At 30.5% G+C, this 72089-nt stretch overlaps 4 protein-coding genes across 9 annotated transcripts in view; 2 read left to right on the top strand and 2 right to left on the bottom strand.

The window, feature by feature from the left end:
* Positions 1 to 27075: 27075 nt before the first annotated feature.
* Positions 27076 to 33293, top strand: LOC148310973 (ADP-ribosylation factor-like protein 6-interacting protein 4). Of its 4 annotated transcripts, none has more exons than XM_088257473.1 (5): positions 27087 to 27217; positions 27360 to 27589; positions 29352 to 29457; positions 30671 to 30820; positions 31642 to 33293. In XM_088257473.1, exons 2-4 carry the CDS (start codon positions 27397 to 27399, stop codon positions 30810 to 30812), a joined length of 441 nt encoding a protein of 146 aa, XP_088113599.1. In that variant the 5' UTR covers positions 27087 to 27217; positions 27360 to 27396; the 3' UTR covers positions 30813 to 30820; positions 31642 to 33293. The 4 variants fall into 4 exon arrangements, with proteins under 4 accessions (XP_088113596.1, XP_088113597.1, XP_088113599.1 ...); XM_088257474.1 differs by having other exon boundaries at positions 31021 to 33291; XM_088257470.1 differs by having other exon boundaries at positions 27076 to 27589; positions 31642 to 33160.
* A 1288-nt stretch (positions 33294 to 34581) lies between these two features.
* LOC148310972 (RING finger and transmembrane domain-containing protein 2-like) lies at positions 34582 to 44485 on the bottom strand. The gene is made up of 6 exons (XM_088257469.1): positions 44411 to 44485; positions 44112 to 44243; positions 39345 to 39644; positions 36677 to 37099; positions 35792 to 36007; positions 34582 to 35289 (listed from the first exon to the last, which is right to left on the bottom strand). The coding sequence occupies exons 3-6, from the start codon at positions 39642 to 39644 to the stop codon at positions 35056 to 35058; spliced, it is 1173 nt and encodes a 390-aa protein (XP_088113595.1). The 5' UTR covers positions 44112 to 44243; positions 44411 to 44485; the 3' UTR covers positions 34582 to 35055.
* Positions 44486 to 45895: 1410 nt separating this feature from the next.
* On the top strand, positions 45896 to 61762 carry LOC148310971 (WD repeat-containing protein 44-like). 3 transcript variants are annotated; one of them, XM_088257466.1, is made up of 17 exons: positions 45896 to 46096; positions 46168 to 46324; positions 47864 to 48018; positions 48335 to 48423; positions 49375 to 49500; positions 50379 to 50665; positions 51239 to 51368; positions 52925 to 53134; positions 54078 to 54258; positions 54843 to 55009; positions 55172 to 55295; positions 56710 to 56853; positions 57629 to 57830; positions 57915 to 58046; positions 58473 to 58871; positions 59027 to 59617; positions 59751 to 61762. In XM_088257466.1, the coding sequence occupies exons 1-17, from the start codon at positions 46029 to 46031 to the stop codon at positions 59892 to 59894; spliced, it is 3306 nt and encodes a 1101-aa protein (XP_088113592.1). In that variant the 5' UTR covers positions 45896 to 46028; the 3' UTR covers positions 59895 to 61762. The 3 variants fall into 3 exon arrangements, with proteins under 3 accessions (XP_088113592.1, XP_088113594.1, XP_088113593.1); XM_088257467.1 differs by having other exon boundaries at positions 45943 to 46096; positions 49375 to 49488; XM_088257468.1 differs by lacking the exon at positions 52925 to 53134.
* A 7351-nt stretch (positions 61763 to 69113) lies between these two features.
* Positions 69114 to 72089, bottom strand: part of LOC148310970 (uncharacterized) — a 7571-nt gene continuing 4595 nt past the window's right edge. Inside the window, exons 4-9 of the mRNA XM_088257381.1 lie at positions 72070 to 72089; positions 71765 to 71991; positions 71236 to 71338; positions 70998 to 71142; positions 69924 to 70174; positions 69114 to 69838 (exon numbers count right to left, since the gene is read on the bottom strand). The exon at positions 72070 to 72089 is cut by the window's right edge and continues 184 nt beyond it. Coding sequence (XP_088113507.1) covers positions 69644 to 69838; positions 69924 to 70174; positions 70998 to 71142; positions 71236 to 71338; positions 71765 to 71991; positions 72070 to 72089 — 941 coding nt within the window. The 3' untranslated portion in view covers positions 69114 to 69643. The remainder of the gene's footprint in view (positions 69839 to 69923; positions 70175 to 70997; positions 71143 to 71235; positions 71339 to 71764; positions 71992 to 72069) is intronic.

The following is a 72089-nucleotide window of genomic DNA, read 5'->3' as shown; positions in this document are numbered from 1 at the left end:
AGCAAACTAAGAAAAAAAAGAAAAATCAAATCGAGAGACTGAGAACGCCAGTGAGAAAACGGTGGTGATTCCGGGAACTTTTTGATCAAGGTAGTAGGTATCAAATTGTAGTAGAGTGGGTTCGAACCGAGAAACTCTGACTTCGCGTCCGCGACACTAACCACGGGACCACAACCCGACAAAAATCACTATTAATATTTTATTTAACTTAATTATAATGTCTCAGTCTTGATAAAGAAGCGGTTAGCTTCGAAACCGGTAGACATTATAATTAAGTTATTATAAAATATTTTTAGTGATTTTAAAACAGAGATACATTTTAATTATAAAAATAACTATTTTATTATGTCAGTTACTTCTTTTGCGCTTAGTATCAGTTATGATCTTATCATTTGAACTTAACTGAATCGTATATCAAAAAATTACCTAACATTTTCGTAGGTTATATCTGTTAAATTTGATTTAATCGGGAGCACATTGCGAAAATCACTATGCTCAGTACATAAAAAATGTATGATTTATTGCTAGGGAAAAGTATGATTTTGATTTATAACCCTGCCAAATACGGAATTGCTTTCAGTTTATTATTACTAATGCAATCTTTGTTTAATCCATATTATTATGTATATGTAGAATCGATCTTATTCTAGGATGTAGAAGCTACGGTTTTTTTGTTTTAATTTACACCTTAATTTTTTATTGAATATAATCGTTTGTACCCATAAATAGCTTTGGCTTTTACTTTTTATGTATGTAAAACCAACTAACTAACTAACCATCACACCGTTTTCTCATACGGATAGGCAGGAGAATAGAACGCTACACCAATTTGTCTTTGCAAACAATCTTTGCCTCTTCCACATGTATGCATATCCTCATTCATAGCCGCCGATTATTCCGACTCCTGACCTGACTATGCCCTAGTATTTTAAATACTTCATCATGTCAAGTTTTCCTCAGTTTTTCTCTGCTTTCATTTCCAACAACATTCACCTCATATTTTTTTTACTGTTCTTTCTTCACTCCTTCGATTCACATGCACAAACCATCTCAACACATCTTTCTTAATTTTATCAATAATGCTCGTCTCAGCCGTGCATTCTTTCCTCATATCACTTTTTGAATATCTATCATACATTGTTTTGGCCCACATTCGTCTAAGAGATCGAATTTCGACTGCATTCATGTCTACTTTCATCATTCTTTCCCCAAACTCCATACTTCACTTTTAATTTTTATTTAAGTTTTGAATATGTTTATTTTGTGTGAGTTTTATTTTAAATAAAAATGTTGTTACCTATGCATATTCCTTTAGAAATTAAAAATTATAAAAGATACACACACTTAAAAAGAAACATAACGAACACTACATATGTTCCCCTGTAATATATATGTATATATATATATATATATATATATATATATATATATATATATATATATATATATATATATATATATATATATATATATATATATATATATATATGTATATAAATAAATAAATATATATATATATATATATATATATATATATATATATATATATATATATATATATATATATATATATATATATATATATATATATATATATATATAATATATATATACATATATATAAATATTATATATAAAGTAAATGAAACATGATACTATGAACAAACAAAAAAGAACGAAAAAATAAGAAAAAGTCCCTCCCCAAGGACAAGAGCTCAGTCTCTTTTTGGAGGGTCTCAGCACAACTAAAATAATAAGATTTCGTTAAATATAAATTAATAGAAATTGTTTTGAACTGCATAAAAATGTTATTTTGTGAAATAAATATTTAAAAAATTAAAATATGGATATTAAGTACGTAAAGATTCGTTTTTCTGTTATCTGCTAGTTATAGTAATTTAAGTATAGCAGTTATTGCATTTATTGTTTCTATTGTAATTTTTTTTTTGATATGTCCTGTAGTAATAATATTTAGTAATATTTAGTCCGGTAATAATAATTCTAGGGGCATAAGCCTTAAGCATATATGTTATATTAAAAATATCCTTGAGATGTGATATAATAATTAAATCTAAAATTACACTATTGATTGGTTGGTTAACCCATTCCCTTCCGAAACCTTCAATCGAAATGTTTTTTTTTTAAAGAAATCACTTTCACCTTTTTGGTCATACTTACATTTAATACCGTTTCACCCTATCCTACAAAGTACAATTTATTTCAATAAAATATTTTTTGTTCAAATAACTTGTTATTTGTTACTAGCTTTGCCCGGTCACTGTGGCTCAGTCTGGTTCAATGGAAAGAAAAGAACAGACCGATTCCCCTAAAGCCCTTTTGTAAATAATAATATAAACTCGAAAATTTAAGTTTTAAGATAATCGATTATTAAATATCCGTTCAAATTTTGAATAATGTTTTTATATTTAACAATTAAAAAAAAAAGATATATTGAAATTTTGCCGTATTTGTAATTAACTAGCTAAACCCGGCGACGCGTTGCTGTGGCTCAGTCTAATGAAATGGAAAAGAAATCAAACAGAAAGAACACGTTTCCAGTTTTTTTTTATTTCAATATACTTCTATGAAACGAAAATGCAATAAAAAAACATTAAACATGCTAAGTAATAGTAAATGTGAAAAAGCACGCTATCCGCCATTACCTATGTTTAGTTTTGTTTGTTGCTGTTATATTTGACAGATGACTATGCCATCGCGGTACAAAAACTGTTTTTACAAACTACAAAAAAGTTTTTACTTGTCAAAAGTAAAAACGGAAAAACGGAAAAAGGAATGAAAAAGAACGCTTTTATTCGAATGCAACGTTGTGTCAAATTTCAAAGCACTCCGTTAATTACTTTAGAAGATTTAATATTTTTAGTATTAAATCTCCTACATTTTGTGTATTTTATTTTTGTAGATTGTCTATTAAATAAATTGATGATAACGTCATCAACCAACAACTCTTTAAAAAAATGAAATTAACGAATCTTAAAATATCATTAATTTACACCTTTAATGAAATATGTACTCGTATACTTACAAGGTTCGAGATTTTAACCCTTAAATGGTTACATTAATTTTCATTAATATTTGCCTTTAAGGTGGTCAATAAATTAATTGATTGGTTATGACTCCCAGTAAAATTATCACGGCTAATAAAATGGCCACAGACCGCTGAGTCATACGTTTCAATATTTGACATTCGTCATATCGATGACACGCCTATTGCTTCGAAATTCAAACCTTTTAATGCAACCGTTGCGCAAAGCGTTCGCGGTCAAAACGCAGCTTTGTCTATGGCTAATTGCTCATATACGTATGTACTTTTCACTGGCGGGAATTTCGTGCCTCGGTAGGTACCCCGTTCTGAAAAGTAAAGTTGACTCGTGCCGCCGGAGACCTTTCCTATTATTATTCTAAAGGCCACATCGTATCATGTGATACAGCGTCAACATCGTGTAGTACCTACCGCAAATTCTTCAATCCTCACACCGTGGATAAAACAAATCGAAATTAGAGCGCTGATGGCCTCTTACCTCGTTCAATTTCCCGCTCTATTTCTAAGAATATTTCATCTGAAAAAAATGTGTTGTGCAATATGATAAGTGTTCGTTAAACTTAATCATTCCAAATATCCGCGTATTAGATGTACGTTAAAAAAAAAACAAATCCAATATAGTAGGGGGATTTGGGAATAATTCTGCAATAAATTTATATTTTTTATCATAAAGAAAGTAAAAATATTTTTATTAGCTATTTACATTTTTTTATAGCTCATTTTTTGTATTATTATCTTCTTTTTAGATTTTTTTGGGATTTACCGTATTATTGCCTTTCATAATAGCAATGATTAATTACATTAAAATTTAATCGAAGAAACACATTATAATAAATATTAAATCATTATATTTATTATAATGTGTTTCTTCGATTAAAGTATTATCACATTTTTGTCTCAGTCGATGGATATGGGAAGGCTTAAGTTCGAATGAAACACAAAAAGTTAAGAAAAGGTTTTATTGGGTTCGGTAAATGGAAACCCTAAAAACAATACAGATTATGACAAATTTAATATCAATGATCATTTTGATTTGTGCAAAATTAAAGTCAATGATATGGATATAAGTTGTCTATTTTATTTAAATAAATCGAATTGAAAGCCAGGGTCAATTATGAAGATTTACATTTATCAAAATACTTAAAGTGGTGATCTAATAAAGGAAGAAGGAAGAAATATATATCGTTAAAAATAATGTCATTGATATTATCTTATTTGAAGGCAAACGTGATTTGGATATTGTTATTGTTTTAAAATATAGTAACAGGATGTTTGAATATCACAATTCTAGATTATTGAAAAAGGATTAAAAAATCTCGAAGCATTTAATTGTTTTTCAAATTCGCTTTAGTTTACACCATTATTATACTAATCCATAAAGTTAGTGCATGTCATTCTTTCGTTTCCAGTTCCGTTTCCAATTCCAGATAGGAATTGATCTAAATCGTATGTGGGCTAATCCACATTACATATACAGTTGGCACAAAATTAATTACCCTATCGGAAGATATTATTTTTGCAAATACCGTCGTACGTCGATATATTTGACAGTTGTGAACTTAGACAGCAGCAGTATACAAACAGATTTACGATGGTATAAAATTCATCATCCAATTTCGTTTTTGATAAATTTTTACTAAATAAAAAAAAATTAGTGACGGAAATCTTTATTTGCACTTTTCCAATTTTTTGGACAAGTGGAAAATATAATATCCGTCAAGTGGCTGCCGCCAGTGTTGATACACATTTGTGCCCTTTGATTAATCTGTTTGTATACTGCAGCTATCTTGTTAACAAATATCAAATATGATTGACGTACAACGTCATTTGCAGAAATTATAATATTTTCCGATAGGGTGATTTTTATTTGTAATTTTCGCCACCCTGTAGTATAAGTATATAATAATTTATTCCATGTCTATTACAGACATAAAATCTGCTTTAAAAATGAAAATTTGGTGTGTTTACTGTAGAATTCCTTATTTTTGTGCGAATAAAAAAGTAGTCAAATATAAGATAATTTCAAAAAATGTTATTTTTTAGAATAAAACCTGAAATGCCAAAAATAATATTTTTGTCCATTATTTTACAATTTATTACAAGTTTTTTTTTTTAAACTAACTAGTTCCGCCGTTCCATTTACCAAAGTAATATTTATAAAAATGGCACTAAGTTCAGAATGTTACTTTTGCCATGTCCTGAGCATAACAGGTCACTTCGCTCACTCCTTTCAAGAACGTCATAAATAAAAAAACTTGATTTTTCAGGAGAACGTTTTTAAAGTTCAAAAATTTAATATAATATATTAAAAATAAATATTAAGCCACTTTATCAACTTTTTACTTTGCAACAGATCTTTTTTAGTAAAACCTGAAGGTTTTCTCTCCATTTGAAAAATATTTACTTTATTTAAAAAAATAATTACACAATACATTTTCTTAAAAATGCAAAAACAACACTTTCTGCTCTGTAACGGGTAAATATTAAGTTAAAAATATGCTGCTTTTGCTGGGATATAGTACATTTTCTGGGCATTCCGGAAACATGCACAACTGAAAATTGACGATTTTTGATTTATGACGTTCTTGAGAGGAGTGAGCGATTTGGCTTCCGTGTAGCAAGGTTACACATTCATGTAACTAAGTGACAAGTTTATAGTTCTATTAAATAAGCGAAAGGCCACGGTTTCAACATCTACTAACGGAACACGAGAGATAAAAAATCGATTAGACAGATTTACAATTCGCGAAAATCCTAACATACACATATGGGCCTATTCTACAAAAGTTGAGCATTCATTTTTGAAATAACGAAAAACAGCCAAGAAACGCTGTTATGTGTCTGGCCATTTATCTGTCATAGATTTACATTTTTCATTATTTTTGTAGAGATATCGTGTATTTGACATTTTCATTGCATTCGAATACGCGCGTGTAGGTAATAGGTAAATACATATGTCTTTTTTTACCCCAATGGCTGCGCCATCTGTTGAATGAAACAGCAATATAGTTAAACTTAACATAGGTCACAGTGGACAACGAGCTTATGGACGGCTGTTGTCACTTAGCATTTTGAAAGTTATTTATATTTCCTTTTTTTATATTTTTACCGCTTCCCAAGTATTTTGAAATTAAACGTATTAGAAATGTGTGCTTTCTGTTTTCTCTTTTTCATTTGACCAGGCTAAGCCACAACACTGCGTGGCTGGGTAAAGCTGGTATGAAGTATAATAATATTAATCAATTGGTAGTACTAATGGTAGTATTACCGTTAGTATTGGTATGGACCAATAATCGCGGAGGGTATAGAGAATGGCCTATTCAATTCTTGCAATTTCATGGGATGACCCAATACATCGTAAATAATTAAAGGTTGCACAAATAAAATTAGATTATAGGATAAGGAATGCAAATTCAAGCTAACGCACTTATAAGTATGTTGTATAAAAAACATAATTTAAAAAAAATCTACAGCTGGAAAAAAATTAGAGCTGGAAAAAAAAAGTTTTGCTCAAAGCCACTTACATACCATAAAATCCAAATCAATACACGAATTTATTTATTTTAGTTAACAAACCAAGTTAACATTTTTAAATATCTTATATAATTTTATACATCATATTCACTCCCCTACATGCAAGGTGTTTAACATCACCGCTGAAAAAAATACAATGGAAATTAATTTATATTTATTTACTGATTCAGCGTAATGCAACCACAAAGTGGAATTTAATCAGAGCAAAAATCCGTTTAAGTAATTGTTAATAACAGAATTTCTATGTTTGTTGTAATCAATAATTTTATCCATCGTTTATTAGGATTGTGTAAATATATATGTTTTATATTGTGTTACTATTTTTTTTTTCGTGATTCACACATTGAATTATCAGATAAATATGTTTTAGTAAAACTGGGAAAATCAAGCGAAACATCAAAAATAATTTATTTCCATAGCAAAAATTTTTATGCCTAGCAACATAACATTAAGTAATTTATTAGTTTCGTAATTTTTGATGTGTCTTTGAATGTAATAATTATTTCAACAAAGGTTATTTGTAGTTTTTTAATAAAAAATGTTAAGAGATTATTTTTTTCAAATATCTTATTCAATTAAATACATCATTTTCACTCCCCTACATGCATCGTGTTAAACATCACATCTGAAAAAAATATGTATACAAATTATTTCAAATTATCATTTAAATAGTTATAACGCAGTTATTCATAAAGTAATTTATTACATGAAAAAAATTGTTTATTACTTTAGACCAATATTGAAGTTACCAACAAGGTTGAATTTAATTAGGGCAAAAATTCGTAACTAGGATCAAACGGTTCACGGTCTCGTGAAAATTGTTTTTGTTTTGGGTTCACAATACTAGTATAGTATTACCCAATTGTTTCAATTAAAACAAAATGACTGAATGATTAGGGAAAGTAAAACTCATTTAAATTTACCATGTACTGCATTTTCATTCGCTTCCTCAGTTTGAAGCAAAATAATTCCGTACGCAATAAGTGCTCCTAGCATAGAAACAAGCATCGAAAGGTCCAAATCGTAAAAGTTAGCAGCTGTAATATTTAGTTTACGGTAATCGACCAAAATCGAAAATTTGATCAATGTCTTCTTAATTAGGTAATCTGTAAAAAAAATAGTTCAAATGGAATAATCGGCTGGCATATATGAGGAGATACGTGAATGCGGAAGAGGCAAATATTGTGTGCAAAGACAGATTGGTAAGGCGTTCTATTATCTCTGCCTACCCCTGTATTATAAAGGGATTAACCACGGGAACACAATCCGACTTGGTCGTGTACCTCTACATTAAGTATATATTACAATTGAGTAGTCCACTTGCAAATTGAGTAGTCCAAGTTATTTAAAAAAAAAATTCTAATGGCCCAATCAGTAGAAGATTAAAAATATTAATGTCTACGTTCAACATAATCTGACGAAATTCATTATTTGGTTGGTTGAAAGATATTGTTTTTTAGCAATAAGCCCGCCAATGTGCTAATTTATTTTCTGTTTAAAGAAAAAGTTTAAATAAATAAATTAATTGGGAATAGAAATGGAAAAGAAAAATCAATACTGTTGCAAAACTTGCTATGCCGATCGAGAGTTCACTTTCAAAAATATCTAAAGTTATAAATAATAGTTCTAAAGATTTTTTTAAGCAGAACAAAATGAAAATGCTGGAGAGAAAACTGATAGTAAAGTGACTTTAATACATGAATAAATGGACATAAGAGTGTAATAATAGATTATTATTGTAATTTTTTAAGAGTAAATAGAATAGATGTTTTAATATGAAAATGTTTCAAAACTGCCTATGTTGATTAAAAATACAGTTGTATTGTATTGCTTTTCTTGAATGTTTTTCGCAGATACTTTGTGGCACATTTTATAAACCGTATAAAATTGAACATATTTGTTTTAACCACTTTTTTTATTATTATGCGGCTTCAAACTATTTTTGGGTGATTCCATTCGTAGTTATTTGGAGTTGACAAGCAATGCACAATAAAAATAACATTTAGGATTTTTTACGGAGTGTGTGGAAGTTTTTGGTAAGGGAATGTAATTAATTATGAGTATTTTGATGTTTTAAAATTTAATAAACCCTGATGATGACAAGGTTCTTGTCGAAACCGGTAGGTTTAAATATACTTATAATTTAAAAAAGTGGTTAAAACAATGTTGTTCATTTTTATAAAGTATTGTATTGCAGTTGCAAAACTATCATTGTTTAAAGTGCTTCTGCAAAACTGTCTATGTGTAATTTAAAAATGAAAATTAAATGATTATTGATTAACAGTGATTTCATTACATAAATTAATTTTATTTGATTCTAGACTTATGTAATACGCAAATGAATGCGCCTTTATACCTTACCTATAAGAATAAACATTTTGATAAGTTTTCTCAACTAAGTGCTTTTATAATATAAAGTCATTATTTAATATGTTCACTTACGTAAGTTTCTTTTCGACTTCAGCTCCGCCAAAATATTTGACGTCCTGCAGAATTCAGTTTTCAGAAGGTCGCAGAATGTGGAGTACACCAAGGTTGGTACAGTAATCAGAATACACCAAAATATAATATCGAGTACATGTAAAGTTTTTCCCTGAAATTTTAAATTATTACAATTTCCCAAATTATTAATAAGAACATATTTAATCTTCTCGTAACTATGATAAGAGAAGTTCGAAATACTTTTAAATTATTCTTTTATATAGTAAAAATGGGAGCTTACTATGATTTGTAAGAGAATTGTACCAAATATAATGGCATTGTTGACGGCAGATATCATGTTCAGAAATACCGTCAACATTTGTATTAAAATCTGCAATATCAAAATATATAATAAGACATAATCGCATTTTAAAAAAGGTCGAATTTTTCCTCAAAATGATTCATTATCGTTGGCCGTTCTCAAAAAAGAACCTCAAAAACAACTCAACCAAATTATTAGACATTTTCTATAAAGGAACATTGCACTTTTTTTTCAATTGAATAGATTGCTATTTATTTAATAACAACAAAACTTAATTTGTTATTTACTATTTACGTATTTCATATATAAACAAGGAAGTCTTTTTTTACATCAATTGATTTTTAAAGAAATTACAAATTTCAACTTCCCTTCGCATTTTGGTAAAGGTGTTTTATAGAATAGCTTGTATCGTCGCCATTTTTAAAACATGCATTAAAAATTTATTAGTCGAAATACTTATAAATATATATTTATTGTATTCCCTAAAAGTAATTTTTAAAAATTGTAATAGAAAGTTGTGTTTTCATTCCATTTGTATTTTTTCTATCAAGGTTTACACATACCCCTAATTAAAAAATACCTTAATGAATAACTTTCACTCAAGAAATGTGAATAATATAAACATGAAAATTTATGTGTTAATTAGCGATTGATTGTTGCGATAGAGTTGTAAAATTATTTTACCGATGTTATGTAAAAGCAAATAATATGTATGTTATTGAAATATTTAAATATGTACCAATGATTATTTAAAAAAATGTTGTAGGACCCATTTTTGTTTTCATATTATCCAACTACCCACGCGATACTTAAACTAAAATATGTGTAGTAAATATTTTATATAAAATTAACCCCATTAAAAAATATTTACTATGGGTAGTATTTATTTTCTATGGGGATTATGTTAAGTTGTTTACTAATTTTCTCAATTTAAAAACAAAATCTGTCTTAACAATGTTTTTTTTTTTTGTATAAATTACATTTATCGCCAAAAACGATTGATAGAGCACTCGAACTTACGCATAATCCAAAGCAGTCATTTAAAATATTTACGCTGTCAGCAATGACATCATACGCCTTCATTAGACGTAAGAAAATCAAATAATTGGCCTTTAATTTTGATGGATCCCAGTCAATTGTTTTGCATTCCATTTCTTCCGGCAACGTGTTTTCTGAATCCGTTTTCTTTTCAGGCATAAAAGTTGAGGTAAAAACATCTTCAGGAAATATTTCAACTCGATATTTCTCGGTGACTATTTTATTACACTTGCTCAAGTGATTTTTCCATAATTCTAATACATCATTAATCCTTATCAAACGATACCAAAAAATAACTACAAATATCGAAAATTGACCCACAAATAAATCGGTTGTAATTTTAAATGAATACCAAAGAAGCGTGTTATAATGTATTCCGAAACATATCTGATCGAACAAAAAAATGATAATTACAAATGAAAAATAAATACTATGTGCAATTATAACGTTTTTCTTAAATGATTTGTAAAAACGATATTTGTCAATTCCAAGTAACGCATCAATTTTATTGATATTTTCATATAAATACACGAATCCTAAGTCGCATACGTAAACTGAAGTAAGTATGATAGTTAAACCTGCCAATATCACAGGAACATTCATCATCAGATCTAAAAGTGCCCTTGCTATTCCAAGTTGTGGAAGATATGATATAAACCGTTTTATGATATCTATAATTTGAAAAGTTGAAATTATAAGACAAAAAGCTAACGAATAACACTTGTTAATAATTGTTGCGGGAAGTACGACATTATCAACAAAAGTTAAATTCTTCAAACCAAAAATGAAATAAAGCAATGAGATATGTTTGGTAGCGTATATTAAATTATACATGACTCTTTTGGTGTAACCCTTCAGCGAAAGTAATCCTTCTTTGTATATTTGAAATATTTATACAAACTGTGGATCCTTATATCATTACCAAAAACATTCAATCACATTAAATATTAACCTAAAATAATCAATTAGCGCGATGAAATACATTTTTTCTTAATATTGACTTTTAATATTGAAAATGGTTGTGTATTATGGTGAACATGCTGTATTATGCTGAATATTTAGAGCACTAATAAATTTAATTCGATCTTACCACACTACACCAAAACACTAAAACGATCGATTTGGTACCTAATATCCACATAATTTGTCTGACCACTACACGAATTCACAAAACCTGTTAAAAGATACAAAAAATTGACCCTCATCCTGAGAAAACAATCGTGTTGTTTGTTTTTTTTATGACGAAATAATTCAAAGTATTTAACTAAATTAATGCAACATTCGCAATGAATTTACAAACTACAGTAAACGCCCCTATAAGGTTTTCAAGCTACATACAAGGTTTTCACTCAAACAAGGTTTTCCCCTATAACGTTTACGGCAGTCTCTCCTGTAACGCTGGTCCACCGTTGTAGAAAAAAACTGCCATCGGTATGTGAAATATGTCTCTTCGTAAATAAAAAATAAATAGTAATTTATATATTTATGAGTGCAAAATTTTACCATATTTCTAGAATGCAGAGACTAATGAACTCTTCGCAGCAGTTGAAATTACTGTCTTTCGCAGAGTAATATCTCTACGGACATGATAATAACTCGACGCTAAACACAATTCTACATCTCAATTTTTGTTTCAAAATGTTCACTACTTCGACATGCTCACAAAATAAATATTTTGCTTACTTTGATCAACTATATTTTATTTATTGTTTCGGCATTAACTTTGTGGTAAAACATGTTACAATGATTAAAGAAAACACTTCGTTTTTTACCACTTGAGTTTTATTATAGACTACATGTTTCAGAAGTTAAAATTACATCATTCAGGTCTGTATAATAACTAAAATATAAAATTGTTCTATAAATAAGGAGAGGGAAATTAAAATCAATAAATTAAAATTATTACACCTTGTTCCATATAAAGGCCAAATTATGAATTATCTTGAAAATTTAGAAATCCAAAAAAACCTGAATTCTAATAATAATTTATTAAATAATATATTGTTTCAAAATTCTTCACCATTGCTTTCCATTTTTTTCATCCTTTGTTTTCAAACTATGTTCCTTGACTAACCCCTTCCCCTTACTTTCCCCTCTCCTTATTTATAGAACAATTTTATATTTTAGTTATTATACAGACCTGAATGATGGAAGTTTAACTTCTGAAACATGTAGTCTATAATAAAACTCATGTGGTAAAAAACAAAGTGTTTTCTTTAATCATTGTAACTATATTTTATATGCAAACTACTAACTTCGTTTTCCAGTGTTTATTGTAACAACAAAAAACTTTCTTTGGTAGTAAATAAATGAAAACATTAATGAATAGTATGTCTGAAGTATTTTTATTTGTATAATTATCAATTCGTGACGAATCTATCGAAAAGCAAAGATTTGACTTTTGCTAGTCTCTGCATAGTTTTACGTTACGTTAAGACCCAATATACGATAAATCGTAGCTTAATTATTTTAAACTGAGTTAAAAATGTCGTAATTAAACTTTTTACTTAAAACACCGTTTTCGTATTAAAAAATATTTTTTATACTAAATAAATATATGGTTTTGAAAAGAAAAGAGTTATTGAAAGGTAAGGGGTAAAAAAATATAAAAGTATTTTTGTTATATATGTATATTCTAAAAAAAAGTCAAATTCCAACAAAAATTTATTTTTTTTAAATCGTGATCGCTTCTCTCGTAGCCAAACACACACTGAATCATCCAAATTGCGAGTTACCCCTGAAAATTAAACATTAATAAAATTCCACTAATATTCTTTATTTTAGCTTTCATACTTTTTCAGTGATAACTTTCAAATACTGTCACAAACCATGCAAAAAAATGACACTATAAAAACTGTTTTTTTTTATCTGTTGAAGTAAATGTTGAATACCAGCAGAACCTTACTAACACAAATGCAAAATAATGTCATTTCTTCTTATTTGGTCAATAACTCCTGATTGTATTTACGTAAGTAAATATAAGTAAACAAATCGTTTTATAACTCAAGTGAGATACGAAATAACATCTGAAACAAAACACAGAAAAAAGTCAAAAATATTGACAGAGCGTTTTGTATTTTAAAATATATGTAGACATTCACAATCTTGTTGAATTCAAAACTAAATAAGTTTTTTTTATCTCTTACATGCCTCAATAATTCAAAATATTTAAAAAAAAGTAGAAAAAAGGTACAAATCATAGTTTTATGTAGAGACATATTTTATAGGCAAAATTATAACTCAGAAAACCCTTTTAACCCTGTAGGAAAATGTAACACCAAACATTTATTAAAATATACTTTAAGGGAAATTCATACGACTAGAACTCACCATTAGTTACTGCTACGTCAGAAACTGTATTACTCTGTATAATAATTCCATAAGCACAAACGGCTCCAACCATTGAAGCCAACAGTGACATGTCGTAAGGAAAAAAGCCTGAAGCCGTGATTTTCAATTTACAGCAGTCAACCAACAAAGAAAACCTGTCTAAAATTACCTTCGTGCTACGATCTGTAAATTAAAAGATTTTTTCATATTTCCGTAAGACTAAATCTTATTACTTTTCATGAGTCGACGCAACAATGTTTGAGGGTGTATTTAATTTAAGTGTGCAAATGTACATTTATGAATTTGGCATTACAATAACATTTATTAAATGTACATCTAGTCACTTTTGTATTAATTTTATCAAAAGTTGAATTTTTGAAATGGAAAATCAAAATGTATTTGAACAATGCATTTGTTTTAATGAACTTTTGTGAACTTGTTGGGTAATATATCCAAAATAAAACAAGGTTTGTTGGATTGAATTCTACATTTATTTATGTATATGTTAATATATGATGCGTTTCGTCTTCTTAGGACATTATCAAACACTGACTAAAAATATTTACAAAATGTCCTTATTTACTAACAATAATCGCTATTATTAGGTCTGGGAGTACATATTAGTATATAAGGACATTTTGTAAATATTTTTAGTCAGTTTTTGATAATGTCCTAAGAAAACGAAACGCATCACGTATTAATATATACATAAATAAATGTAGAATTGAATCCAACAAACTTCTTTTATTTTGGATAAATTACCCAACAATTCATTATGGAATTGTACCAACTGTCTGCAGTTACAACAAATAAATTATTTGAACTTGTTTAATATATATATATATATATATATATATATATATATATATATATATATATATATATATATATATATATATATATATACATATATATAAATATATATAAATATATATATATATATATATATATATATATATATATATATATATATATATATATATATATATATATATATATATATATGTATATATATATATATGTATAAATATATAAATATATAAATATATATATATATATATATATATATATATATATATATATATATATATATATATATATATATATATATAGATGTAAAATACTATTTTTACTCACTCAAATTGTGATGCGTACTTAATTGTGCTAATATTATAGCCGTTTTTCGTGATTCACACATTAAATTATCAGATAAATATGTATTTAGTACAACTGGGAAAATCAAGCGAAACATCCACATTAATATATTTCCATAGAACATTTTTGTGCCCTGCAACATTGCAAAAAGTAATTTATTAGTTTTGTAATTTATTATGTGTCATTGTGTGTAAAAATTATTTTAAGAAAGGTACTTACTACGCGGTTGACGATTTCTTGAGTAAACAAAAAAAATGTATGTAGAGTGTTAATTATATTCAAAAATGCCGTCAACGTGATCACTAACAGCTGAAAATAAATATTTTTTACAATTTGATTTTTATTACAATTAATTGCTTATTTAAAAAAAAACTGTGTTGGGTATATAACAAACTACTAAACTGTGCATAATATCGGCAATCGGTTAAACCATTAACAAGCAAACTTAGCTTAATTCCATTACCGAATTACCGGTAAATAGAATTCTAATTCCTTGGTGCGTTGTGCGTACTTACCGATACTCCAAAACAACCATTCAATATATAGACGCTATCAGCCATGACGTCATATATTTTCATGAGACGCAAAATAACTACATCTTCGCGTTCTTTAGATGCCATGAAAAACACAATTTTATTTTTTTTCACACCATTTTTTCTCTGACAATTTTCATTGTTCATACTATCACATGAACGTACTACGTGTTTTATGACTGAAACTTCATCCCTTTTATCATTATTATCGTAACAACACTGATGATCCAAAGTTTCCATCAATTGATTTAAAATCCTCAAGCGATGTATAAGTACTAAAATTACTATTGTCAATTGAACAATATGAAAATCTTGAAGCGCTTTTAATAGATACCAAAATATCATGTGAATGCTGACGTTATAAATATATTTATCAAAGACAAGAGCTAATATAAAAACGATGAAATAAACTATCACGCTAAAATTTAAATATTTCCTTAGACTTTCGTAATAAACCTTTTTGTTTATTGCAAGAGAAGCATCCATGGTATTAATATTCTCGTGCAACTTCGTAAAACCAATCCCAATAACATGAAGAGACGTGTATATAAAGACTATGCCACTTATTACTGGCGGATCAGACATGAATGCATCGATAATAGCTTCATTGAGACCGACTGACGATAGAAATCCTATGGCGCGTTTCACAGCGAAAAACAGTTGAATTGTCAAAAGAACTAATCCAAATATCCAAGAGTAAAGTTTCGTATATTTTCCACAAGGAATTATTTCTCCTCTATTAACCTCTACGCTCTTAACACCAAATATGAAAAGAACTAACGAAAGATGTTTCATCGCATAACTTAAATTATACATTTTTTTACAATTTTATCTTCCACAAATTTGTTATTGTATTATTTATTTAACAAAGCAGACACGTTCATTTATCAACGACAGCCGTAGTAGTGTTTATATGAAGTGTTTGTATCGTAACTATTATTAGAACGTTTATTTGACATCAATATAACTCATTTTCATTGCATATTATACGAGTATGTATAATCAATTAATCAGTTATACTAAATTAAATATTTTATAGGTCAAAACAACACACATGCAATATGGTTGATGAAGCTCATCCGTGGAACCAATTATATTTTTTTATGACAACAATATTTTGTTGTTCTAATCAATCAAATTGAAAACAATTCATCACCTGATATGAATGAATAGTGCTTTTGTATATTTATGTATATATACATATATATATATATATATATATATATATATATATATATATATATATATATATATATATATATATATATATATATATATATATATATATATATATATATATATATATATATATATATATATATATATATATATATATATATATATATATATATATATATATATATATATATATATATATATATATATATATATATATATATATATATATATATATATATACTCGGCGAGTATGTATGAGGAGATGCATGAACGTGGAAGAGGCGAAGAATGTTTGCAAGGACAGAGTGGTGTGGCGCTCTATTCTCTCTGCCTATCCCTGCGGGGAAGCGGCGTGATATATATATATATATATATATATATATATATATATATATATATATATATATATATATATATATATATATATATATATATATATATATATATATATAAAATATATAATAAATAAATAAAACCACAAAGTATTATTTTTATGCTATAAAAACATTGTCAAAAACTATGTATTTGTACACCAAATATTGTTTCTCACAATTGAGTGTGTCCAAATACTTATTCACAAATCTGAATTATTACCAATTACAAGTTATTTTAACTTTAATAATATTTTTGACATCTCAACATAGATGAAGAAGAATATGGAATTCTGGGCAGTGAAATTCTAGTTAATTCAAACAGTTGGTTTTGTAATAAATCAATATAATTAGAAGTTCCAATAATTTGGGTAGAATTGGTAAATACTACAAGTGTGTAAAGTGATCACTTAAACCAGCTTATGACGGTCGAAGGCCCAGTAAATGTCCAGACTTTCATATTCTTCTTCTATGGTGAGATTTAAAAAAATAAAATTAAATATTCTTACGTTACTTTTAATCAATTAATTGATCGAAACCAACTTTGTGAAGTACATTTATCTTAAATAATTAATCACACGAAAAAAAATGAACTGTTCTAATTTTTATACGAATACATACCTGTAAATGGAGTATAATATCTACGATGAAATCGATAATCTATTGTAATAATTCTTATTGGACTACTGTTTATATATAATCAAACGTCATCTGATAAAACAATGGTCATTAGTATTTTAAGTCGTAAAAAAGGTACTTGAAACTATTTCTGAAAAATAAATATCAAAACTTTATTTATTTGAAATATATATCAACAATAAACAACTTAGACAATACGAAGGGAAATATATGGACAGATCCATAAATTGAGCCTCTAATTACGATGATCCCTTTTCACACGATTTAAAAAAAAAAAAAAATAAATTAAATTAAATTAAACATTTGGTTAGCAATACGTAAAGTAGCTTGAGATCTTTCAGTCCACCTCCGTAGTGTAATGGTCAGCGCGCTCGGCTACCATACTGGAAGTCCCGGGTTCGATTCCCGGAGGGCGTCAAATAAATATTGATTTTTTCACTCTAATATTCATTCAATATTACCATAGTACATGAAGCGGAGGGCTGATCACCTTTCCTTCGTGTGTTAACGATCAAGATGACACTGCGTTTATATGATGCAGTGCCCTATGCACCATTAAGATGCGGATAAGGGTTTGAAGAAGAAGAATAATAGTAGCTTGGAATTTCCTGCGTCCTTCGCATATACCTACTAATGCTACTTAGTTGCTTAAAGAGGTATGCGGAAAGGGGATGGATGAATATTTTTTGTTAGATTTGATTTTATTAATGTATTTTTCAAATAAAATGAATATTCAATAAGCAATAATGAGTCTTATTTTTTGATATCTTGAATTAATACGATGAAAGCGTGGCATAACGATGTATGATAGATGTTTGAATAGTGATACGATGAAAGCATGCAAGGGTGCGTTATCGATAAAATTAAGAAATGCATGTTGAAATGGTTTGGGCATGAAATAGAGAAAGAAAGACAAAAAATTGAGTTGAATATAGTTAGAAATAGAAGTAGAGGAAGACCGAAAAAAAATTGGCATGATCAATCATTTGTCATGATAAGTATTTTTAAACGGTCAGATCAGAGTCAGAATACAGTATTCGCCGGGTATGTATGAGGAGATGAATGAATGTGGAAAAGGCGAAAATTGTTGGTGTTGCGTTATATTTTTTCTGCTTACTCCTGCGGCATGATGGTAAGTTAGTAAATTGGATATCCTGAAGTGGTTTTTGTACAAGGAAACCTAACGACCCTATTTTTTTGTCTTAGATTTTTTTACACGGTATCGCGTAGAACCTTCTACCGTGTAAATGGGGAGTTCAGTGTATATCACGATATTGTTATACTAACCATTTACTGAGTTTGAATTTGCTTGTTGGCTTTGAAGTAAAATGAGACCATATGCGATGAAAGCTCCCAGCATAGAAGCTAATATTGAGAGATCGAATTCAAAAAAGTTGGCAGCAGTAATATTTAATTTACGGTAATCAACCAAAAGGGCAAATTTGTTTAATGTCTTCTTAGTTCGGTTATCTGTAATATAAAAATGTTTTGAAAAAAAAAATTAAATGGGAGGTATTTACTAATATAATTCATATACCGCTCACTCCTTTCAAGAACGTCATTAATCAAAAAACTTGATTTTTGAGGAGAACGTTTTTAAAGTTTAAAAATATAACACAATGTACTAAAAATAACTATGAAGCCACTTATTGAACTTGTTACTGTGCAACAGATCTTTTTAGGTAAAACCTGAAGGTTTTTTCTCCATTTGAAAAATATTTAGTACGTTTCAAAAAATAATTAAACAATACCTTTTCTTCAAAATGCAAAAACAACACTTTCTGCCCTGGAGCGGGTAAATATTAAGTCAAAGATGTGCAGCTTTTGCTGGGATATAGTACATTTTCTGGGTATTCCGAAAACATGCTCAGCTGAAAATTGACGATTTTTGATTTATGACGTTCTTGAAAGGAGTGAGCGATATTCCTAATCCAAAAAATTAAGAACCCACAATTACAATCACATATTTTTGTTTAATATTTCATGATACAAAACAATTATTTATGGAATTTTTATCTATCTTTTTTGTAAACTTTGTTTTAAAAAAATATATTTATTACCAACATTCTATAAACATGCATACTTATTATGTTACATGTTGCCAATTTGCTAAAATGCTTAAAATTGTTAATATATTTATTGTTTCGGCATTAACTTTGTGGTAAGACATGTTACAATGATTAAAGAAAACACTTGTTTTATACCACTTGAGACCTGAATGATGGAAGTTTAGCTTCTGAAACATGTAGTCATTAATAAAACTCAAGTGGTATAAAACAAGTGTTTTCTTTAATCATTGTTAATATAGATATTGATTATTAAACTTAATTAAATAAAACAACTTTTTAAACCACTTTTTTATTGGTACATTTTTTCTCCAACCAGTTTTGACAAAAACCTTGTCATCATTAGGGTTAAACATGTAATAATACAATTAAAAAGTGCTTAAAATATAATTGTTTTCTTTAATAATGTTTGTAAAATGTGCCACAACATATGTACGAAAAACATTCAAGAAAATATTGATTATTATCGTACAATAAATAACGAGATAAATTAAATGTCACAACAGAAATGGAGAATATTTTCATACGCAGAGAATACGGTCTGAGCATTAGGGCAGTATTATTATCAACCGCTTTTGTATCTCAGTTGGAACTTACTGAATATCTTGATAAAAGGAAGTAAATCCAAAATTTGAGTCCAATCAAATAAATAACATTTAAAATATTGAAATGAATGATACTTACGGAAATTCGTTTTCGTGTTTAACTCCGCCAGTATATTAGATGTCCTTAGGGATTCACTTTTCAAAACATCACAAAATATTGCATTTATCATAATCGATCCAACAATTCGAACAATCCACACAAAGATTTCAAAGACATATAATGATTTTCCCTGAAAATTTTAATTACTGATTAATTTTAAAAGTATACATTATACTCGCGGTCATTAATTATGAAAAAGTAGATAGATTCTTTTTCTTTTTGTATTAAATGACTATTCTCCATCTGTGACGGGTTTGTAATGTGGTTGAAATTAACTCTCATCCTCATCACTTGGAAAAATAAAAATCGAAATAACTTGTTTGATATGAGTAATTTTTGTTCTTAGTTTTTAGTGAGTTGTACTTTTAAAGAAACTTACAATTTTTTCCATAAAAGATGCCCCAAACAAAATGGTGTAGTTGACAACAGAAACCATGTTCAAAAATACCATCGACATTTGTATTAAAATCTGCAACATCATTGAGTTAAGATAAATTGTTTTATACGCATACACATGAACGAGGATGTACAGATAATAATACATAAACATTATAGCCTTTTTTAATACGATGTAGAAAACTTTTGTTTGTATGTATGAGGCGATTTAGTAGGCAAGGCCATGTACATACTTCGCATTTCTTTCGAGAGCCTTAATCAAGTTTGCCTCTTTTACAAGGCATCAGGTTTCCGCAGCCCCGGACGTCCACAGCTTACAATCCATCGGTAGTTTTCGTCTGAACTTCGGGATGCGGACCTGACTTGGAAGGGTGCAGGGGAGCAAGGGATTTGTGTATTTTTTCTATATTTTTTTTAATTATATTCTCTTTTTTTAACATTCTGCATAAATGAATAAACTTATAAGTAGGTTGACAATAAGCAATATTTATTTAAAATATATCCAATTCTTCGAAAATCCTATTTTTAAATATCTATTTAATATATTTAGAATGTCATTTAACAAAAAAATACTTACAGAAAATCCGTAGCACTCACTCAGAATATTTACACTGTCGGCAATGACGTCATAAGTTTTCATGAGACGTGAAAAAATCAAATAATTTTTATTAGATTTCGCTGGTGCCCAATCAATTTCACCGAATTCCTTTAGATCGTTTGGCAAGGTGTTTTCCGAAATCCTGTTCTTTTTTATGATAATCGTTGAAAAAAACCCACTTTCAATCAAAGTATCAATACGATACTTTTCAATGTGCATTTTGCTATCCTTGCTGAAGTATTTTTTCCACAGTTCTAATACATTGTTTATTCTATGTAAACGATGCAAAAGAATAAGTATGAATATAGAAAATTGAGCTATAAATAAATCAGGCACCGTTCTTAAAACATACCAAATAATTATTCGAGGATTTATCATGTGAAACGCTATGTAGTCAGCTAAAATACTCAAAACTGTTAATAAAATATATAGTATTTCGCCCACCATGATGTACTTCTTTAAGAATTTGTAAAAATAGTCCATATTTAACCCTAGTAATACATCGATTTTATTAACATTTTCATATAACCTCACACATGTAACGTCGCATATAAAAGCTGAAGTTAATATTATAACTAAACATCCAAGTGCTGTAGGAATATTCATCATAAGATCTATTAAAGTATTTATTATCTCGAGTTTGGCATAAAATGAAATAAACCTTCGTACGACAAACAAACTTTGAATCGTTAAAATAATTAAAGCAAAAATAACTGAATAACACTTGTCAATTATTCCTGCAGACACTGGTTTATTATTATTTTTGTCAATTCTAATACATTTGACACCAAAAATGAAGAAAAGCCATAAAATTGGTTTGATAGCGTATGCTAAATTATACGTCATATTTAATTTTTTTGTAAGCGATACTTCTTTCTCCAATGCGGTAAATTCGACGTATTATTTTGAAATAACAATACAATATTTTTTAATGTCTACTAATCAATAACACTTAATCCTATTAAAGACTCTTTAATTAACTAATCCATCAGGTAAACTCCATTTTAAATACTCGTATTAATACTTCCTGAAACAGTGTGAGTGATACCTTTCATAATATAAACATTGTATATGTGTATTGTTAACATATGTACCTGTGGAACCGAAAATAGTTTTATACAAGGGATGGGATTCCATTCGGAAGTTGTAACATCGTGGTGTGGACAACTTTGAATTAATTAATATACAAATAAAAAGCTTTAATTTCCAATAATACTTATTATAGAATTTACCTTCCAAAGTCATTAGAAATATACGTCCAGAATTAAAAATTAAAAGTATCTACACTGACATTAACATATTGAAACCGTCCGTCGATCAATATTATCAGGAAACTAATAAACCATAAAGAAAATTACCATATACCATATTTCTCTCTTTTTTACCGAAAAGAAGTATAAAATTTATCTACACTACTAAATTATAGCGATAAATTCCTTATACTATCTTAGACTAGGGGGTTTTTTAAGTGGTAAAAATACGGTATTCATGAACATGAGTATACGTAGATCATAGATAGGAACACGAAAGTCTGGACTTTTCCAGGGTTAGCTTTTAGCTGGTTAAAGTGATCACTTTATTATCCTGTGTAACATTCACCATTCTATTGATGATCGACATCCCCTCATTTGGTAATTTCGGAAAGATGAAGACGAGGATTCAGTGTGAGGCATATATACATAATATTATTATATGTGTATTAAACTTTCTGTTGTCGTTAATTATAACATTTTTATAGCATGGACTAGAAAATTTGTTAAGCGATTACGTGATTATATTTAATTTTTCCGTCCTGCATGTTCTATTTCATACCACACCCTTACACTTTTAATCCCACCCTCACAATAGGACGCACACACACACGCACACACACGCACACACACGCACACACACACACACACGCACACACAAACACACACACACACACACACACAAACACACACACACATATACACATACACTCACACGCACACACCCTCTCTTTTTATTTATTTCTTAATAGATAACAGTATTCATAACACATATCGCTCACTCCTTTTAACAACGTCATATATCAAAAATCGTTAATGTTCAGTTTTGCATGTTTTCGGAATGCCCAAAAAATGTACTTTATCATGGCAAAAGTGGCATATTTTTAACTTAATATTTACCCGCTACAGGGCAGAAAGTGTTGTTTTTACACTTTGAAGAAAATGTATTTTTTAATTAGTTTTTTAAATATACTAAATATTTTTCAAATGGAGAAAAAACAGTCAGGTTTTACCTAAAAAGATCTGTTGCACAGTAAAAAGTTCAATAAGCGGCTTGATATTTATTTCTAAGTCATTTTATTATATTTTTAAACTTTAAAACAATCTCCTGAAAAATCAAGTTTTTTGATATCTGATGCTGTTGAAAGGAGTGAGCGATATGTGAATTAATTAATAATAATAATATAATAAAACCCTTATCCGCACCCCAATGGTGCATAGGGCACTGCGTCATATAAACGCAGTGTCATCTTTATGGTTTACACATGAAGGAAAGGTGATCAGCCCTCCGCTTCAGGTATCAGTCCAGGGTAATATTGAATAAATATGACAGTGAAAAAATCACTTATATTTATTTTACCCCCCTTGGGAATCGAACCCGGGACCTCCAGAACGGTAGCCGAGCGTGCTGACCATTACACTACGGAGGCGGAAAGAATTAATTAAATTGGCCTTTATCATTGTTAATCTTTTACTTTTTTTTATATTTTACGTACAAGCTGTATAATTCCCAAACAAATAAAATAAATAAATAAAATAAGTCGAATCACTCCTTTCCTCAAATGATTCAAAAAGAGGAAAAACATATTAATATAAAATGTAACGAAGAACTTTTCCGTGATGAATGTATATTTATTTATCTTGGCCGATATTTCCGATATTTGATATATTATGCTTGACATTAAATGATATCTGAAATCACCTCTGGAACAAAACATAAAAGGTTTTAGTACTAGAGTACATTAGAACGTCACCACATTTTTATATTATTTTAATTTAAATCGAAAAATACAAATTTGCATATGATAATAAAAATAAAAAAGAGCTTAAAGAATATATTTTTTTAACATTATTTTTTGGCATTTCAACATATATGAAGATGAATATGAAAGTCTGGGCATTTACTGGGCTTAGGACCGTCATAGGCGGGTTTAAGTGATCACTTAAACAGCCTAAGTTTCTCTAAAATTTTCTATAGCTGTGTTTATCGAAGTTACTAAATAAATTGCATCTAGTACCTCAACCGCATCACATGTTATAGATAAAAATTAACAAACAAAATATATCTGTTCTGTAAAAAGTTACCAAGGAGTTCAGTTAACTATATTGATTATAAAAATGAACGAAACGTTTTTTTTACTGTGCCAAAACGTATTTTTTTCTTAATAATAATAAAATAAAATAAATTATTTAATAATTACCTTTAGATATGGGTATTTCAGTTGTATTGCTGTGTATAATAATTCCATAAGCGCAAATGGCACTAATCATTGAAGCTAACAACGTTAGGTCGTAATCAAAAAAGTTTGAAGCTGAGATTTTTAATTTACAGCAGTCAACTAACAGCGAAAATCTATCTAAAATTTTCTTTGTTCTGACGCCTGAAATAACATTCAATAATTATTCTGACTCCTGTTCCTAGCCTACATAGAGCATAGGGCACCGCAGCGATCTTCCCGGTGTGTGAAAGGATAATCCACTAAATCTGTCCTGAATGTTTTATATATATATATATATATATATATATATATATATATATATATATATATATATATATATATATATATATATATATATATATATATATGTACATTTTTTTTTTTTACAATAATGAAAAAACGATATTTTCATACTTACTCAAATTGCGTTGCGTACTGAATTTGGCTAATATTATATTCAGTTTTTGAGATTCACTGTTCAAATTATCTGATAAATATGTGTTATGTATAAATGGTAACACCAAACGGAATACCACAAAAACACATTCCCGAAGTAAATGTTGACATCCTGAAATATATATTTATAACATAATTGAGTAAACATTTTTAGGATGAGTTCCAAAATATGAAAGGTTTAAATTTTTTCATGGTACTTACAACTCGATTAATAATTGAATGAGTAAATAGAAAGAAATTATGAAAAGTATTTATAATCCCCAAAAATACCGTCATTGTTACCAATAAAAGCTGCAATGGAAAAAAATAACAGGCATCAATAAACTCCATTTATTTTCTTCAAAATTTTCTTTTTTATATGATATGAGTAAGATTAATAAATTTGAAACTTAATTAATTTGAAAACATATATCCTTATGTGGTTAACCTTACCGATAATCCAAAGCAACCATTTAATATTTTTATGCAATCAGCGATTGTGTCGTATGTTTTCATAAGACGCATAATAACAATATCTTGATGTTCTTTAAAAGCCATTAAAAACGCGATATTATTATTTTAAACATGGTGTTTTTTACATTCTTCATTGTTTCTATAACATGAAGCAAGTTCAACATGTTTCATGAACAAAACATCTTTCCATTTATAGGACACACATTTATCGGTGTCTTCGTAACGGCAATACAAAGTTTGCAACAACTGATTTAAAACATTCAAGCGATGTATAAAAACTTTCATAACTATTGTTAATTGTACCGTATGAACATCTTGAACTATTTTCATTATGTACCAAAAAAACATTTGGATACTTGTTCCGTATACGTATTTATCGTAGAAAATAACGAAAATAATAATTCCGAAATATAATGTCTGTCCAAAAATCAAGTATTTCTTAAGGTTTTTGTAATATTTTTCTCTGTTTATTCCGAGAAAGTCATCTATGGTACTAATATTCTCATGCACCTTCGTAAAACCAATATCGAGAATATGAACACTTGAATATATAAATATTAAACTATTCATTATTGGAGGAATAGACATAAATGCATCTACTATAGCTTTTTCTGTTCCCATTTTCGATTGAAATTCTAAAGCCCGTCTTACTCCAAGAAATCCTTGTATTGTTAAAAGAAGGAGCCCAAATATCCACGAGTAAACTTTCGTACATTTTCCGCTCGGCATTACTTTTCCGCTATCAACTTCAAAACATTTAACTCCGAATATGAAAAACGCGAAGGATAGTGGTTTCATTGCATAACTTAAATTGTGCATTTTTCTGATTGTATATTCTAATGTAACTATTTAATAAATATATAATAATTTTATTCATTTCATAATATACACAGGTCCCTAAGTTAAAGTTTCTTACGATAACTGTTGCAATATAAAAGGTCCCTAACGATATTTTTGACGAGGTGTTTCAGGTTTATTACACATTAATAATTTTAATTAATTAGTCTTGTTGACATTCTAATAATTTATTAGGAGAACAGGAGTGTGATTGGGATATTAAATAATTTTTTGTTCTGAAAATGGTTCAAAAAAACAATTTTGTTTAATTTTTTATAACAAACAACGAAATATTTTATCAATAAAAAAAATATGATAAATCAGTGAAATCTCTATGGTTTTAAAGATTATTATATGCTGGATATAACTGTATTTAATCACCTTTTTCACATTTCTTACTTGAAACGCTAAGGTTTTTACTGCGTCACACTGTATTATAATTTGAAGTATAAACAGAGTAGGTACCTCAACAACAAACCCCTTTATAAAGTATTTACAAGGTTTGTTTTTCTGGTCTTCAGATATCTTTAACTTGTCAAATCAACTGTCAAGTGTCGCAATTTTTATTATTTGAATCGTTTTAGAAATGCAAAATAATGTAATATTTAATTTCGGAATGCAACATGACAATACATCTTCATAAATATATTTAAAGTGAGCGCTTAACTTGCCGGATATTTTTAAATAAACTTTATTTTCATTTCATTAATATTGGCATAATAAATAATATGGAAAAGGCCAAACGTAACATTAAAAGCAGTTCTTCATCAAGTGACAGTGATTCTGACAATTCTAGCTCCAGCAGCGCTGATTCGGCCAAATTTCGTAAAGAAATGAAAAAACTTAAGAAAAAAATCAAGAGAGAAGAACGAAAAACGGCAAAAAGGCTCAAGAAAAAACTCAAGAGTCATAAAAAAAAGCACAAGAAATCAAAGAGAAAAGATTCCGAAAAAGAAGATACAAAACTGGTTACTACTGTCGCGTCTGAGGAGCTTGCGCCGGAAAAATCTTGTAATATTCCCATAGGTATATGAAGAGTCCTGTGCTAATTTAATGTTTCTAAAAGGATTCTACCGTCATTGGTGGGGCAAACGAAGTTCTGTCAAAAAAAGTGTGTTTGCAGATTTTTTACAACAAAAATGATGGTGTTCTACTCAAAGGGCAATTTGTAGCTTTACAAATTCCCTTCTCATGAAAAATTTTCAAAAGCGGACATCTTTGTCCCATCAGATGGCGATAAAAGGATGGTTAAAAATTCATAAATAGGCAATCGCTGCTCGCTGATAGTGTGTGAAGGAGACGTGTATTTACCAGTGCTTACTATTTGTTATTTTATTATTATTTTATGTTTAAGACATTTTCTCTATTAGTGTATTCATTAGTGTATTTTATATTAGATACTGTATGTATGTATTATGTTAACCGGATCCACGCGGCTCGCATAACCATATGTGTTTTAACAAGACATGCCTCATACGCGGCTGACATAAGCGTTTGTGTTTTCACTTTGCTCCAAGTTTCGAACCTCAGTTCAACTTGGAGGGATTTTTTCATGGTGTGGAACTTTGGATAAAATAATACGTCAATCCTTGGCCTTATGACATCTGTTGTAATATCTGACTAATAATTTGTAACATCACAAGGATAAATAAAACAACAGATCCCTGATTTTTCTTGCGGTCGTAATTAGTCCGCGCCATAATCATGCCCTATATCTGTCTCACTCTCGACGCTACGCATCGCCAGTGGGTAAGAGTGACACACGATGCGTGCTTTGATTTATTTATGTTATGATCTAATTTGTTTATATTACAAAATATTTCAAGAATAATGTGACACACGTGTATTATAGAGTACCAAAAAGGCACAATGAATCCCATTGAACGTTTTTGTTTAGGAAAATAAATCGTTTCATAACTAAATACATGATACCATGTCCCACACTAGTAGAATATTTCTTTAGTTAAGTCTTATTAAATCATTTTTAATTTAACTTTTACTTAGTAAATACCACTATTTGATATTACTACTACTACCATCACGCCGTTTCTCCGCAGGGGTAGGCAGAGAGGATGGATCGCCACACTCTTGTGTCCTGTCATACACTCCTCGCCTCCTTCACATCCATACATCTAGTCATACATGCCCTCTGATTACGCAGACTTTTGACACCGCCAGATTTTAGGTTCTGATTGATCTGATCGTGCCAAGTCTTTTTCGGTCGTCCTCGTTCTGTTTTCCCTCTCACATTTGCCACATATATTTTCTTAGTCATTCTCTCGTTATCCATTCGCTCCACATGTCCATACCACCGCAAAGAACTCTTACTAATCTTTTCAATGATTCCTCGTTCAGCCTTACAATCCTTTCTTATATCTTCGTTTTTAATTCTGTCATACAATGATTCGTCTGAGGGAGCATTCCAACAACGTTCACTCTGCTTTCATCCTTCCTTTGCCAGTTCCATGTTTCGCTTCCATACATTAGTGTCGGTACTAGCACGCCGTTGTGAACCGCTAGCTTGGCTTCCATAGACATATTCTTATTCGCAATCACTCTTGCAATTTGATATTACTAATATTAAATAATACAATAGTGGTATTAACTAGGTAAAATTTAAATTAAAAATGGATAGATTTTGCCACAAATTTTCTGCCGAATCAATTAATGAACTTATCAAATCACTTAACAATGTTTTGTCATTGTATACAACTTGTATAACTACTTGTATTCAAATTGGATATGTAAATATTATTCGTTTGAATAAATTTTCACTATTTTGTTACAGGATTAATGGAAAGATCCAAAACAATGGCTCCGATGACGAAAGAAGAATGGGAAAAACGACAATCCATTGTAAGGAAAGTTCTCGATGAGGAGTCAGGAAGATACAGGTTACTCTATTTGTTCAAAATATCTCATTATTTATAACTAATTGTAGAACTGCATTAAAATCAATGAATTTATAACTAAGTCTATTTACCTTAATGTAATTACATGGCATGTTCCACTCAAAATAAATGTTTGAAAAATTCATGTATCTTGCAACAGATGCTTAGAAACCCTTGGCGTTGAGTAACCAGCTCATCGCAAGGGTTGAGAATTTCAAGTATTTGAGAGTATACATATCGCTCACTCCTTTCAAGAACGTCATAAATCAAAAATTTACAATTTTCAGTTGTGCATGTTGTCGGAATACCCAGAAAATTTAGAAAATGTCCAGCAAAAGAGGCATATTTTTAACTTAATGTTTACCCGCCATAGGGCAGAAAGTGTTGTTTTTTGCATTTCGAAGAAAAGGTATTGTTTAATTATTTTTTGAAATATACTAAATATTTTTCAAATGGAGAAAAAACCTTCAGGTTTTTCCTAAAAAGATCTGTTGCCCAGTAAAAAGTTCAATAGGTGGGTTGATATTTATTTTTAACTTTAAAAACATTCTCCTGAAAAATCAAGTTTTTTTATTTATGACGTTCTTGAAAAGAGTAAGCGATATCAGAAAATGGAAGCCTTCATAAAAGAACAGGGAGTGCGTTCAAAACTTGCAGGCACCGCATTCAACAGTATGAAGGCTGTCGAATTTGTACTTAGTGATACAAAATAGCTCCCGTACAATGCCTGAATTATTACTATTCTTTTGTGGCTGTGACACATGGCACCTTACAAGGGCCCAGAATATTTGAGAATAGATGTCTATAAAAAAAATTGGCATGCGGTAGATTGACTTAGTAAAGAATGAAGAAATAAGGTGAAAGACGTGGCAAATTACGGTCACAAAGATTAGTTGGCCGAGCCATGTACTTTGCATGCCTCCTGGGAGCCTCAATCAATTGGCCTATTTTACAAGACATGAGGTTCCCACCACCCACGACCTCCACGCTGACAATTCATCAGCAGTTCTCGGCTAAACCTCGTGACGAGGACTTGACTTGGAACAATGCAAAGGAACTGAAAACCAACAAAAAAGGTAGTTTGTGGACTCCGTATTCTTCATATAGGGAGCAGATAATGATTTAGTAAATATGGGAAACTGTAGTAATAATGACTGCCGTCATTCTTGTGTTTGTATTTTTTCATTCCTATTCAGTTTATGAAGTTTTTTTTCAGATTAATTAAAGGCGATGGCGAAGTATTAGAAGAAATTGTTTCTCAAAAAAGACACAAAGAAATAAATAAACAGGCAACATTATCGGATGGAGATTTTTTCCAGTCACAAACAAAACTAAAAAAGAACTTTTATAGTAATTAATAACAAAGGTAATAATTAGTCACCTTTTTTGCATTTCTTTGGAAAAAAATATTTTCATTGAATAGTTATTACTTTTATCTATTTCAATGACTTCAAACTGTTTTTGTCCTTGCTGTGTTAAACTTTTTTAAAAAAATTACCGGAAATATTATATTTTTAATTTAAATTTTACTTAGTAAATACCAAATCAATTAATGAAATTATTTAGGCCAACACGGTTAAAAAAGGCAAAATGTATAGGAAGAGTCCACGACACTAACCACGGGACCACAACCCGACACCAATTATTTAGTTCAAGACTTCTTCACGCAGAAATAAGAAATCATATATTACCAGGGCTGGTTTTGATACACCACTGAATTGGCTGCAACCCTGGAGAGTTCAAAGTTCAAAAAAATCAATTGAAAATATATTCATCGTAGGTACCGGGAAATAAAAAATTTATATTTTTATTTATTTGGGTTCTATACAAATTAGTTCGTTTCAAATTATACATATTTGAAAACCTTTAAGAACTCAGTTCTAAAGTAGGTTAATTTTAGTATTATGTATTTGAAAATTTCTTTTAGAATATCGGAAACATTGCAGAAATATCTGCAAAATTGAATTTTCTTATTCCAATAGTGATTTTGATTAATTAATGCAGCATTTAACAATTAAAATTATTTTTTTCTTCTGGGGAATCATTATTGTAAATTTGCAATTGTAATTATGTGTGTGATAAAATAAATGCATAACAACAATATATACTGTGTAACTCTGGTGACCGCATAATAGGCATAGGTTGTATGTATTTTGTGAAATATTTTTAAGTAATAGTAAATTTCAGCAAAGGACTGTAAAATTGGCCAACAGTTTTCCGAGAAGAATAACAAGGATATTTGAAGATGGGTAAGAAATGTAGAACCACAAAATAAAAAGTCGATTCAGATTGCCAAGGCTATATCCTGCCTGACCTTTATTTATTGTAATACACGATTATACATCTTTCTATACTTAAGTCACTGGCCTTTATGACACCAGGGTAACTGGAACATATTTCATTTGTTAATCGAAATTTAGTTTCCTTCACATTGACCGTTAAATCACTTTTCTCTAATACGGATTATTAACACAACATCCATGCACAGAGACTAAGCTGGCAAAAATATTCACAAATCTTATAAAATATATAGAGATATTTGCAATAATACTATAATTCATCTGACATTATCAGAAATCTTACTGCATAATCTTGTCAGCAGTAATTTTGGCTCTGTTTACAGTTTGATGTTGCTTGAGTAAAATTGCTAACTAAAAATGTTAAAATGACTATTTTCAATCATTTTGTTGGGTCCAGAGTCCATTGTTAGTCTGTAAACTGAAACTATATGACATCAAACAACTACCCCTTAACTTAAGCTGACAGTTCACCAAAAGTTGTGAGATATTTAATCCTTTACATACTGCAACATTAACACGTTAAACGCCAATACTAAAATTTGTCAATTCACAAAAAAATACTTTTTGGCAATTTACGTATTTTAATAATTACAATAATGTATTTTTTGATTTGACGATGGGTTCCATAATTACAGCATTTTGAATATAGTTCTTGATTGGGGTCACTGGTGCCCCCCATGGCACTGCGGTCCAACACAGGCGTTTAACGTGTTAATAAGAGCAACAATTACATTTTGCAATAACTGAATAAAAGTTGAATTAACACATTATCTTTCTTTTAGACCCCCCAGAAACTAGATTAGTTCAGCGTGTTAATACATAATTTCTCTTTTATTATATCTGTAATCTTTAATTCAACAATTCGGTTTTTGTTTTCAACAGTTTTTTTGATGATTTTTACTTCATGTGTAAATTTGTAGAATTAAGTATTAACATTAACTGAAACATAGCTATGCAAATATCGTAAAAGCATATATGTATATGCACATATGAGTAGTCCACTTGCAAACCGCGTTATGTCAAAAAATCAGCACCAATCGGTATGCTGATTGACAGTTCACTTTCAAAAATCTCTCAAAAAAGCTCTAATCAGTAGAAGATTTAATATTCTACCGATCAGCGCCATTGTCTGAAAAACTTAATTTTTAACTTAACGTGGTTTGCAAATAGACTACTCATATGTAACTATAATAGGTATACTGTAGACACTGAATTATCTTAAATGTATATTTTTTATACAAAAATAATGTAGATATAGCTTTACTACTTTCAAACATATAAATTGTTATATTAATTGAACAACTTAAAATGGTATTTTTTTTAGTAAATAAACTAAATTTTCAGACAAAACTTGCCAAAGTATTTTGTTCATTATTATTTCATTTCTATTTTTTTTAGTAAATAAACTGAGGAATTCTCAGACAAAACTTGCCAAAGTATTTTGTTTATTATTATATAATTTCACAACATATCGCTCATTTTTGACAACTCAAATTTGGCACATTTTAAACATACAATAAAAAAAATGTATTCATTTCACATGCATTTTATTATTTCATTCCTAAAAGCGTAATCAAGAGATTTTAATTCCTCTTCGAATTTAAAACTATATTGCACCAATTCTAAAAGCTGGCATAAATAATATAACATAACTATATATAAATACAGTTGAACTATAAAACAAACATATTTAGCAAAGTTCTCCCAATAATGAATATTTTTATTAAACTTAAAAATACAAGAATTTTCTTTATGTATCTTGGCTTCTATAAAATGAACAATAAATATTTGTATTTCATGAGTTTTGTCTTTTAATACCAAGTTAGGATTTTACCTAAAAGTATAGGTTTTTTATACATATATAAGTGAACAAACAATAATCTCAGATGTGTAATGGTTAACCTTTCACATACATTATGACGGTCAGTGTCACAGTCTACTCCATCGAAGCGGAGGACTGATCACCTCTCTTTCATATGTTAACGATCAAGATAACACTGCGTTTATATGATGCAGTGCCCTATGCACAATCAGGTGCAGATAAGGGTTTGATGAAGAAATTAAAAATAGCAAACTTATTGACTGTAATCACATCCTTTATAAGTTATATGGAAGTTCAACTGCAATCTTATTTAGGTTTTCTATAAAAAAATATTTAATCATAAACATACATTGTATTTGCATCGGCTTAAATATATTTTTTAAATATGCCTTATTGAAGGTGAAAAATATATATGTATATAAAGGTGAAGTACGTACAATCTTTGTGTTATATTTTAAAAAGTCTAAAATAAAAACCGAGACACAAACATGATACATCAACCATAACATCAACCATTTAAAATGGCTAACACCAAAAAGCACATCATTACTATAAGGGTTGCTAGATTTAGCATGACAATGCATATATTTTCTTAAAGTAATTTATATGTAGTATTATTTCATTATAAATCTATGTAACCGAAGGGCATGTATGACTAGATGTATGGATGTAGAGGAAGCTAGGAGCGTATGGGTCAGATGGAAATGGTAATACCTGCATTATTTAATTTTATGTAGTTGAAATGTTTTTTTTTCCAATTTCTGATGTTAGGACTAATTAGCCCAGACGACTACTGATTACTGTTTATTTATTTTTACTGAATTGATACTTAGTTGATAGTTAGCAAAATGGAGTATGTACATCAGGCACAGAGGAAATTAACTACTATATGAAATGATGAATTCAACCTAGTTCACAACTATGTCCACATATAAAAATATAAATAAAAAACTTGTTCATCTCTGTTGAGATACCTATAAAAATCTTATTTTTCTAAGTGTGATATTTTTGTAAAGATTTGGAGATATTCAAAATATGGCTAAAAATAAAACCATAATATTTTATACATGGCAAAGACGTGTATTCACGCCAGAAAATATTCAGGGAGTAATATATCTTGAAGGGAAAAGTCTTTGAATGTTAAAAACACAGTTGTCAGAAAATATATCCACACTTGTTTATTTGTGTTTAAAACACCTGTTTTCTTCTCATTCACACTTATTTCAGAGTTTTTAAGTCAAAAATAATGTAAGCTAGTCTTTAATTCATAAGCGTATAATGTCAATCATAAAGCTGCTGAGTGAGATAATGGAGATTTGATTTATTTTGTATCTCTGTGAAATTGTGGCGTAGCTGAGAAACCATAATAAAAAAGTGCCATAGACAAATCCACAAATCCTTTCTTGTATAAATATTTTGACAGCTGTCTATTTGACACGACCAGCAGCTTCATAGACATGATGCGTTTTGCGTTTAAACTTAGAATACTTGGTAAAATTGACTCGTAGTTCCGTTGCTCCACAGGGACTTTGCGACTACGCGAGTTCTACAAACTGGACACGTTTGTACTTTCCTAAACCATAAATGCAGACACATATCGCAGAAGATATGGGAACATTTGAGGATAACCGGACAGTTGAATTCATCGCGACATATTGCGCACATTCTTCCAACGGAATTCATCTGTTCAGTACTTGGACTGTCTCCCCAAACCTGAAAAAAGACAAATATTGGGTATTGTTATCTGGCGTACGTCGATTATTACAAGTTTGAAATGATAACTAATTTATGGAGATGTGATGGGAGATTTTTGCAACTTTTTTATCTCACAGATAAACAACACTACATACTTAATAATATGATCAATGCAGTTCCGCTTAATAGGATATGTGAGCTACGGAAAGCAGTCACTGCCAAAGGAGAGTTTTAAAACTGAACATTTTTATCAATGCTCTGATGGAGATCTTATTAATATAAACAAAAATAATACTTGTGATTATTCAAAAATGTCACCCAATTACAAATGTTCAAGGAATATTTTAAGATAAATTTTTGGCTATCTGTAGTGCAATTATTAAGGAATCAACCTGTAAAGTTGAAAACGTCCTAAGATAGTTACCGCAAATGGATTTCGATTTTTCAAATTGGCTCAATAGTTGCTAGATAATTCCCGCTAGGGTTGAATCAATGAAATAAATATGTATAAGCCACTTACAGATCTTTGCGAGTATCGATAAATCGACCTCTTCCACTGCCTTAACCTTTCATTAGTCTCAAATGCCTTTACCACTAAGTATACTGAACAAAAAACAAAAGAAAGCATTTTTTCATTTTTATAGTACCCTCTTAGTAGGAAAGAAAACCATGGCTGTATTGGCACCATCATTCTATAAAATCGGGATGATGTTTCGATAATAAACAAAACTTTACCCTAAAAATAAAACAAGAATTATTAATAAATCAAGTCAAATAAGTTTCTAAAATCGGCTGCATTCATTATTTTTTTATGTTTTTATTTTTCGTAAGATGGTAGCATTGTAATGTATCATGACGCAGATTTTTGAGTATGATCTGTCATTTAGTTTGTTGGCACAAGTCAAAAACATTTTTACTATTGAAAAATATGTCAATCAAGAAATTCATTTAAAATTTTGTGTTGAGAAGGGAATTCTGTGTTTTAAAATGTTGAAAATGTTAGTGAAAGATTTAAGCTAGTGTGTTATATCCAGAACAAGAGCATTTCAAAAGAACAAAGGGGGCCGTAAAGGCGTTGATGACTTCATTTTGGACGGCCTTCAACCTCAAATAATAAAGGAAAACTTCAATTAAAGTTTAAAACAAATTGGTGCTTAAAAACCGTCCTTTCAGTCTCACTATCTCCTCCTAATGTTTCATAAATCGGCTTGAACTATTGATGTTTTGGGTATGAGATGTGTCTGCCAACCATTTGTCTGAGAGAACACATTTTGATTGCATTCAGTCTGCATACTTTCATCCTTCTTTTGGCAACTCCGTGGTTCACCTCCATACATTGAGTTGGACCAGGATCCCATTGTGTACTGATTCTATTTATATTTTAATAAATATGTAATACACTCACCGTTTGTTTTATCGATACAATGTGTTCCGGTAGACAAGAGACCAATATCTTCAAATCGACAGTTAAAGATTTAAAGAAGAAATCGGCTAATATAAGCGTCCAAAGCAAATCGATGATATTTATTGACTGGTCCAATTCTGGCATCAAAATTAAGTAACCACAAGCATATCGACTAAAGCCAGTCAAATAGTCGACAATAAATAAGCAGCACAGAGAGTAAATAATGACCACAAACGATTTGCTAAGGTTTCTATCTGCGCGAATCATTACATCGTTCACAACATAGGCGTTGAGGTGTGCGAATCCCATAGCCATAATTAGTGAAGAAATTAGTGTAGTATCGTCGTAAGAGAATTGAAGATATGTAACTATAAGAAGTGGCAAATATTTAATTACAATTCGGAACATTCCATATAGATCGGTCTGCAATAAAAACAAAACATTCATTAATAACACTTCTTCTTCTTCTTCAAACCCTTATCCGCACCCCGATGGAGCATAAAAATATAAATATAAACGCAGTGTTATCTTGAACATTACAACATTAAGAAAAGGTGACCAGCCCTCCGCTTCAGGCACCAGTCCAGGGTAATACTGAATAAATATTAGAGTGAAAAAATAACTAATATTTATTTGATCCGCACCCTCCATGTGAATCGAATCCAGGACCTCCAGAACCGTAGCCGAGCGTGCTGACCATTACACTATGAAGGCGGACACTTACATAAGCTATAATTATACCGATGTGTCCAACAAATACAAAGTCTAGTCAGCAAAAAAAATTCTTTGTGAATCTAAGTGAATCAATTATAATTAAAAAAAAATTTTTTTTAAATCAGCAAAATTATATCAGATACAAATTATGAAAATAAACATTAATTTTGTGGAATGACATGATTTAAATATAAAAATAAAACACCTGTATAAGACACTTTATTGAGTTTATTAATGTAAACATGACTAGTTTCAAGAACTACTACAGATGTCCTTATCAACAGGTGAAAATATAAACTGATGTTATTTTCACTTATTGATAAGAACATCTGTAGTTCTCGAAACTTGTTGTCCCTACATTAATAAAGTGGTCTTATACAAGTATTTAGTTCTAATATTATATATATACAGAGGAACCTCATGTAACGAGCATAATTCGTTCCAAAATCTCACTCGTTAGGCGGAAAAAAATTCCCATACAAATCAATGAAAAATACGATAATGCGTTCCAAACAGAAAGAATATTAAAGTTTTAACATTTTTTATTAACGTTTATTAAAATAAAATTATTTTTAAATCGTCATGGAGTGTACCGTAGAACGGGGCTACTTGAACTTTGATGTGTTACTTGAGCCCAGTACAAAAAAAAATAGATCTGTATTTGGTCTGCAATAATGAATGTATCGACATGATTCATTGTTTCCCTGACAGGTGACACTTATTGTCACGATACGTTCATTATTGTAGACCATATACAGATTTAAATCATTGTTTTGTACTGGGCTCAAGTAACACATCAAAGTTCGAGTGGCACATCAAACTCTGAATAAAATTTAGATTTGAAAAAGAAAACATAAATAAAAATAGAAAACTGTCTTAAAAGCATATGTTTTTGCCAACGCTTCAAAATGTGTCACCATTTTCATTAAATAAATTTGTAGCACGAATAGCCATCTCCTTACGATGCAACAGTTTCCCATTCTTTCATCATTTCTCTCATTGTGAACACTGTTGCTCAGCTACTTTCTCCTCCTCCATTCTTGCTGTGAAATACAATGCAGCTCCATAAGCTCTTCGATGGTCAGCTCTTGGCTGTACTCTTTCACAAGTTCTTCAATATCATTGTTATCCACCTCGAGTCCCGGCGTGGAAGTCCCGGCTCACAAGTGAATGTCGTGAAAAAGAGGCTTTTCCTTTCTCTGTAACTCGCTATGCGAAATTTCGCTCGTTAAGGGAGTGACTTTCTCACTTTTTTTTGCTTTTATGCGAATTAATCGTTATGAGAGGTTCCACTGTATATAAATTTAAAGAAAAATATTATCTGTACCGAAATCTCATGCATTGAAAATCTAGATTGACTGAACTTATTATCCTGGTAATCTGACAATACTTACAACATTTTGAGTGTGTCCAAATACTTGTTAAAATCTGGATTATCTCCAATTACAGGAGTTATTTTCATATTATTTTTTGACATCTCATCAAAGATGAATGAATTGGTGAATGTTACACGTGTGTAATGTAAATAAATTATCTGGTCAAATTATAAGCTTGAATAATAAAATTGAAAATGGTATTTTCTGGCGTTTCTCATGTGTGTGATTATAATCCAGGATTCGGACCTCACATACTAATAAAAGAGTTTCTGCTTAGTAAAAAGCTTCTTCACATCTCACCAATAGATGTCTCTAGTGAAGTTCTAGTGATTCAAGAACAAGGTTTCTAAATCGGTTCATATATATATATAGAACTTCCAAGAATTTGAGTAGTGTGGTTGTCAATAATGGGTAGAATTGGTGAATGTTACACGTGTGTAAAGTAATCACTTAAACCAGCCTATGACGGTCGTCAGCCCCGTAAATGCCCAGACTTCCATATTCTTCTTCATTTTTGATGAGAAAAATAAAAATAATCACGGAATATTTTTTTGGATTTATTAAACCTTTATTATTACCTGATCCAGAGGGGGATCATCATCGTCATCATCACTATCGTCATCTTCTAAATTATTTCCTTGATTATCCTGTCCTTCATTTTCTACGGGTTGATCTTCAGTGCGGGGGACTTCCGCTCCCCCCTCGGCCTGTGCCACGGGCAACCCGTGATTCCCTTGGCCAGCTCTAATTGGACCTCTATTGGACACTTGGTCATCTTGAGCAAAGGAATCCGTCTCTGCCGTTAGATTGTCATAAATATTAAAAACTACCCTATTGACTCGGGTTTTATTTTGATTTCGTAAATAGTCACCACTCATCTGAAATTGAATAAATTTAAAGTTAGTTTTTTTGTTGATTTGGATGAGGGATGTAACATTTTACATTTTGACATGGTCATGACCTTTCATAATAACTTAACATGTTTAGTAAAAGTAGTGTGTTATTCATTCCAGAATTTATTTATTTTATTTTATTTTATTTATTTTATTTTTTCAAAACATATTACATACATAAGTCATATATACATAAAATATTCCCGATTAGTAATTTCTACTCCTCATTTTGGGACATGGGATTAAGGTTAACAAGACTGGAACACAAATAATAAAGTAACAAAAAAGATTTTTTTTTAAATAACCAAAACTAATACATGGCAAAATATAAAAACAATAAACAGGTATAATAAATAGGCATAAGAAGCATATTTAAAAGAAATAAATGAGAAAAACATAAGGTACGAAGCACATTTAAAATAAACAAATGAGAAAATATAAAAAAATGAGATAATATAAAAAACATAAGGTAAAAACAAAATAAGAAAATATGAGTAATCACTACATATATCGCTCACTCCTTTCAAGAACGTCATAAATCAAAATTCGTCAATTTTGAGTTATGGATGATTTCGGAATGCCTAGAAAATATACTATATCCCAGCAAAAGCGGCATATTTTTAACTTAATATTTACCCGCTACAGGGCAGAAAGTGTTGTTTTTGCATTTTGAAGAAATTATTTATTTTTCTTTTCAAGACCGTCATAAGTTAGTTGTGACTGACCCATCGAGCAGGAACGTTCTTGTCGATTAGTGCAATAGTGTATTATTTCGGCATAAAACAGTGTTGCGCAAAAGGTAAGACCATTTTTAATTAATAGTTTTGTATCAAGAATGTATTATTTTGTTTTGTGTCAGTATTGCAAAGAAAACAAATAGCGTCCTGTCTGGTTTATATTGATTTATGACGTTCTTGCACAGTAAAAGCGTGACATCGACTGTACTATTTTAACTTATGACACTATTGTCAATAAAACTTTCTTCCTTTTACAAAGCGGGTTTGAACTAATTTGTTTTATGACACTTTTCAAAGAAAAATTTGTCCACCACAAGAAAAATGTGCAGTTTATTTAGGAATATGTCATTATTGTCAGTAAAACAATCTACTATTTGCAAGTTGCTACAAATTGCAGCATGCGTCTTTCTGCACTCCTTAAATTGGTAATTTACGTTTGTCCTTTCTACATTCATCATTATTACTTTTCGAGGGAAAAATGCTGATAAAATTAGCAATAAAAGATGTAAAACAATGCCAAAAAGATGCTTTATGTAGAAATACATCCGACAGTAAAGGTAAAAAAAATTGTACGTATACTAAATATGCAGTCAATGGAGTTCGTTAATGTCTTTATTATATTTTGTGATTGTTTCAGGAAAACCGATTTACCGAGTTAAAAGCAAACTCGATTTCAGTGGTGTCAATGATGATATTCTTCAACCGGTAACAAAAAGCAGAAAACCGATCAAAGAAAAACATCTGAAGATGTTATTTTCTATTCTGATAATTGCAGTGGACAGCAGAAGAACCAATTTATGTTAGCTGCACACATTTTTGCTGCCCGCAAATACATTATCGATTCAATCACACATAAATTTTTGATAAAGGGCCATACCCAGAACAAAGGGAATTCCGTTCGCTCTTTAATTGAGAGAAAAATAAAACAAGCACTGAAAAGTGGGCCGATTTATACGCCAGAAGGTCTTATTTCATTAATTAGAACAGTAAAAAGAACAACACCATTTCTATAAATGAACTTTCATTTGAAGACTTCTTTGATTTAAAACTTTTGGCCTCTGACGTTGGTCATCTCTGTGTCCTCAAAAATAAGCCAAATGAACCTGTTCAATTTAAACAGATTAATTTATTATTAGATTAAAACCAATATTTTTAGCTTTTCCACTTTTTTATTTGACCAGCGACCGGGTTTCGTCGTTACCGACATCATCAGACTGGTGATGTCACCAGTCTGATGATGTCGGTAACGACGAAACCCGGTCGCTGGTCAAATAAAAAAGTGGAAAAGCTAAAAATATTGGTTTTAATCTAATAATAAATTAAAAATGCAATTCCATCACGAAGTGTCAGTGGATAATATAAATCTATTAAACAGATTAAAGTGATGCGAATTTAAAGAGATTCCCCTAGTTCATTATTTTATAATGGGGAATCTTATGGGGAAACAGAATTTATGGAGGCCATCATTTTAAGAAAACCTAAGCCATGTAAAAATATACCGCTAAAGCCTGCCTTCGTCCAAAAGCCTAAGATTTCTGACGCTAAAAAGAATAACCTTATGCAACTTATTGAAAAAAATTGAATATCAAAGGTTTATAAAACTTTTTAAATTAAAAAAGCAACTGTGCCTTTAGTGTTATCAAAAAACTGTTTTATACAGTAGCTTATATTTTTTTAAACTTCTATATTATTATCTGTTGTATGTTGTATTATATATCTACGAGCATTGTAATTGTTACAATTAACTTTTTGGAAATTTTTGAGAAAATAAAATTGTATTGCCTCTATCTGTGTTTTATCCTTAACCTTTTCATAGCCGCAAATAAATTACGCCGCAGTGCTCAACAGGCCAAGTATTTTTTTGAAAAAAAAAAGTTGTCTTAAGATTTTTTTTTTGTTGTTTTTATTGAATTATAATTTACTTACCAAATATTATATCCCGCATCGATTGTTAGAGTTTTATTCTTGAAGTTAAACCAGTTTCAAATTTTCAGGGTTGTCACACTAAGTCGCACACGCAAGTTTTTATTAAATTTAATATTAACACACAACTATTATTTATCAATGGAATATTTTAAAATAATAAGAAAAACACAAAAAAATTGAGCAAAATAAAAACCCCTGGCGTTCAAAACAATCGATTAAAATAATGAATATTTCAAGTGGTTTGAGTGGTAGCCCTAATGACATCTGTCAACTGTCAGCTGAAAGTGATACCGATAAGTCACTTAAAAGTATTTAAAAACTTTATAAAATATTTTGTGACAACTTCAACTGATGGCAATGTATGTTCCGTTTTTGACAGATTGTCAATATGAGTTAAAACTGCGGAGTAATACGTCATCAAAAGTACTGACGAGATATCTCGTCTCTGGCCATACGGGCACTCCGCCATTTGCCGAGATATCTCGTCTCTGGCAACCATCGGGTTAAAACCAAAAAAAGCCCAAACCCATATTTTTTATTTGAACTCCATGATTATTTTTAGGTATAACTGCTTATTTGGAACGAAATTATCTCAAGATACTTCAATTTCAGACTTCCAAATTCTATTTGTTTTAGTGATAATAATGACATATTTTGACATACTTCAGGCACAATTACTGAAATTTTGAGCAAGAACGTCATAAATCAAAAGGTAATGTTTAAATATTTTTTTAAATATAATAAATATTATTCAAATTGAGAAAAAACCTTACAGGTTTTACCTAAAACGATCTGTTGCATATTAAAAAAATTACTAAGTGACTTGGTATTTATTTTTAATATATTTTATTATTTTTTTAAACTTTAAAAACGATCTCCTGAAAAATCAAGTATTTTGATTTATGACGTTCTTGAAAGGAGTGGGCGATATATCTTTCCACAAAGTATCTTTTCATATAATTTATTTTGGAACCCCGAATGGGTTCTATTTTATATATGTCAGGCAGCTGGTTAATTTGGGTATAGACAATATATTTTGTTACTTATCTAATCTTACTCGTTAAGCGAAACACAGACTAATGCACTGGCGTGGAAGTCCCGGCTCACAAGTAAATGTTGTGAAAAAGAGCTTGCCCTTTCTCTGTAACTCACAAAATGTCGCCCGTTAAGGGAGAAAATATTTTTTTTTTTAATTATCAGTATGCGAATTACTCGTTATGAAAGGTGGTCATAGAGATTCCACTTTATTTGCCTTTGTATCAAATTTTTGAAAATCATTCATCTAATTGTTTTATGTCTAATGAGTTTTTTCCTCCCATAGGGCGTTTGTCCACTACACGGAATTTTCCTGTCCGGCACGTCAGTTAACGTTATAAAACGATGATTGGCTTGTGCTTTTGTCCATCTTTCTTCGGATCGGAGCTCTTGATTGGTGCGTGAACACGTTGCGCGTAAATTCGATCATGCTAAACTGTCGTAGTCGCTTTCATTTTTCAAAACCGGACTGCTGGACGGTAAAATTCTGGGTAATGGAAAGCGCCCATACAGCAGAAAAATACCATATGGGTCGAGTGGGACAAATGGCAGTTGTAATTTTTTTTCCATATTTTTACGAATTTATGGCAAAACCGGGAACAATCATAAAAACGGGAATGTTTGTAATAAGTGACGAGAGCCATTACATTTATGGTGGCACAAATTTGCTTATGGAAAAATGACAGCTCTCCATTCGTCCAATCCAACTACGACGAAGTTCAGATTAATACGTGAAATACTTGTATTTATTTACCTTTATTATGGTTGTCAATCCACTTATCAAGTTATTCAATCAACTGACCGTACATCAACCTAGAACCATGAGCTATTCAACTTCTATCCCTCCTCGTTTCGTCGGAAACATTAATGTTTTCTAAATGTGCATCTGCAAGATTATTTATATCGTTAGGGTAAGTATTAATCACTTACGAAGAAACAAATAATCTATAAAACTCTTGGAAAAGACGAAAATGTACATATTTCATAAGGATACATAATAATAAAAATAAGAAAACAATATCTGAATGACAAAATATAAAATAAATTAACAACTTCATAGACGAGTACGAACAAAGCTTGCGTTCGCGTCTGTCGTCGAATGTTTTTTCAAAATGTCAAAATAAAAATAAAAAATACATTTTCTCGGCGTCTCATAGATATTTGTTATTTTTCTATGACATTGATGTTTTTTTCTGTAATATCTACCCACCATACAAAATAGGGTTTCGACGAGTTTGTTATTACCTTTTTCATAAAATAATAAAAATGAGTACGTCATGTTCTATCTCAGCATAATTTTTAATTTTGACCGTTTTTGGTTTAACGATTAATAGATGTTGTTATTTACGAAATTTGATCTATCAATTGTGATTTTCAAGGCATTAAATGTTTATGTAAATCTTCACGGTCTTTTTTTTAAATTACCTAACATCCAAGTGACTCTGAAATCTAGCTACGGCTTATGCAACACCGCTTATCATAACCCTACTCAGGCTTCAACTTTTTAAGTTTCATAGCCTATGCCTACTCGTGAGTGGATTTACTATTTATGTTAAAAGTTACCATTATTTCATATAATTCATGAGTTCATTAATTCATTCTAGGCAAAAACATTCGCTTCTTCACGGTCATAGAAATATTTTCGAAAAAAACCGTATTCCTTCCACCGACGTTTCAGTTACTATTTCAGTGGCCATCTTTAATATGCATATGATTCATATCAATCCAATGCAGTATCCTTTTCACTATTCATAACAATTTTGGATGTCGATGTACCAAAAAAAAATATTTCATGAAATAACATCTAAGTTTGTTTTTTTTAAACAGGATTTATGTGAAAAAAAAATTCTAGGCGTCAACCGTTTGAAAAGTTTCATTACCAGTTTCTGCACGCCATACGTGAAGAGAAAAACTTTTTATGTTCAACATTACTATTATATATATGTACATTTACATGTTAATAAAAAAAAAAACACAATAAAAAGTACCAATAAAAATAAATTATATCACTCACAAACTTAAACAATAAAAAATAAGTGTAAGTCCCTCTCCAAGTACAAGAGCTAAGTCTTTTTATTGGAGAGAACAGCCTAATTAATTTGAAAATTGCAAAGCAGAAATGTTTGAAAATGCATTGAATTATACAAAAAAACTCTTGTAGCTATAATCAATAAATAAATAAACATTACAATTTATATTTGGGAAAAATCAAAAGATTTTATTTCATCATGTAACATTCTTCTTCTTCTTCTAACCCTTATCCATACCGTCCACACTCAACGGTGCATATAGCACTGCATCGTACTGACGCAATGTTACTTTGATCTTTACCTACATTTCTCCTGCGCTTCAGGGACCAGTCCAGGCATATATTAAATAAATATAAGAGTGAAACATACTGGTTAAATTACGGAAATTTCCATTTCCCAGCCCATCCCTACAATTGTAATAAGCAAACTGTAAATTTTGGTTCTTACTTTTAACCAAACTTTCTATAAACAAAAAATATCCGAAAATATTTTACGCGACCGCTAATAAAAAGAAGAAGAAAAATTTCATATTGACATGACAGTTCCGCCTACGAATCATCTTTGACATTTGTAATTTTTGACAAGCCATCGGGTTCTTTACATTTTTTTTCCTTTAAAAACACATTTCAAATAATAACACAATGCCTCACAGTAGCGATTCCGATGAATTTTTCGATGCTGAGGAAATAACGCCATCTAAAATCAACACGTAAGTCGAGATTGCAATTAAAATTTCTGTCGCGATTTAGACGGAGTTTGACATCTTGTTTATTATTTTAGAAAATCTGGTACCCATAAGCAAGAGCAGACAAATGCTGTTACTCAGCAATCGGAAAATACTAAAAATAATGAGTTTGTTGTTCCGGCGTCAACGAAAACAACCTATGACTTGGTTACCGAAGTCAAAGATGCAGTAGACTTAACACCAGAAAAAAATGTAAGTTGTTATTTATTTATTGCTTAGGAAATACACAGTATATTATAAATATATAGCACCTTCTTAAGCCAGGCTCTTAAGATCCCTACATAACACGATACCTCCCTTCTCTCTTAACTGCCCCACATAACTCCTTGGTCTTCCTCTTCCTTTTATTTCCTCTCTATTATTGTCCATCTATCCTCAGACATATGTGCCACATGACCTGCCCAGTTCCACTTTTGTTCCATTCTTCTTAAAAATTCTTAATTTACAACTCTTTCCATCCTTCTCCAATACCACAACTCAAACATTTCTAATCATTGTCTATCCCTCTCAGTCTCTGTCCAGGTTTCACAACCATAGAGGGCTATACTCCAGACATATTTTATTGAATTTTTTCTTAATTTATTTTGTTGTTCGGACAGTGAAAAGTGATATTTTCTTATTGAATGCCTGTTTAGCCATACTCATTGCAGTCTTTATTCCACTAGTGCATCCGGATTCTCTGATTGTGCTATGCAGATACCTTTTTTTTGCTCTACGGGAACTTGGTCTTTTTTATTGTTTTAGATATTGAAATTCCCTTCGATACCCAAAACATTGGTATATGCAAAAAATATTGTTTAGTAACTTTTTAGATATCATCCACTTTTATTATGTATTTATGTTATTTTTCGAATAGCATGTTCTATCCTTACTATCCTACCTGCAGACAAGACTCTAATAGAGGCTTTGCTGGTTTTTCCTTTTAAAAAATAAAATAAATATATGTAGATGTTCAATATTAGACAAAAGTGAGCGGCTTCGCCTTACTCCTTGTCTGATTCTTGCCCTCTTTTTTCATCGCCACTCTCAATGACCGTTTCCTGTTTTTTTATATAGTTCATGGATTATTTCTGTCTTAGTAATCTATTTCAATTTCTTTAAATACTTTCATCACCATTTTCCAATTATCAAACGCCTTTTCCAAGTCAATGCATGCATGCTATATATGGTGTGTATTCTTACATTTTAAAATCCAAGCTTCTGTCAATTATTAACCTGAGATCTAATTGTATTGTAGCTTTTTTCTCTAAATCTGTATTGGTAATTGCCTATGAACTCTTTTCTTTTCTCCCTAATTCTGTCTTCAATGATCTTAAGTAAAATTTTGGATGTTTGTGAGATAAATGTGATGGCTTTATGTTCTTCACATTTTTGAGTATTTGTGATCACTACTTTTTTGATGGCCTATCTATATCTTGAAAATAATTTTTATAATGTGTACAGGTATGTCTAATGAATGGAGTCTCTGTATTTATAATTATATGCGTTAAGTGAAGCAAGTCTGGTATAAAGATCTTCTTCTTCTTACCCTTATCTTCACTCATCCTGCACAGGGCACATCAAAGCAGTGTTATTTATATTGTTAATTATATTTATTTATTTTAACCCCCCTTGAAAATCCAACCCGGGAACTCCAGCACGGCAACCAAATAAGATCAAATAAATAGGGGAGTGTAATCCAATGTTTTGTCATAACATATCACTGAATTATTTGTCATATTCTGCATATAGGTGGGTCAAGGAAGACGAAGATTTCGTGAACTCCGACAATTCATGCAAACAGAGGATGATGATTGTGGACCCTCGGTCAATTCGACTCCTGACTCTCAAAACAGTTCCGCAGAAGGAGTCTTTCTGGCTACTTCTAAAACTGCACACCCTTTTAGGTACTTTGCATAAGTATTACACATATAATAAAAATACCATAAACTACATAACAAAAATAACTGATTAATCTATGTATAATCAACTGGAATAAGATTTTAAACATGAAGTCAACAGATAATATACACAATTTTTTGACACAAATGAATAAAAAAGATTTTATGATGTATCAATCAAATTGTGTCTAGAAAGATAATTGTTTTTTTTTTTACAATTGATTTATATTAAAATCATTTAAAAAATAATGTGTAGAAACAGAATTAGGTGTACATTTAGCGTTTTAAAGGATGGTTTTATATTGGTTACTTATTCTTACAGGATAATAGAACACGATACAATGAGTTTACAAAGTTTAACATCACTTGGGAGAATTGGTCGTATACTTGGTGGAACTGTTGACCCGTCCGGTATGTACAATACATAAAATAAATCGTATTCAATGTTGGTTTACGTACAAGCTTAACTTATTGATCGCCTTGTCACAGCCCAATTGGAATACCTCGGTGTCGGCCACCGGTGGCTGACACTGCATACCCATCTTAAAGTGTCATTCTGTCCGTTGGCTATGCGCTCTGTATAAAACTACTATTAAACTTGGTCGACATGGCCCTTTTCTATCTTATGGATATGGCCTTAGGATATGACTATATTTACTACGAAATGGCCTTAGGATATCTTCATGGTTCTAAAAGATATACTCATGAATGTGATAGGTAGGTTAGAATAAAACGCAGCATGATGTTTATATTAAAAGTGTTTTTATTGACTTTTAACACTATTAGTATAGTAAAGAACAAAACAAAACAAATCTAAAGAAAGTTAAAAGTAGAAAAGTAACTTGGTCAAAAATTAAAATCGATGTATTTTATAAAAATCATATTTTATATGAGGAGCTGACGAAATGATATAATTATCCTTTGAAGAAGTAAATGAGGACTATTCAATTTTGAAAGCGAGAAAAGTTCATTTAGTTACTTTTGGATAGTTATGTGTGTTTATATGTATACTAATAGTTCTATTACATAATTTATGAATACCTTGTGGTACTCATAGAATAAAATCTATGAGTACCACAAGGTACTCATAGATTTTATTCTATCGCCATATAATAAAATCTCAAGTCATTAAAATGTTCAGTAGAGAAGAGGGAAATTAATAAGTGGATAGGTCTTCAGAGTCAATTTTAACAATTACTTTTAAGTACTTTTTTTTTAAACAATTTAATATTTTTTCTTACAATCTGGAGACACTTTAAACATAGCTTTTTTTTAAATCTCATATGAGGGCTTAATGTAAGAGAGGGTTAAAAACTATTCTGAATATAAAATGAATAAGTTTCACCACATTTTACATTCTAGGTATAAGTTTAGGACGTGACAGCCATTTGGGGGCAGGATTAACGTCAACAACTACCAATAATTCGAGAGAACTTCTAGAGAATGCAGAAAATGAGGAGAGACTTCAAGATATAGGTGAGACCATAGGTGAGATTCAAATAATGGATTATTATATTTTAGACAAATTGCCTCATAATATAAATCAATAGATCATTCGTTTTTGTCGTATCCTTAGAATGACAAAGTTCTCCGCAGGGATAGGCAAAAAGGAAAGAACGCCACACCAATTTGTCTACAAACAATCTTTGTCTCTTCCATATTTATGCATCCCCTCATACACGCCGATTGTTCCGTCTCCAGACCTGACCACTTTCGAGTATTCAAAATACTTGATCATGCCAAGTTCCTCGGTCTTCCTCTGCTTCTATTTGCTACATTTTATCATAGATTTTTTAAACAAATAACTTGTAAAATGTTAATATTTTGCATGACAATGGAAATCAAAACTTGTCATATCGACATTATAACACAATTATCTTAGACATATGATGAAATATTATGGAACCTCGGAATTTTAGAGGTACAATGAAATTCTGAATGAACAAACTCATTATTGAAATGAGTAAAATAACGTAATCTTTTGAAATGTTCAGAATAGTGTTTTAAATTTATAGATTAACTAAACATACTTTTACAATTGTCATGATGTTTCTATAAATGTATAAAAATCATGTTTTCATTTATAATTTTGCTTTTAAAATAATATCTTTAATAAACTGCCCTTATAAGCAAAAACTAACTTCTGATCATGGCAGACATCGTGGAGTAGTTGGGTTAGCGCCCGACTGTAAAATTGACATCGCGGGTTAGATTCCCGCCAATTGCAAAACAAATTCAATTTTCATTATCAGCATCTCTATATTAGGTGAGAAAAACTTAAAAATAGGAAAATATGTTGTCCTGTATTATCAATGAGTAAGTAAATTTACATTTGCCGCAATGTTAACCTTGTTAATTTGTTGAAGTTTTGCAAGAACCAGATGTGATTGCTAGCACAAAAGCAAATAGCCTTAAACACTCTCGTGTGGCAGGATCCGAACAGTCTATAGTGTCCATGTCGCAACTCGGGAATACGGTGAGGCAAGTGGAGCCACAGTTGCCCGTGGCTCCTCCCAGAAAGAAAAAGAAAATACGAGTGGCAGCTTCGCAATCCCTCAGCTCTCCGGACGCCGATCAGGCACTCTCTGATCCACGCGGGGGCACCAAAATGAGCGTGGCCGAGAAGCCGACCTTGGCGAATTTGAACATGAAGGTTAGTGTGGAGATTTATTGTTCGGAATAAAGTGTATATAGATATCTTAACCCGATCTTCTTTATCTTCTTCAACCCTCATCCGCACCCGATGGTGCAAAAGGCAGTGTATCATATAAACGCAATGTTGATCGTTGACACATGAAGGAGAGGTGATCAGTCCTCCGCTTCAGGTATTCAATTCGAAATTCAAAACCCTTATCCGCACCCGATGGTGCATAGGGCACTGCATCATATGAACACAGTGTTATTTTACATTGACACATGGAAAGGATATCAGCCCTCTGATTCAGGTACCAGTCCAGGGTAATATTGAATAAATAATAGAGTGAAAAATCACTTAAAACCATCAATAATAAATGGAAAATAAGACCCAAAAACAGTAAAAGTGTTAACTTAACTACTAGAAACTTTTTGACAAAATCGTCATACTCTTACACATAAGCAATATTTTCGAGGGATAAAAAAAGGAATATTTTCAATTTCAATTTCTAAATATGTCTAATATCAGATAATGTTCAAATATGAAATCGGTAGTGTATATGTATTTTTCAGCTAATATTTTTATTTTCAGCCACCATCTTTAAGTGAGATTCTAAATCCCATGGGTCCATTACCAAGCCCGGCAAGTACAATTGAATCTCTCACGAGAGAATTTCAGAACTCTCTCGACTTGGACAACACTGATCTATCTGACAAGAAAGGTAAATATTGAATTACTCATACATATCGCATGCACTTATCGGCTGTCCAAACTTAAAACACAGAAAGGGACATTTTTTTTTAAAATCGTTTTTTGCTTTTTTGGATTGTGTAGAATCTACTTAGTCCAAAAATGCAAAACAACGTTTTTCAAAAAAAATGTCCCTTACTGTGTTTTAAGTTTGGACAGCCATTATGGTAATGACAAAGACATCCAACACTTAATGGACCCAATTCATTTATTTTATGTGTTTGTGTATTTTTTCTACAACAGATTGACTTTACAATCCAATATAATCTAGATTTTTATGGACATTCTCAACAGAGGTGAATAAGTTTTAAGAGAAAAGAATATGTGTAAATCTGGGCACACTATGGACGGGAAAGGTATTTCTACCCGTTCGGTCTATTGGATGTGAAGTGTATTTTTACCTCCTGCGCCGGCCTCATTTCAAAATCAGGAAAAAAGGAATTATTTAATGTTTTTATTTGAATATTATGTACCAATCTCTTTATTAAGGTCTTAACTATACGTACACAATTATCGAATCCCGTCGCCAGCGGTCCGCAGGCGTAAAAAACACTCGTCCTTAGTGCTTTAATACAATATGTAACATTCACTATTGTGCCCATGATTAAACATTTATATTACTTTGATTTTTTAAACATGTATGAACCATATGACAACAAATGAACCAGGTTGTCCTTTGTGACTTAAGAAATTGTAGATAAAAAAATCAAACTTGATGTTGAGTTATTGGAAAAGGGATTAATATTACAGTGTACGGTGTGAAAAACAATGTTCTTGCCTCCATTGAGATATCCATGAAAATCTTGATAAAAATACCCCAAGGGTCATATATCTAGGATCTGTGTACAATGGTTTGAATATTCTCAAAATATTACATTTTTAATCTAATTTAAAAAGGGTAATTTAATTGGCGGGTTAATAGTATTGACCCATTAATTAGTGAATTAATGTATCAGTTACTCAACCAGAGTTATTCCTTTAAAAAAATAAAAAAGTATTTAAATTTCAACGAACATTTACATAGAAATTTTGTTTTGTAAATTAATTTTACCGATATAATTTAATCACTAAATCATTTTAGACAATGGAGGTTGCGAATGGGACCAAAATCCCAGAAGGAGGGATCAAAATAAAAAAAGTAATTTTTCACTGCGATTTTTATTTAGTATCACCCTAGACTGGTGCCCGAAGCGCACCACTGATCACCTTACCTTCATATAATCAACAATCAAGAAAACATTGTGTCAATACAATGCAGTAACTTATGCTCCTTTGGTCGCAGATAAGAGTTGGAAAAAATTTAAAATGCCAAAAGTATCAACTTATGATATTAAAACAATTATATTTTTCTTGATTTCTTCTTGATACAATACAGAGCGATTCTTACAGCGGCTCTGATTTAGGATTTTACAAGAAAAATCTTTCAACTTTTCTTCTGTTAACTTGATAATATTCATCTGTGTCGTTGTTCTATGATCATTATTTTTTTTTTTTATTTAATTTAATTTCATATTTTCATACTTGTAGTTGTCAATTCATCGAAAGAATCATTTGTGAGTGGTGGTTTCGGAGCGAGAAATAATTCATTTGGCAGCGATTATCGTTCATCTCCGGTAGACAAATTGAGCAAGAGCGAAGCCTCTTCTAGAAGTAGCACCATCAAGTCCATACACAGCCAGCATAGTGGAACTTCCTCGGTGAAGGGACCCTCGCTTGACATTAGATCTGCAGTCAAAGGTTACTCCATGCAATATTCATGTTGTTCTCTAAAAAAATTGGCATTGAGTCCACATTTCATATCCTATTTTATTGTGTTGGTGTTGGTTTTGTACAACTGGTGCTGTCAAAACGCTGCTTGGTTTACCATATTAAGGGTTTTACGCAATTATGCTTAATGTTTTTAATTTGTGAAATCTTTGCTTGTCTTTGGCTTTGAAATGTTATATATCACTCATTTGCTAGAACAACATCACAAATCAAAATTGGTGATTTTTCTTGAGACGTATATAAAGCTCCATAACTGGTCACAAGTGGTCACATTGCTAAATATTTTAGAATAATTTGATGGAATCTTTGATTAAGTCCTTTCTTGGGAGATTTAAATTAAAATAAAAAATACAATGAATATATATTTTTAAATATATTAATTTTAATTTCTTTTGTAATTGATTTTTAAAAGTAGACATTTGTACCAGGTGATATTTTTTCTAAAACTACAAGTTATGTAACATTTGAATAGCATGTATAACAATCAGGGATAGGTGTTATTATATTAATGATTAAAATTTACTTAATAGATAACAAAAAATTATATGGGGACAACAAATAGCTCGTGATCACTTTCAAATGTCAGTAATAACAATACTGTCATTAATTCATGTAGCTAAATATGCTATATGATCTATGAAAATCTTCTTTATTAATTTTGAAACAAATTCCATATAAAATTTCCTTCATGAACATCTACCATAGTTCAAATAAAATCAACGTGCTATATGGCATTTTAATATCATATGGCAAAGCTGTGTTTTTTGCCAAAACACATAAAATCCTCGCTTTAAAACTCCAAATTTTTTAATAAGACGTTGTTCTTGCAAATTAGCCTTATATGTAAATATATCGCGCAAGAAATTTGGCGTACATGACGCACTTTAAATGACGAAATTTTATACTTCATTAGGGCAATATGTGGTGAAACCTCAGGACGAAGAAAAGGCCAAGGCATCTGGTCCATCTCAAGAAGAATTGGAACGTATTGAGAAATTGAAAAATGAATTGCTAAAATCCGGAGCAGATGGAAATAGCGGCCATAATATTTTCACCGGTAATATGGGTCACTCAAGCTTAGGAGCTCCGCATAGGTTTGTTTATTCGCTAACCATTCTTTTTTTTATTGAACTTAATAATTATTTTATTAAAATTAAACACTAATTATTTTATTTTATTTATTTGTCAAATGAATATGAATAAAGATCATTTAATTGTTTTCATTGTTGTGTAGTAGAGTCTCGGTTATCTGACCTTCGGTTATCTGATTTCCCAAATTATCCGACCTACCGGGGCAATGCCCCTTTCCTTTACCCGACTGCACGTAGTATATTCGCGCGCCAGGCGACAGTCCTCAGTCCTCAGTGCTTACGTAACTCTTTTGCCATAAGTACATTTTGATGTTTTAGTTTGTTAAATTCAGTTATGTTACATGAACATATTTGAAAAGTTTTGGATGTGCAAATAAAATTAACACATTTTCAATGTTGTCTTTATCATTTTCCATGTTATCCAACCTTGCCGCGGCCGGTTTAAGTCGGATAATCGAGACTCTGTTCTGTATATTATCAAGTATCAATTTCCAACAGTGGAATTTTGCTGAACCTTTTCTTAGTTTACAATATTGCTCTGACATTCAAATTTTAGATATTTTTTAGTGTACTTTTTTCATTTACAGAAGTGCTTATAGTGTGGAAAGAAATTTCAGAGATAGAAGAAAATCCGCTGGAGATGAAGATTTATTAAAGCAACTCAATATGTATGTGAGGACAAGAACTGACTCCGGAAAACAATTGACTGATATGGAAATATTAGAGCAAGTCACAGTGTTAAACTTAGATACAGGTGGGTAATCCTTAGATATGTGTTTTGTATAAAAATATCATTTCCTCTCATTAAATCAATTACTTTATCATTTTTCATTGTCATAAATAGTGGAGACCATCACAAATTATGTTAATAATTGTTTGGTAGTTATGAGTGAAAGTGTGTCGTTATGTTTTCCAGGTGAAAGAGTACCTTTAAGTATTGCAGAAGACAAACTACCCCAATGCATCAATCCATTGAGCTTGCACATTATGAGACTTACTTCAGAATATGTTAGCACTTCTTCATTATTTGAAAAGCAAAGGTAAATATCAAAAGAGTTTTTTGTCTCATAAATATAGATATGAATTTAAACATAAAATATGTAGGTCAGTAATCGAGAGAAAAGCAATAGAATTGGTAATGATACACTGTTGCCAATGCTGCAGGGACACGTTACTGATTTTTCCTGGTAAAAATTAATGTTTTACCTTTTTCAATATCTTGTATCATACACTTTTGCAAATGTTTATTTGTAATGGAAAAATTCATTCCGAATTAAAAATAAAAATTGTGTTACTATAAAAATATATATCAATGATACAAGAAAGTGGACAAAGTCAAATGGTTGCTCCGACTAGCAAAAATAGTAATTTTTTTTACAAAAGATGACAATACAAAAGAAGACCTAATTATTAAACAAATTCATATGGAAACATCAAGGTTTCAATTATTTAATTTAATTTTTATTTATTGACTTGGCGTTTAATTTGTAGAACTCCATTTTAATTTATGTATTAATTTTAAATCAAACACAGATTTTAATTTCAAATGATTTATTTTGTTAATGCCATGAACATCCAGTGTGATTATTATAAAACATTAGTAACTGATTTAATCATAATTATAATTTTGGAAAATATATATAGTGCCATTTTCATTAAATACTATTTCAAAGGCGCTTATAAAAACGCTGATGATATGGTAGTTGATAAATTAAAGGGAAATAAACCTCACCAATCGGTTTCGGGGTACCGAGTAGGCAAGAAAAAAAAGAGCGGACATATTATTACACCTCGGTTTTCTTGGGCTGGAGCATGGCCAAAATGTTAGGCAGGACACCTTCCTGATTGATATCCACTGCGATGGTCACGCCAGAGAGCAGCTTGTTGAGCTTCTCGTCATTGTGGATGGCCTACTGCTGTTGGCGAGGAGTGATCCTGGTCTAGGTCATTTAACACATTGTTGTCGGGCAGCTTTTTCATTAACCCTAATCATAATTAGTATACTAATTAACCCTTCACTGCATAGTGTATCAAATTTGTTACATAACCAAAAGTTAGTGTTAAAACATTCTTTAAAAATATAAGCAACCATTCTTTGTTGTTACTGATTAGATACATTCATAACTCACGTATATAGTTCATAATTTAGCCAAAAGATGCGCTGTGAACGTCAAAATAATAACTTCACTTGTCTCTTGAAGACGAACTGTCAATGCAGTCATGCAGTCACAAAAAAAAGTCATGCAGTGAAGGGTTTAAGTCGTATACTAATCACAAGTAACCGCAAACCCAATTCTGATCGGTACAATTCTTTTAACATCCTTCGCGCTGTACCAAAAGTAAATAAATAAAACACTTATAAGCGCCTCCCACTCTCTACCAACAGTATGTAAAATACGCTTTTAAGCGTTTCCCGCAAACAGTGTGTTAATGATGCGATGATTTGTCTTACAGAGAGTCAGATGATGACACAATGAGTGTGGGACGATCATGCGGAGTGTCTGTGGGAGAGGGGGCAGACGGGGTGGGGAGGAGTGCTGCAGCCTCTGAAGGTGCAGATGACCATGCGCCTGGAGGCCTGAGAAGAAAGACCGCTAAGTAAGTGGCTATTCCAGCAATAATAACAGATTCTAAAACAGTCAAAGTTTGTCGCTTTGAATAATGATAAATTAGATTTTATTACAATGATTAAAAAAACGTTGATCTCTTTAAAATTTCCGGGAGTACAGTAATTGATATCTGACTTTTGCTGGAGAGTGGGTTCTATTTACATAAAAAAAAAAAAATACAAATTACGAAATATATGTATTTTTAATAAATGTTTTACTTAGTAAATACCACTATTTCTTAAAATCCATTGTGACACGTGTTTCGATGCATTCCACATCATTTTCAAACACCGTAAAATGATGCGGAATGCATTGAAACACGTGTCACAGTGGATTTTAAGAAATAGTGGTATTTACTATGTAAAACGTTAATTAATAATGTATAGATTTTACCACAAAGTGACTGCCGAATCTATTAATGAAAGAAATATATGCATTATGAAAATAGAAATTTTGTTAAAAGAAAAAATTAATAAAACATCTCTTTGAAATATGCTATGAAATTGCTATATGTACAAATGACAGACGGACTTTGACATTTATTAACGTCGATACTCCTTTGAGGAAATTTCGCACCAACGTTTATTTATGTCCATACTCCCGGAAAGGTTAAGGATTTTCTTCATACAACACATAATTTGAAAATATATTTCACCAATAATTCCAAGTAAAGTAATAAAGACTGACAACAATTTTTTTTTTTTTAATTAATAAATTATTCACATATACAACTCCAACATTGCTAATTTTGTGTGAAATTCTAGATTGAAAAGATTCCTAGGTTCCACTGTCAAGAAGACAATGGACAAGGCCAAATCCATCGCTCAAGAAGTGTCACACGCCAGACACAAGGAAGATGTCGCCGATATTGTCGATGAGGTCCGCGGAGAGCAGAACATCAAACTAAAAGCATCCAACTCTCATAAAGGGCCTTATGATTTCGACGGCTGCGTCCGCCATGTCCAAGTTTGTTCAAACGCCTTCAATTTAATGAAAATATTAGCAATTTTTGAGATTATTTGAGTTTGAAAATAATCACTTTTGTTGCAGGAGTTTTCTGGTGAGCACGTTGGGCCTGTTTGGTGTATGAAATTTTCTCAGTGTGGCAGATTATTAGCGACTGCAGGACAAGATAAAGTGCTCCGAATTTGGGTTGTCAGAGATGCTTATTCATTCTTTCAAGTATGTTTATCTATCACTTTTAAAACTTGATTTATTTGTCACTTTTAAAAATATATTATTCAACGGATCGCTCATTGAGTGAGTTCTTGTGAACCTATCTCTATCTGAGTGAGTTTTTCTTTTTCTTTTTTGTTTACTTTTTTTTCATATTACCATAAATTAAGCAAGTTTTAGTAATCCTCAAACATTGGTTTTATCTAAATTTAAATTACTATTTATTTAACTTTTCAAATCACTTGTTTAATCTCCCCGTCACCTCTCATCATTTAATAATAGAAAAATGTACTTGTTACTCAGTTCTTGTAAATCTGTTTACATGTTCTTTGTACTCTCTCATTTTTTGAAGAGATATTATATTTCCAAAAAATCATGACTAAACATTTTTGGGAGCACATACATAATATGATGATATATTCTTTATTTCAGGATATGCGCACCAAATACAATGCAGATCAAAAGGCTTCACCCACTCCGTCTCAAGAATCTTTGGTATCACATCACTCGGTTCATTCTGCCGAAGACTCTAACAATCACATGAACCAAAATGACGCTCCGAACACTCCATTCATGCCGAGACCGTTCTGCACATACACGGGACACACGTCGGACTTGTTAGACGTTTCGTGGTCTAAAAACTACTTTGTGTTGTCGAGTTCTATGGATAAGACTGTCCGGCTCTGGCATATTTCTCGTAAGGAGTGTTTGTGCTGCTTCCAGCATATAGATTTTGTTACTGCTATAGTCTTCCATCCGAGGGATGACCGGTATTTCCTCTCTGGAAGCTTAGATGGAAAGTTGAGACTTTGGAACATTCCAGATAAAAAGGTATGAACGTCATTATTTTATCTTGCCATTTAAAATGCAGTATTACCATTCTCACTTAGAAATTGTCAGGTATCTTTAATTCGTAAAAATAAAAAAAACTTCATAAAATCATCTAAATTTTTTCATTATTATATTACTCTTTTTTTCTTTCGCAGGTGGCTGTGTGGAATGAAGTAGATGGTCAATCAAAACTTATTACCGCAGCAAACTTTTGTCAAAATGGCAAGTTCGCGGTTGTCGGATCGTACGATGGCCGATGCATTTTTTACACCACAGATCAATTAAAATACCACACACAAATAGATGTGAGATCGACGAGAGGGAAAAATTCCACCGGAAGAAAGATAAGCGGAATCGAACCGATGCCAGGAGAAGATAAGATTTTGGTTACATCGAACGACAGCCGGATCAGACTCTACGATTTAAGAGATCTGAGTCTTTCTTGTAAATACAAAGGTTATGTCAATGTTTCCAGCCAGATTAAAGCGTCTTTTAGTCACGACGGAAAGTACATCGTCAGCGGATCAGAAAACCAATGCATTTACATTTGGAAAACTCATCATGACTATTCCAAGTTCAGTTCTGTCAGAAGAGATCGGAATGATTTTTGGGAGGGAATCAAAGCGCACAATGCTGTGGTGACTTGCGCTGTGTTCGCTCCTAATCCGGATAATATCATCCGGATGATTGAAGAAAGGGAACAAGCCGCCAAGGGAACGGAACCATCTGTCACCGACCCAGATAAAGTAAGGCTTTTTATAATCCAGTCCTTTCTTTGACTCAAACTGATCATTTTCAATCAAATGTATCATTCTTATACACTGCTCTTTCACGAAAAATGTTTTGTCTCTTGTTAATTTTTTTAATGTTTCTCTCTAGGTGGAAGACCCCATGGTAGAGCAGCATACTAAGGGTTGCGGCGGACATGTTTTAGTGAGCGCCGATTTCAACGGGTGCATTAAGGTCTTTGTTAACAAAACCAAACCGAAACACAGCTCATTGCCAGCCTCCGCTCTGGCTTAACCGTCATCATCAACAATTTTAGTAACTTTAAGTAGTACAACCAATCTGGAGAACTTTAAACTTCTGGGTAACATTGAACAAAATCGAAATGTATTGCATTGGGAAATTTTGATTTCCCTAATACAATCTGGAATAATATTGCAAAAAATATTTTTTTGTTTTTTTTTTAAATTATACACTGTCTTGATGACTTAATGTATTTTTTAAACTGTCACACAAAAAGTTTATTTTCATCTAATTTAAGAAAAAAAAAATATTTAAATGTATAGTTGCAAGACTATATGTTTTTTTTTGCAGTATCTACTTAAAAAACCTTTTATCTTTATTAATTACAACCCTGTAAAGTGCAAAAGACATACATATGTAGAATTTATTAAATATATAAATAAACCTTTTTTTGCAAAACATATTTAAAACAATTAAATTTTCTTAAGATTTATGATGATGTTGCCAATGTTACCCAATTTACTATGCAATATAAAAAAAAACATATGTATTAAAATCATTTCATCCAGTTATTTCACATATTTTTGTTTTTAATTTTTAATAGATTTGATCCTTCGAATTTGATAATCACCAGGGTCAGTTGCCAATGCTTATGTAGATTTTTTCTTAGCTTTCATTTCTGCATATAAGATTGAAAAAGACAAAATAAATAACAACAATTGCGTATAATTTATCTAATAACTTAACGTTGATTTGTATTTTTCTCTTTTCAATGTGTGAATAAAATCATTGCCATTTTCACACTGTTTGGTGTGTGCTGCGGAATAGTTTACAATTACTTATCAGTATTTGTAAATCAAGACTAGTAAATGTATACATTTTTACATCTCATTTAGTAAATGTATCAGCAAAACAAAATGCGAGACTGTAAATGAATAAGTAAAGATAATTTATATAGTAAAAATGGGACAACTTGTGGGAGCTTTTTACCTCTTTTCGATCCCTACAAGGTAGGTTTCGTATAATCGCGATAGAGGGTGTTACTAGTCACTCTGACGATAGGTATTCGTAAATTTCACAGTTGAGATAAGGCACTATCAAAAAGTCTTGAGACTTCTCCTTTTCAATATTGTAAAGCTTCAGCCTCGCTAAAATATAAATAAGATATGTTTAAAAGTTTTTTATGATGAACATTTTTGCGTTTATCTGAAAACTGTAATTATAAAAAAAACATTACTACATCATCCGCCTGGCTAAAAAAAGAGTCTTTTAAATTTCTTAAACGTTTTTCTATATTTGAGACATTTACTGAGTCTTGTTTAAATCCTTACACTGACTAGTAATCAAACACATTTACTATGCTCTAAGCTTTCACTACAACGTATACAGCGTAACGTAACGTTTTTAATACATAGAAAAATATTTAATTTCTTAATCATGAAGTATGATTTTTAGAATAAAACACCATGTAAATATTTAGCTATCTATAAGAATGCTATATGTATATCTATACTGCTTAAAAAACATGTTAGAAGTTAATGTAACTCAATTTTGCTATTTTGAAAAATGGGGCCAAAAATATGTTGGGAAAATTTATTTTAAATATGTATGTAATAAATGCTTTTAAATAATTAATAAGTGTAGCATATGATCATTAGCTGCAATTTCTATGGTCTTTAAGCCATTTTCTGCAGCCATTTGCCTAAATGTGACGTCTTATTTATTATTTACTGTCAGGACATATTCCATATGTTAATTTGAATGAGATTTGCAAGTTTCTTCTAATAATTACGTGTTAAAGCATTTCTTAATAAGAAATGCGATAAATATTATGTTTATCTTATGCGTAGACACTTTTCTGTCCGCACATCTATGTTTCTGATAAAACCAAATATTTCCCATTCAACAAACTGAAAAAAAAACATATTTTTTAAAAATATTATTAAAGCTATTAAATATAGCTATGCTATTATTAAAAAATAATTAAATTATTGAAAAAATCATTTTATGTAATTTATATGAGATAATTGATAGAGTTTTTCAGATTCTCTCCCTATAAGGGAATATATACTTATCTTGTAAAATGAGTCCGATGTTGTCCCGTAACTAGTGTCAAAGACTCTTAAGTCCAGAGTTTAAAGGTTTAAGCCCAATCTAAACAACTTGATTTTTTTTAAATAATGAGTCGGTTAGGCCTACAAAAATAGCATTCAATTTCAATATTTGTGTATACAGTAAGAAAATAAATATTTTGCTTAAAAAAACAATAAATACCGAATGATACTATTGTTTGATTACAAGCCCAGAACTGATTACTTTGCCTTAGTTTGACTAACAATCAAATTAACACTGCATTGATTGGATGTGGGGCCCTATGCACCATTGCGTGCAAATAAGGACCACGAGAAGAAGGAATTCTAACTTCAAGTTTATTTATGATTATTCAACTGAAAAAAAATCACCAATTACTAGGCTAATTCACTCTTCTTGCAAGTATATTTATTAAATAGTTTCCTAAATATTTTATTGTACTTCAAAAATCTGCAATTTAGTTTTTGGAGTGTTACTTTGTTATTTACGACCACCAACCAAATCTCGATCAGTATATAGAGAACTTTGTGTTTACCTCCCAAACAAAATCTGGTCCGAGATATAAGGGTTTGAAGTCGTGCAAACTTGTTCATTTCTAACTTAATCCACCAGCTTTGAACTTCATTACGATGACACCAACTTAGTGTAAAGTAAAATATGCAATGACATGTGTTGTTTGTTAAGTTGACCACTAGTTATACATACGAAAGCAGTTTTTATCAATGGCTGTCGAAAAATAAAAAGGCAATATTTTGCCTGTCGCCCGTATAAAGATTATAAATTGCAACATTAAGAGTAATTTATTCTAATATATATATTAACTTTAGGTGATGTATATAATTATCTATTTTATTTTTATAGAAAATACTTTTTGGAAGATTGGTGCTTTTAGACATTATTGATATTTTACTATAATTTGTGGCATATTACATTGTAATGATAAATTATATTTAAAATGATAGCTGTTTGATATATTATATTTTCATACAGAAGTGTGAACTTTGCGAGCTAAGTATTATTACGTTCCCAAAATATTGATGTTTACTTTTAGTACGTTTGAAATATAATTTCATATACATCTTTGCCATATTTATACAATACATTAAACCTTTTTTGTTATTTATTTTTAATTTTGTACAATCATTGCATTTTTCTGTAGTATAATCAATATACTTTTCATTGTCTGCAGAACTTAAAATTTGTGAAGTACATTAATTATGTTATTTAAAAAAATGCATATGCAAATGCAATCTTACGCTGCTTAAAAAATAAATAAATAAGTTTCATGTATAAATATTATTATTGTATAAATATTCATCTAATTTTTTTTACCCAATCCCTGGAGTACTCACATATGTCGGTGAATACCAAAGACAACAACGGTGTGCCTTGCTTGTGGCATTTATGGAAGAACAAGCCACTTTTTATGTGAAAAATTATTACTATCTGAATACTTTGTATTTCAAAGTTAAGGTACCAGTAGCTCATAAATGCTGTGAACACCGCTCTCTGTTGTGGCCTCAAGTGCTCACACATGTGTGTAATCACCACGGTAATTGTGTAAATGACAAATCTCATTTGTAAAATTTGTTTTATGAATGAAATGCTAATGAACTAGTGATGGGCGATTGAGTCCAAAAACTGAATAAAAAACAACATCTTCAAAAGGGGTTGTGAGTTAATTAGTTTTTTCAGATTCAAAGAATATATTATACCCATCTATATAAAAATGTAATATTGCTATGCTATATATGTTATGTGTTTTTTGTGACAGTTATAAATTCAGCCATTATTTTAAAATCATCAAGTGGTGGTTTATTACCGTCAAAAGTAATTGAATACATATGTAATTAAAGAAATTATCACTTGGTATTTCAAAAGCTTATGAGGCATGTGAAGTATCAAAGTGCCAAAATATACGTATTCGTTCTGATTGTAATCAATGTATATAGTTTAAAGTAATTTATAAATGAATTTTTTGTTTTTAAAGAAATAAGTTAGTTTTTTAAAATGTTACCATTAACTGTAATTTATTTTTATTACCACATGAAATAACTTGTACTTGTGAAATTATTGTACAGACTCAAATATTACGCAATCAGATTATAATGTAACCATATAAATTAAATATGAGTTAAAGTCAAACGGTGTTTGGTCACCAATCCTTATTTGTGTTTGAGAATATTGATGCTCTTTACTCAATCCTAATGATGTGATGCTGAAATGTTGTCAATTTTTCTTCATGGATGCATACATTTCAATGAGTTGAATATAACGCAAATGTTAATTTTCATGTTTGTTTATTTATTTTTTAAGAAAAACATCCGGTTATGTTCGAACCAATATGGTATTTTTGGTTTGTATTTTAAACATTACTCTCGGAGTGGATTTTAATGAAGCATATTTAAATATTTTCTCAGATCATTAGAACTAACAAAAGTCATTTTATATATCATTAAATATCTAACTTTATTTTGAGACTAAAATAGAAATATATTTTTTAATATTTTTCTATTTTAGTCACGGAGTAAATTTATACTATTGTGCCTCAGTCATGTACCATAAAATAATTTTCTATGCTCATGTAAAGGCCAATATTAAATAATAAATTATATAATTTATATATTTTTCGGTTTATCACGTAAAACATGATTTCATTTTAATAATTCCATGTGCATGCCTATCTCAAATGATTAGCAAACTTAAAATGACAGTTTGTCTTATTAACTTTATCAGATATGTTATATAGTATCCACATTTGGGGTAAATATCGGCTCAATTACCTAACCTTACTATCATCAAGAATTGCACATGAAGAATTGAATACCTTTGAGGGGTTTAAAAAAAGGTCATTCAGAGCTTTCATTAAAAAAAGGTCATTCGAATACATTTTAGTAGACACACTGTTCAAAATTAACATTTTCCGACATTATTCATGAAGTCCATAATTATGTTTTTGGTCAATAATTATTTATTTTTCCTGTATAATTTTTGTTCTTACTATAGTTCAAAGACAAATGATAAATCCTTTTGCCACGATTACAGAGAACAAATATATGATGGGAAGTTGCCATAAAGTTAATTATTATATAATAAAATTGTTGTACATACAAACTTCGTATTTCATTTATTTTACATGAATTTATTTATTATAAAATGGATTCAAAATCCATACACCGTACAGAAAAGAAAACCTGCATTCTCATCTTTACTTATTCTATCTTTTATGATATGACCAAAATATTGTTGTTTTTATTTTATCAATACCTCAACATAGATAAAAAAGCATTTTATTAAGTTGGGAATTGAATATTTACAGGGCTTACGACCTGTCGTCGGCTGGTTTAGCTTATCACTTTATACACTTATTAACATTCAGCACTCTCCCAGTGAGTAGATCAATAGTGATTGACCATTACATTATACAATTTTAAAAAGTTTTATATATATACTTCATTTGACTTTAAGTGGCATCTGTGATTAAAATTGGTTAGTCAACAGAAACCTTAATATATGCATATTTCCTAGTTTGTGTAACAATTTGGGAAAAATTTCACATACATAAATAAATGTTTCTGCTAACTTATGTACTACTCTTCCATAAATAATAATAAAACCTTTATCCGCACCCCAATGGTGCATAGGGCGCTGTGTCATATAAACGCAGTGTTGTCTTGATCGTTTACACATGAAGGAAAGGTGATCAGCCCTCCGCTTCAGGTACCAGTCCATGTTAATATTTAATAAATATTACAGTGAAAAAATCACTTATATTTATTTTACCCCCTTGGGAATCAAACCCGGGACCTCCAGAACGGTAGCCGAGCGTGCTGACCATTACACTATGGAGGTGGACAAAAATGTCCATAAATGTCACCCATAATTATTTCGCCGAAAATGTCAATTGTGCTGTACAGAATGTAGGTGTATATACAACTTTTCAAATTTAAGTAATGTGGTCATCAGCTATGGGTAGAATGTTGAATGTTATCCAGTTTAAAGCGATCGCTTAAACTGACCGATGATATGTCATTAGCTCTAAAAATACACATATTCCTATTAAAATAATTCATGACAAGATATAAATAAAATCTTGATATTAATACTCCAAAAGTAGATCAAATCCAGTGTTTCTAAACAATTATTTGGATACTCAAAATATGAAAATATTATTGGCATGATACCCCCTCCCCCATATGCCTTTGTCACTTACATACATACATACACTGAAACTTACATCTTGGAATACCATAGACTTTATATCCATCAAATAACTACATGTTTCACTGCTTATTTCATAAATTTTGTGCGGTAGGATATGTATTTAAGTTATAGTTTATGTAATAAAATCGCCTTATTTATTAAAATTAAAATAATGCATCAATAAAAGGTTGCATTGTAATTTTGTATTTTTATGTTGATACAATGGAAAAATGGTATCATCTGTATGAATCAAGTAATAATTATTTTGTAGCTATTTTGTCAGCGCAGTTGTTGCCTAAGTATTAAAAAAGAAAATGTTTTTGTAGCATTATTATAAAAAAATATATGCATATATGTATTTTCAAATGAAGTTTTATTTTTGCCATTGGTTATTTACCCATTGATCTCAATTTCAGGTGTATCATTGAGCACTGTGTATTAGAATAAAACAACAACTGAATAATTCTTTCATCTTTTATTTTATTTGACCGGCATTTGCATTAGATAAAGAGTTTCAATCACAAAATTTAAGTAATATTAATTGTAGATATTTATTTTAATGGAGATTTAATACATATGGGTACAATCGTTCGAGATGTGGACCTATAGAAGAATGTTAAGGATAACTTGGAGAGACCATATCGCTCACTCCTTTCAAGAACGTCATAAATCAAAAAACTTGATTTTTCAGGAGAACGTTTTTAAAGTTTAAAAATATAATACAATGTATTGAAAATAAATATCAAGCCACTTTTTGAACTTTTTACAGTGAAACAGATCTTTTTAGGTAAAACCTGAAGGTTTTATCTCCATTTGAAAAATATTTAGTATATTTAAAAAATAATTAAACAATACCTTTTTTTCAAAATGCAAAAACAACACTTTCTGCCCTGTAGCGGTTAAATATTAAGTTAAAAATATGCCGCTTTTGCTGGGATATAGTACATTTTCTGGGCATTCTGAAAACATGCACAACTGAAAATTGACAATTTTTTATTTATGACATTCTTGAAAGGAGTGAGCGATATCTTGAATGAGGTACTACGAAGAATCAAAGGAAGAAGGCACCTACGCGCAACTATTTCGGAGAGACGCGCCAAATGGATCGGTCACGTGTTGCGAGTGTTTCCTGCACAGGTAATAGAGGGAATGATCGAGAGAACAAATGCCAGACGACGCCCACGCTGCGAATATATCTTTGCGACTTCTACGAGGATATGAGCTATTCAGCGTATGAGGAGCTTCAGCTCCTCTTCACTTCACTTCAGCTTCACCCTCTTCAGAGGGTGGCGCATGATAGACCGGAATGGCGAAGGAGGTGTCATTTGTTGTTGCAAACCATGGGCATTAATCCACAAGATTAAGACCACTGAAGAAGAATCGTAAATGTTACAGCATATAAAGTAGATAAGCCAGTGAAATACCCATCTCAAACTTCTTTATATCTGTTGGGATATCAATAAAAATCCTGCTACTGGTTTCATCAATAAAACACTTTATTATGATCATTCAAGAATATTTTATTTCGTATAAAAATGTAAAAAAATAGATCATGTTATTCAAACTACACAATTAAACCTAGAAATACATTAAAAGGAATGGAACATTTAATTTCAAACAAAACTTACATTATGGCATGTATAACTTTATGTCATGTCATGTCAAACCTTTATCCATACCCCAAAGGTGCATAGGGCACTGCATTATATAAACCTGTGTTTATCTTGATCGTTAACACACAAAGGGAAGGTGAACAGCCCTCCGCTTCAGGTACCAGTCCAGGGTAATATTGAATAAATATTATAGTGAAAAAATCACTTTTATTTATTTGACCCACCCTGGGAATCGAACCCGGGACCTCCAGAATGGTAGTCGAGCATGCCGACCATTACACTACGGAGGTGGACACTTATAACTATTTGCAAAACTGTCCATGCAAATGTTAATTTTTTTCAAGTTAACATATATATTACACAGCCAGTCATTTTTGTTATTCTCTGATTATGCAAAACTATAAGTTGGAATATTTAAAAAAAATACTTCTGGTTACATTAAATTTGATATTAATGTATATATTGGTCCCCATTACAATCAACTTTTAATTGATAATTCCCAAAAATAAATATACGTATACTGAAATACCTTAATTTACTATTTTATCTTTCACCGTGTAAAAATATACATATGTACCTAAAAAAAATCTGTATTAAAATTAATTAACAACTACATATTACTCTTTGAGTATACATATTTTATAGTACGTATAACAGAAGAGATAAATTTATGTTTATATAGTATTATGCATATATTTATTAAATTTCTTGTTCAAAATATATGTACATTGAGATAAGAAGCTTATTAGTAAGCAGCAATATCTTCCAACTAACCAAAAACAAACTAGTAATACAGGTTAAGGTTTGTACGTTATACAGCTGTTAGAAATTGGTAGGCAGATAGTGCTTGTATATAAGTAAAAATATAAATTATGAATTGCGATATAGATGATCAAGTAATTACATACATTATTATATATTTATGTATCTGTTGAATCGATGAAAATAAGAAAAACAAGGTAGCAAGATCAGGTAAGGAGTTGAAAAAGGACAGGTCGAGAGAACTGAGAGATTATCCTATGAATATTATTGAGATGCAATAGTTGGAAACATATTTTTAAAAATAATACTGATATCAATATTATATGTTGCAGTCTTTATTTTTTAAATTCGTTACACATCTAAAAATTCATATTTTGTTAAAAATCTGTGGTGTTGCAGTCTTTATATTTTTTTATTTATTACATATATAAAAAGTCATGTTTTGTTCAAGATCTACGATCATAAAGTTAAAAATTCAAAATGGCAGTCTGAGCATTATTTAATATGTAGTGATTCATTTGTTAAAAAAATATTTTCATAAAGATTTATTGTCTATATAAAAACATTCAGGTATTTTTTTTGTTGGAAGTATTATTTGTTCCCGTTTTTAATTTATTTAATTTCTATTTAATTAAATTCATTTACAAATGACAGATGATACCAAATATGATAGATTCTTGAGGGAGTTTTAAAACTAACTGGTGGACCTAACAGCAAATGAAGAGGTTCTAGATAGTGAAAAAAAACTCACTAATTACTAAGCGCAATCAACCAAAGGAAAATTGAGTACCTGACTTTACGAAACATGACCAGTAGCAACTTCTCTAAGAAATAATGGAGAAAGTGTAAGACAGAATGAGGAAGTCCTGGCTCCACATCACAGGGGAGTAGACATGGATAGAACATGCCAAGGATCTCTTTGAATGGCTGCAATTGTTAATAATTGGAAAGGCACCAGAAGAAAAAAACTTAAATGATATTTTCTATGAAAATATTCTGGCAAATATAGAGTCACTGGTCTATTTTTTTTTCAAATAATAAAAAAACAGTGAAATTATTAAGTGTTTTAAAATAGATAAAATATGAATATCTATGAAACTTAACATAAAAATATAGACTTCTATTGAATTATGTTTACTTCCACGGTGGTTTCACATGTCTATCGGATTTTCTATCATACGGATCAGTATTTCTGTCACTGGTAGGATATTCATCATCCTCTGTATATTTAAAAGGGATCTGGTTATCTGCGTGTTTGGAATTGACTTGATTATCAACATTTTTAGTATTCAACTCCATGTCTAAAACGGCAGGTGCTTTTTGAAGAAGCTGCAAAATGAATTTGAATATTATGTAATGTAATAAAAAATCGCAAAGTTAAATATGCATTTAAAAAAAAAACTCTGTGACTTACCAATTTCACATAGCGTTGAATGTCATCTTCCTTTAGCTGTATATTATCACCAAGAGAATCATTTGTCACAACTTTATTTGACTGGACTTTCAAAGGTTTTTCAAAATGTTCATAAGTAGAATAACACTCTTGATCTGTGCTGTTCTCAGCAGATTTTATATTGCAGAATGGATTTAAAGCGGTATTTTTTAGATCCAATTGCTTTGAATTTCTATTCATCGCTTGATGAAACCCCGCTGCTGCCTGGGTTTCTAAAACACACATTGGTGATCTTATTTTTCTATTTGCTAAACAAGATTTAAAAGTTGACACGGTGAAATTTTTAAGCAGTAAAGATGCATGACAGGTTAGAGTGCCCGTTTGTTGGCTTATTTTTAAGCTAAAAACATGATGACTTTTGTATAAAGTGGTGAGAGTAACTGTAGAGAAGGTTATGTAATTCCTTCTGAGAAATAAAAGCAGAGCATTTTGTAAGTGATCAGTAAAATTATAATTTTAAATGATCAGTAAAATTAAAAATGTTTATGCCAATGATGCCACCAATTGATTGATGGTTTTTAAAGGCAAATAAACCAATTGCCAAATGTAACTTCTAAGTGATGGTGAATGATACAAATTTTGAGTAAATTAATATTTAAATTTTATTAGTATGTTGACAAAAAATTATGGAATTGTAGAAATAGGAATATAGAAGTCTGGATAATTACAGGGATTACAACTTGTCATCGGCTGTTTATGGACTATAAGAGAAAGAGAGTAGAGAAACATTGACATTTCAAGAGTGGTATTGGCGCCGAGTGCTCTAAATAAAAATGACCTAGTGTAAATATTACTCAATCGTCATTCAACTTAATTTGAATGACTGTCTATCCACTGTCGTTTTACAATATCTTCGTCATGTTGTAAAAGCTGCCACAGACAGTATAACAGATATGATAAAAGGAAGATAGATCTATGGTATGACGTCAATAAAATGGAAGAATGTAACCGTAAATCATACAGATTCTTATTATATCTCATCATATTCATAGTTAAAAGATAAAACATTGATTAGGGGTTGAATTCTTAACTCACCTGGATTCCCTTGCAAGTGTTGAGTATTACTGGAAGGTACACCATTAGTAATAATTTGAAGGGCTTGCTGCCACTGGTTTTCCATAACACTGTGTAGCTGGGCTGCTATTAAACCTCTACGGTTCTTATATGATGACAGCTTATCCTACACGTAAATCAATCATAATTTTAGGCAAATACTCAAATTTAAAAATCAATGTGCACTATAGATAAATATTTTACGCATTTTTCAACATACCTCCAGTTGCTTTATTGTCTGACAAGATTGAGCCAGCTGAATTCTGTATAATTTAATTTCCTCTTTGTGTTTTTCTTCAAGAATTCCCACCTCCAATTTATGCCTGAAATTTCAAATGAATAAGTATTTTTATTTGACTAAACACTCAATTTTTTTAAAATTTAAATAGATACTATAAATTGAAATCCATCGTTGGACAATTATCCCTATACACTTGTGCCAGATTAGACGAACATTTCTGTATTTATTCTGTCCACATGCAATGGTGCAAAAGACGCCACATCGCATCGACGCAATGCTAACTTAATGATTAATGCAATTGAAAGAATGAAGGCAAGATAATCAGACATGCATTCCAATTTTTGAACAGAATATAATTGAAGGAATACAGATAAAATAGGTGAAGGACCTCAGGGAAGTAAAGGATATTACTGCTGCATGGAAAAGAAAACAGAAGAGGAACAAAAGATACTATAAATCAATTGAAAAAAGATTAATTGCATTGCTTTGTTGGTAAATCAAAACTCACTGTTGTTCTACTTTCTGAAGTTGTTTCGCAAATTGTAATGCTATTTCCCGTTGTTTATTTTGCATTTCATTATCCATCAAACTTTCGGCCGCATTGAGTTGATTTTGAAATTCACTTAATTTTCCCATCACAATATTTTCCACTTGCTTTTGATAAAAAGTTTTCATTTCATTCTTTTGCGATTCCATTTTATCTGTACATGACTCAAATTCGGATTCCATTGATTTCTACACAAAAGAAAAAAGTCATTAGTCATCAGCTCGATAAATATGCAATTCCATATAATATACAATATCCCATTTTACCATTCTGTTGTTAGCAGCAT

Source organism: Brachycentrus maculatus, unplaced genomic scaffold (assembly GCF_059751285.1).
Source record: "Brachycentrus maculatus isolate JH-2025_06_01 unplaced genomic scaffold, ASM5975128v1 h1tg000081l, whole genome shotgun sequence".
In the NCBI taxonomy this organism is placed as follows: Eukaryota; Metazoa; Arthropoda; class Insecta; order Trichoptera; family Brachycentridae; genus Brachycentrus; species Brachycentrus maculatus.
The sequence above is the reverse complement of the archived record's forward strand: the minus strand, read 5'-3'. Positions and strand labels throughout refer to the sequence as shown.

Excerpts from the sequence above, each read along its gene's own strand:
- LOC148310973 (XM_088257471.1), top strand. The coding sequence starts at position 27,292 with ATGGAAAAGGCCAAACGTAACATTAAAAGCAGTTCTTCATCAAGTGAC. Across the intron at positions 27,590-29,351 it reads ATCTTGTAATATTCCCATAG|GATTAATGGAAAGATCCAAA; the intron begins GTATATGAAGAG and ends ATTTTGTTACAG. Across the intron at positions 29,458-30,670 it reads GAGGAGTCAGGAAGATACAG|ATTAATTAAAGGCGATGGCG; the intron begins GTTACTCTATTT and ends GTTTTTTTTCAG.
- LOC148310971 (XM_088257466.1), top strand. The coding sequence starts at position 46,029 with ATGCCTCACAGTAGCGATTCCGATGAATTTTTCGATGCTGAGGAAATA. Across the intron at positions 46,097-46,167 it reads ACGCCATCTAAAATCAACAC|AAAATCTGGTACCCATAAGC; the intron begins GTAAGTCGAGAT and ends TTATTATTTTAG. Across the intron at positions 50,666-51,238 it reads TGGCGAATTTGAACATGAAG|CCACCATCTTTAAGTGAGAT; the intron begins GTTAGTGTGGAG and ends TTTTATTTTCAG.
- LOC148310972 (XM_088257469.1), bottom strand. The coding sequence starts at position 39,644 with ATGAGTGGTGACTATTTACGAAATCAAAATAAAACCCGAGTCAATAGG. Across the intron at positions 37,100-39,344 it reads ATGATCCCCCTCTGGATCAG|ACCGATCTATATGGAATGTT; the intron begins GTAATAATAAAG and ends TTTTTATTGCAG. Across the intron at positions 35,290-35,791 it reads ATCGATACTCGCAAAGATCT|GTTTGGGGAGACAGTCCAAG; the intron begins GTAAGTGGCTTA and ends GTCTTTTTTCAG.